Genomic DNA, 72,089 nt, shown 5'->3' with positions numbered 1-72,089 from the left:
ACCTAGTTTTCTAACCTTTAACCCACTGACATCACCTAGTTTTCTAACCTTTAACCCACTGACATCACCTAGTTTTCTAACCTTTAACCCGCTGACATCACCTTGTTTTATAACCTTTAATCCACTGACATCACCTGGTTTTCTGACAACCTTTAATCCACTGACATCACCTAGTTTTCTAACCTTTAACCCACTGACATCACCTAGTTTTCTAACCTTTAACCCACTGACATCACCTAGTTTTCTAACCTTTAACCCACTGACATCACCTAGTTTTCTAACCTTTAACCCACTGACATCACCTAGTTTTCTAACCTTTAATCCACTGACATCACCTAGTTTTCTAACCTTTAACCCACTGACATCACCTAGTTTTCTAACCTTTAATCCACTGACATCACCTAGTTTTCTAACCTTTAACCCACTGACATCACCTAGTTTTCTAACCTTTAACCCACTGACATCACCTAGTTTTCTAACCTTTAATCCACTGACATCACCTAGTTTTCTAACCTTTAATCCACTGACATCACCTAGTTTTCTAACCTTTAATCCACTGACATCACCTAGTTTTCTAACCTTTAATCCACTGACATCACCTAGTTTTCTAACCTTTAACCCACTGACATCACCTAGTTTTCTAACCTTTAACCCACTGACATCACCTAGTTTTCTAACCTTTAACCCACTGACATCACCTAGTTTTCTAACCTTTAACCCACTGACATCACCTAGTTTTCTAACCTTTAACCCACTGACATCACCTAGTTTTCTAACCTTTAACCCACTGACATCACCTAGTTTTCTAACCTTTAACCCACTGACATCACCTAGTTTTCTAACCTTTAACCCACTGACATCACCTGGTTTTCTAACCTTTAATCCACTGACATCACCTGGTTTTCTCTAACCTTTAATCCACTGACATCACCTAGTTTTCTAACCTTTAACCCACTGACATCACCTAGTTTTCTAACCTTTAACCCACTGACATCACCTAGTTTTCTAACCTTTAACCCACTGACATCACCTAGTTTTCTAACCTTTAATCCACTGACATCACCTAGTTTTCTAACCTTTAATCCACTGACATCACCTAGTTTTCTAACCTTTAATCCACTGACATCACCTAGTTTTCTAACCTTTAACCCACTGACATCACCTAGTTTTCTAACCTTTAACCCACTGACATCACCTAGTTTTCTAACCTTTAATCCACTGACATCACCTAGTTTTCTAACCTTTAATCCACTGACATCACCTAGTTTTCTAACCTTTAACCCACTGACATCACCTAGTTTTCTAACCTTTAATCCACTGACATCACCTAGTTTTCTAACCTTTAATCCACTGACATCACCTAGTTTTCTAACCTTTAACCCACTGACATCACCTAGTTTTCTAACCTTTAATCCACTGACATCACCTAGTTTTCTAACCTTTAACCCACTGACATCACCTAGTTTTCTAACCTTTAACCCACTGACATCACCTAGTTTTCTAACCTTTAACCCACTGACATCACCTAGTTTTCTAACCTTTAACCCACTGACATCACCTAGTTTTCTAACCTTTAACCCACTGACATCACCTAGTTTTCTAACCTTTAACCCCACTGACATCACCTAGTTTTCTAACCTTTAATCCACTGACATCACCTAGTTTTCTAACCTTTAATCCACTGACATCACCTAGTTTTCTAACCTTTAACCCACTGACATCACCTAGTTTTCTAACCTTTAACCCACTGACATCACCTGGTTTTCTTTTAACCCACTGACATCACCTAGTTTTCTAACCTTTAACCCACTGACATCACCTAGTTTTCTAACCTTTAACCCACTGACATCACCTAGTTTTCTAACCTTTAACCCACTGACATCACCTAGTTTTCTAACCTTTAATCCACTGACATCACCTAGTTTTCTAACCTTTAATCCACTGACATCACCTAGTTTTCTAACCTTTAACCCACTGACATCACCTAGTTTTCTAACCTTTAACCCACTGACATCACCTAGTTTTCTAACCTTTAATCCACTGACATCACCTAGTTTTCTAACCTTTAATCCACTGACATCACCTAGTTTTCTAACCTTTAACCCACTGACATCACCTAGTTTTCTAACCTTTAACCCACTGACATCACCTAGTTTTCTAACCTTTAATCCACTGACATCACCTAGTTTTCTAACCTTTAATCCACTGACATCACCTAGTTTTCTAACCTTTAATCCACTGACATCACCTAGTTTTCTAACCTTTAATCCACTGACATCACCTAGTTTTCTAACCTTTAACCCACTGACATCACCTAGTTTTCTAACCTTTAACCCACTGACATCACCTAGTTTTCTAACCTTTAACCCACTGACATCACCTAGTTTTCTAACCTTTAATCCACTGACATCACCTAGTTTTCTAACCTTTAACCCACTGACATCACCTAGTTTTCTAACCTTTAACCCACTGACATCACCTAGTTTTCTAACCTTTAACCCACTGACATCACCTAGTTTTCTAACCTTTAACCCACTGACATCACCTAGTTTTCTAACCTTTAATCCACTGACATCACCTAGTTTTCTAACCTTTAACCCACTGACATCACCTAGTTTTCTAACCTTTAATCCACTGACATCACCTAGTTTTCTAACCTTTAATCCACTGACATCACCTAGTTTTCTAACCTTTAACCCACTGACATCACCTAGTTTTCTAACCTTTAATCCACTGACATCACCTAGTTTTCTAACCTTTAACCCACTGACATCACCTAGTTTTCTAACCTTTAATCCACTGACATCACCTAGTTTTCTAACCTTTAACCCACTGACATCACCTAGTTTTCTAACCTTTAATCCACTGACATCACCTAGTTTTCTAACCTTTAACCCACTGACATCACCTAGTTTTCTAACCTTTAACCCACTGACATCACCTAGTTTTCTAACCTTTAACCCACTGACATCACCTAGTTTTCTAACCTTTAACCCACTGACATCACCTAGTTTTCTAACCTTTAATCCACTGACATCACCTAGTTTTCTAACCTTTAACCTGGTTTTCTAACCTTTCCACTGACATCACCTAGTTTTCTAACCTTTAATCCACTGACATCACCTAGTTTTCTAACCTTTAATCCACTGACATCACCTAGTTTTCTAACCTTTAACCCACTGACATCACCTAGTTTTCTAACCTTTAATCCACTGACATCACCTAGTTTTCTAACCTTTAACCCACTGACATCACCTAGTTTTCTAACCTTTAACCCACTGACATCACCTAGTTTTCTAACCTTTAATCCACTGACATCACCTAGTTTTCTAACCTTTAATCCACTGACATCACCTAGTTTTCTAACCTTTAATCCACTGACATCACCTAGTTTTCTAACCTTTAACCCACTGACATCACCTAGTTTTCTAACCTTTAACCCACTGACATCACCTAGTTTTCTAACCTTTAATCCACTGACATCACCTAGTTTTCTAACCTTTAATCCACTGACATCACCTAGTTTTCTAACCTTTAATCCACTGACATCACCTGGTTTTAACCCACTGACATCACCTGGTTTTCTTTAACCCACTGACATCACCTAGTTTTCTAACCTTTAACCCACTGACATCACCTAGTTTTCTAACCTTTAACCCACTGACATCACCTAGTTTTCTAACCTTTAACCCACTGACATCACCTAGTTTTCTAACCTTTAACCCACTGACATCACCTAGTTTTCTAACCTTTAACCCACTGACATCACCTAGTTTTCTAACCTTTAATCCACTGACATCACCTAGTTTTCTAACCTTTAACCCACTGACATCACCTAGTTTTCTAACCTTTAACCACTGACATCACCTGGTTTTCTGACACTCATCACCTGGTTTTCTAACCTTTAACCCACTGACATCACCTAGTTTTCTAACCTTTAACCCACTGACATCACCTAGTTTTCTAACCTTTAATCCACTGACATCACCTAGTTTTCTAACCTTTAACCCACTGACATCACCTAGTTTTCTAACCTTTAACCCACTGACATCACCTAGTTTTCTAACCTTTAATCCACTGACATCACCTAGTTTTCTAACCTTTAATCCACTGACATCACCTAGTTTTCTAACCTTTAATCCACTGACATCACCTAGTTTTCTAACCTTTAACCCACTGACATCACCTAGTTTTCTAACCTTTAACCCACTGACATCACCTAGTTTTCTAACCTTTAACCCACTGACATCACCTAGTTTTCTAACCTTTAACCCACTGACATCACCTAGTTTTCTAACCTTTAACCCACTGACATCACCTAGTTTTCTAACCTTTAATCCACTGACATCACCTGGTTTTCTGACATCACCCTTTAACCTTTCCACTGACATCACCTGGTTTTCTAACCTTTAACCCACTGACATCACCTAGTTTTCTAACCTTTAACCCACTGACATCACCTAGTTTTCTAACCTTTAACCCACTGACATCACCTAGTTTTCTAACCTTTAATCCACTGACATCACCTAGTTTTCTAACCTTTAACCCACTGACATCACCTAGTTTTCTAACCTTTAATCCACTGACATCACCTAGTTTTCTAACCTTTAATCCACTGACATCACCTAGTTTTCTAACCTTTAACCCACTGACATCACCTAGTTTTCTAACCTTTAACCCACTGACATCACCTAGTTTTCTAACCTTTAACCCACTGACATCACCTAGTTTTCTAACCTTTAATCCACTGACATCACCTAGTTTTCTAACCTTTAATCCACTGACATCACCTAGTTTTCTAACCTTTAACCCACTGACATCACCTGGTTTTCTTTAACCCACTGACATCACCTAGTTTTCTAACCTTTAACCCACTGACATCACCTAGTTTTCTAACCTTTAATCCACTGACATCACCTAGTTTTCTAACCTTTAATCCACTGACATCACCTAGTTTTCTAACCTTTAATCCACTGACATCACCTAGTTTTCTAACCTTTAATCCACTGACATCACCTAGTTTTCTAACCTTTAACCCACTGACATCACCTAGTTTTCTAACCTTTAACCCACTGACATCACCTAGTTTTCTAACCTTTAATCCACTGACATCACCTAGTTTTCTAACCTTTAATCCACTGACATCACCTAGTTTTCTAACCTTTAACCCACTGACATCACCTAGTTTTCTAACCTTTAACCCACTGACATCACCTAGTTTTCTAACCTTTAATCCACTGACATCACCTAGTTTTCTAACCTTTAATCCACTGACATCACCTAGTTTTCTAACCTTTAACCCACTGACATCACCTAGTTTTCTAACCTTTAACCCACTGACATCACCTAGTTTTCTAACCTTTAATCCACTGACATCACCTAGTTTTCTAACCTTTAACCCACTGACATCACCTAGTTTTCTAACCTTTAACCCCCACTGACATCACCTGGTTTTCTCACCTTTAATCCACTGACATCACCTAGTTTTCTAACCTTTAACCCACTGACATCACCTAGTTTTCTAACCTTTAACCCACTGACATCACCTAGTTTTCTAACCTTTAACCCACTGACATCACCTAGTTTTCTAACCTTTAATCCACTGACATCACCTAGTTTTCTAACCTTTAACCCACTGACATCACCTAGTTTTCTAACCTTTAACCCACTGACATCACCTAGTTTTCTAACCTTTAATCCACTGACATCACCTAGTTTTCTAACCTTTAACCCACTGACATCACCTAGTTTTCTAACCTTTAATCCACTGACATCACCTAGTTTTCTAACCTTTAACCCACTGACATCACCTAGTTTTCTAACCTTTAACCCACTGACATCACCTAGTTTTCTAACCTTTAATCCACTGACATCACCTAGTTTTCTAACCTTTAACCCACTGACATCACCTAGTTTTCTAACCTTTAACCCACTGACATCACCTAGTTTTCTAACCTTTAACCCACTGACATCACCTAGTTTTCTAACCTTTAACCCACTGACATCACCTAGTTTTCTAACCTTTAACCCACTGACATCACCTAGTTTTCTAACCTTTAATCCACTGACATCACCTAGTTTTCTAACCTTTAATCCACTGACATCACCTAGTTTTCTAACCTTTAACCCACTGACATCACCTAGTTTTCTAACCTTTAACCCACTGACATCACCTAGTTTTCTAACCTTTAACCCACTGACATCACCTAGTTTTCTAACCTTTAACCCACTGACATCACCTAGTTTTCTAACCTTTAATCCACTGACATCACCTAGTTTTCTAACCTTTAATCCACTGACATCACCTAGTTTTCTAACCTTTAATCCACTGACATCACCTAGTTTTCTAACCTTTAACCCACTGACATCACCTAGTTTTCTAACCTTTAACCCACTGACATCACCTAGTTTTCTAACCTTTAACCCACTGACATCACCTAGTTTTCTAACCTTTAACCCACTGACATCACCTAGTTTTCTAACCTTTAATCCACTGACATCACCTAGTTTTCTAACCTTTAATCCACTGACATCACCTAGTTTTCTAACCTTTAATCCACTGACATCACCTAGTTTTCTAACCTTTAACCCACTGACATCACCTAGTTTTCTAACCTTTAACCCACTGACATCACCTAGTTTTCTAACCTTTAACCCACTGACATCACCTAGTTTTCTAACCTTTAATCCACTGACATCACCTAGTTTTCTAACCTTTAACCCACTGACATCACCTAGTTTTCTAACCTTTAATCCACTGACATCACCTAGTTTTCTAACCTTTAATCCACTGACATCACCTAGTTTTCTAACCTTTAATCCACTGACATCACCTAGTTTTCTAACCTTTAACCCACTGACATCACCTAGTTTTCTAACCTTTAACCCACTGACATCACCTAGTTTTCTAACCTTTAACCCACTGACATCACCTAGTTTTCTAACCTTTAACCCACTGACATCACCTGGTTTTCTAACCTGGTTTTTAACCTTTAACCCACTGACATCACCTGGTTTTCTAACCTTTAATCCACTGACATCACCTGGTTTTCTAACCTTTTGACATCATCCACTGACATCACCTGGTTTTCTAACCTTTAATCCACTGACATCACCTAGTTTTCTAACCTTTAATCCACTGACATCACCTAGTTTTCTAACCTTTAACCCACTGACATCACCTAGTTTTCTAACCTTTAACCCACTGACATCACCTAGTTTTCTAACCTTTAATCCACTGACATCACCTAGTTTTCTAACCTTTAACCCACTGACATCACCTGGTTTAACCCACTCATCACCTGGTTTTCTAACCTTTAATCCACTGACATCACCTAGTTTTCTAACCTTTAATCCACTGACATCACCTAGTTTTCTAACCTTTAACCCACTGACATCACCTAGTTTTCTAACCTTTAACCCACTGACATCACCTAGTTTTCTAACCTTTAATCCACTGACATCACCTAGTTTTCTAACCTTTAACCCACTGACATCACCTAGTTTTCTAACCTTTAACCCACTGACATCACCTAGTTTTCTAACCTTTAACCCACTGACATCACCTAGTTTTCTAACCTTTAACCCACTGACATCACCTAGTTTTCTAACCTTTAATCCACTGACATCACCTAGTTTTCTAACCTTTAACCCACTGACATCACCTAGTTTTCTAACCTTTAACCCACTGACATCACCTAGTTTTCTAACCTTTAACCCACTGACATCACCTAGTTTTCTAACCTTTAACCCACTGACATCACCTAGTTTTCTAACCTTTAACCCACTGACATCACCTAGTTTTCTAACCTTTAATCCACTGACATCACCTAGTTTTCTAACCTTTAATCCACTGACATCACCTAGTTTTCTAACCTTTAACCCACTGACATCACCTAGTTTTCTAACCTTTAACCCACTGACATCACCTAGTTTTCTAACCTTTAACCCACTGACATCACCTAGTTTTCTAACCTTTAATCCACTGACATCACCTAGTTTTCTAACCTTTAACCCACTGACATCACCTAGTTTTCTAACCTTTAACCCACTGACATCACCTAGTTTTCTAACCTTTAACCCACTGACATCACCTAGTTTTCTAACCTTTAATCCACTGACATCACCTAGTTTTCTAACCTTTAATCCACTGACATCACCTAGTTTTCTAACCTTTAACCCACTGACATCACCTAGTTTTCTAACCTTTAACCCACTGACATCACCTAGTTTTCTAACCTTTAATCCACTGACATCACCTAGTTTTCTAACCTTTACCTGGTTTCCACTGACATCACCTGGTTTTCTAACCTTTAATCCACTGACATCACCTAGTTTTCTAACCTTTAATCCACTGACATCACCTAGTTTTCTAACCTTTAATCCACTGACATCACCTAGTTTTCTAACCTTTAACCCACTGACATCACCTAGTTTTCTAACCTTTAACCCACTGACATCACCTAGTTTTCTAACCTTTAATCCACTGACATCACCTAGTTTTCTAACCTTTAACCCACTGACATCACCTAGTTTTCTAACCTTTAATCCACTGACATCACCTAGTTTTCTAACCTTTAATCCACTGACATCACCTAGTTTTCTAACCTTTAACCCACTGACATCACCTAGTTTTCTAACCTTTAACCCACTGACATCACCTAGTTTTCTAACCTTTAATCCACTGACATCACCTAGTTTTCTAACCTTTAACCCACTGACATCACCTAGTTTTCTAACCTTTAATCCACTGACATCACCTAGTTTTCTAACCTTTAATCCACTGACATCACCTAGTTTTCTAACCTTTAACCCACTGACATCACCTAGTTTTCTAACCTTTAACCCACTGACATCACCTAGTTTTCTAACCTTTAACCCACTGACATCACCTAGTTTTCTAACCTTTAATCCACTGACATCACCTAGTTTTCTAACCTTTAATCCACTGACATCACCTAGTTTTCTAACCTTTAATCCACTGACATCACCTAGTTTTCTAACCTTTAACCCACTGACATCACCTAGTTTTCTAACCTTTAACCTTTAACCCACTGACATCACCTAGTTTTCTAACCTTTAATCCACTGACATCACCTAGTTTTCTAACCTTTAATCCACTGACATCACCTAGTTTTCTAACCTTTAACCCACTGACATCACCTAGTTTTCTAACCTTTAACCCACTGACATCACCTGGTTTTCTTTAATCCACTGACATCACCTGGTTTTCTAACCTTTAATCCACTGACATCACCTAGTTTTCTAACCTTTAATCCACTGACATCACCTAGTTTTCTAACCTTTAACCCACTGACATCACCTAGTTTTCTAACCTTTAACCCACTGACATCACCTAGTTTTCTAACCTTTAACCCACTGACATCACCTAGTTTTCTAACCTTTAATCCACTGACATCACCTAGTTTTCTAACCTTTAACCCACTGACATCACCTAGTTTTCTAACCTTTAACCCACTGACATCACCTAGTTTTCTAACCTTTAACCCACTGACATCACCTGGTTTTCTAACCTTTTTGACATCACCTGGTTTTCTAACCTTTACCCACTGACATCACCTAGTTTTCTAACCTTTAATCCACTGACATCACCTAGTTTTCTAACCTTTAATCCACTGACATCACCTAGTTTTCTAACCTTTAACCCACTGACATCACCTAGTTTTCTAACCTTTAACCCACTGACATCACCTAGTTTTCTAACCTTTAACCCACTGACATCACCTAGTTTTCTAACCTTTAATCCACTGACATCACCTAGTTTTCTAACCTTTAACCCACTGACATCACCTAGTTTTCTAACCTTTAACCCACTGACATCACCTAGTTTTCTAACCTTTAACCCACTGACATCACCTAGTTTTCTAACCTTTAACCCACTGACATCACCTAGTTTTCTAACCTTTAACCCACTGACATCACCTAGTTTTCTAACCTTTAATCCACTGACATCACCTAGTTTTCTAACCTTTAATCCACTGACATCACCTAGTTTTCTAACCTTTAATCCACTGACATCACCTAGTTTTCTAACCTTTAACCCACTGACATCACCTAGTTTTCTAACCTTTAACCCACTGACATCACCTAGTTTTCTAACCTTTAATCCACTGACATCACCTAGTTTTCTAACCTTTAACCCACTGACATCACCTAGTTTTCTAACCTTTAATCCACTGACATCACCTGGTTTTCTCTTTAATCCACTGACATCACCTAGTTTTCTAACCTTTAATCCACTGACATCACCTAGTTTTCTAACCTTTAACCCACTGACATCACCTAGTTTTCTAACCTTTAATCCACTGACATCACCTAGTTTTCTAACCTTTAACCCACTGACATCACCTAGTTTTCTAACCTTTAACCCACTGACATCACCTAGTTTTCTAACCTTTAACCCACTGACATCACCTAGTTTTCTAACCTTTAACCCACTGACATCACCTAGTTTTCTAACCTTTAATCCACTGACATCACCTAGTTTTCTAACCTTTAATCCACTGACATCACCTAGTTTTCTAACCTTTAATCCACTGACATCACCTAGTTTTCTAACCTTTAATCCACTGACATCACCTAGTTTTCTAACCTTTAACCCACTGACATCACCTAGTTTTCTAACCTTTAACCCACTGACATCACCTAGTTTTCTAACCTTTAACCCACTGACATCACCTAGTTTTCTAACCTTTAATCCACTGACATCACCTAGTTTTCTAACCTTTAATCCACTGACATCACCTAGTTTTCTAACCTTTAATCCACTGACATCACCTAGTTTTCTAACCTTTAACCCACTGACATCACCTAGTTTTCTAACCTTTAATCCACTGACATCACCTAGTTTTCTAACCTTTAACCCACTGACATCACCTGGTTTTCTAACCTAACCCACTGACATCACCTGGTTTTCTAACCTTTAACCCACTGACATCACCTAGTTTTCTAACCTTTAACCCACTGACATCACCTAGTTTTCTAACCTTTAACCCACTGACATCACCTAGTTTTCTAACCTTTAATCCACTGACATCACCTAGTTTTCTAACCTTTAACCCACTGACATCACCTAGTTTTCTAACCTTTAATCCACTGACATCACCTAGTTTTCTAACCTTTAATCCACTGACATCACCTAGTTTTCTAACCTTTAATCCACTGACATCACCTAGTTTTCTAACCTTTAACCCACTGACATCACCTAGTTTTCTAACCTTTAACCCACTGACATCACCTAGTTTTCTAACCTTTAATCCACTGACATCACCTAGTTTTCTAACCTTTAACCCACTGACATCACCTAGTTTTCTAACCTTTAACCCACTGACATCACCTAGTTTTCTAACCTTTAACCCACTGACATCACCTAGTTTTCTAACCTTTAATCCACTGACATCACCTAGTTTTCTAACCTTTAACCCACTGACATCACCTAGTTTTCTAACCTTTAATCCACTGACATCACCTAGTTTTCTAACCTTTAACCCACTGACATCACCTGGTTTTTCCTTTACTGACATCCTGGTTTTTAACCTTTAACCCACTGACATCACCTAGTTTTCTAACCTTTAACCCACTGACATCACCTAGTTTTCTAACCTTTAATCCACTGACATCACCTAGTTTTCTAACCTTTAATCCACTGACATCACCTAGTTTTCTAACCTTTAACCCACTGACATCACCTAGTTTTCTAACCTTTAATCCACTGACATCACCTAGTTTTCTAACCTTTAACCCACTGACATCACCTAGTTTTCTAACCTTTAACCCACTGACATCACCTAGTTTTCTAACCTTTAACCCACTGACATCACCTAGTTTTCTAACCTTTAATCCACTGACATCACCTAGTTTTCTAACCTTTAATCCACTGACATCACCTAGTTTTCTAACCTTTAACCCACTGACATCACCTAGTTTTCTAACCTTTAACCCGCTGACGTCACCTAGTTTTCTAACCTTTATCACACTGACATCACCTTGTTTTCTAACCTTTAATCCACTGACATCACCTAGTTTTCTAACCTTTAATCCACTGACATCACCTAGTTTTCTAACCTTTAATCCACTGACATCACCTAGTTTTCTAACCTTTAACCCACTGACATCACCTAGTTTTCTAACCTTTAATCCACTGACATCACCTAGTTTTCTAACCTTTAACCCACTGACATCACCTAGTTTTCTAACCTTTAATCCACTGACATCACCTAGTTTTCTAACCTTTAATCCACTGACATCACCTAGTTTTCTAACCTTTAACCCACTGACATCACCTAGTTTTCTAACCTTTAATCCACTGACATCACCTAGTTTTCTAACCTTTAACCCCACTGACATCACCTGGTTTTCTAACCTTTAATCCACTGACATCACCTGGTTTTCTAACTCTAACCTTTAATCCACATCACCTCACCTGGTTTTCTGACATCACCTGGTTTTCTAACCCACTGACATCACCTGGTTTTCTAACCTTTAATCCACTGACATCACCTAGTTTTCTAACCTTTAATCCACTGACATCACCTAGTTTTCTAACCTTTAATCCACTGACATCACCTAGTTTTCTAACCTTTAATCCACTGACATCACCTAGTTTTCTAACCTTTAATCCACTGACATCACCTAGTTTTCTAACCTTTAATCCACTGACATCACCTAGTTTTCTAACCTTTAACCCACTGACATCACCTAGTTTTCTAACCTTTAACCCACTGACATCACCTAGTTTTCTAACCTTTAATCCACTGACATCACCTAGTTTTCTAACCTTTAATCCACTGACATCACCTAGTTTTCTAACCTTTAACCCACTGACATCACCTAGTTTTCTAACCTTTAACCCACTGACATCACCTAGTTTTCTAACCTTTAACCCACTGACATCACCTAGTTTTCTAACCTTTAACCCACTGACATCACCTAGTTTTCTAACCTTTAATCCACTGACATCACCTAGTTTTCTAACCTTTAACCCACTGACATCACCTGGTTTTCTAACCTTTTTGACATCAACCTTTAACCCACTGACATCACCTTGTTTTCTAACCTTTAATCCACTGACATCACCTAGTTTTCTAACCTTTAATCCACTGACATCACCTAGTTTTCTAACCTTTAATCCACTGACATCACCTAGTTTTCTAACCTTTAATCCACTGACATCACCTGGTTTTCTAACCTTAACCCACTGACATCACTGGTTTTCTAACCTTTAACACTGACATCACCTGGTTTTCTAACCTTTAACCCACTGACATCACCTAGTTTTCTAACCTTTAATCCACTGACATCACCTAGTTTTCTAACCTTTAATCCACTGACATCACCTAGTTTTCTAACCTTTAACCCACTGACATCACCTAGTTTTCTAACCTTTAATCCACTGACATCACCTAGTTTTCTAACCTTTAATCCACTGACATCACCTAGTTTTCTAACCTTTAACCCACTGACATCACCTAGTTTTCTAACCTTTAATCCACTGACATCACCTAGTTTTCTAACCTTTAACCCACTGACATCACCTAGTTTTCTAACCTTTAACCCACTGACATCACCTAGTTTTCTAACCTTTAACCCACTGACATCACCTAGTTTTCTAACCTTTAACCCACTGACATCACCTAGTTTTCTAACCTTTAACCCACTGACATCACCTAGTTTTCTAACCTTTAACCCACTGACATCACCTAGTTTTCTAACCTTTAACCCACTGACATCACCTAGTTTTCTAACCTTTAATCCACTGACATCACCTAGTTTTCTAACCTTTAACCCACTGACATCACCTAGTTTTCTAACCTTTAATCCACTGACATCACCTAGTTTTATAACTTTTACCCACTGACATCACCTAGTTTTCTAACCTTTAATCCACTGACATCACCTAGTTTTCTAACCTTTAATCCACTGACATCACCTAGTTTTCTAACCTTTAACCCACTGACATCACCTAGTTTTCTAACCTTTAATCCACTGACATCACCTAGTTTTCTAACCTTTAACCCACTGACATCACCTAGTTTTCTAACCTTTAATCCACTGACATCACCTAGTTTTCTAACCTTTAATCCACTGACATCACCTAGTTTTCTAACCTTTAACCCACTGACATCACCTAGTTTTCTAACCTTTAATCCACTGACATCACCTAGTTTTCTAACCTTTAACCCACTGACATCACCTAGTTTTCTAACCTTTAATCCACTGACATCACCTGGTTTTCTAACCTTTTCCACTGACATCACCTGGTTTTCTAACCTTTAACCCACTGACATCACCTTGTTTTCTAACCTTTAATCCACTGACATCACCTAGTTTTCTAACCTTTAATCCACTGACATCACCTAGTTTTCTAACCTTTAATCCACTGACATCACCTAGTTTTCTAACCTTTAATCCACTGACATCACCTAGTTTTCTAACCTTTAATCCACTGACATCACCTAGTTTTCTAACCTTTAACCCACTGACATCACCTGGTTTTCTAAACCCCACTGACATCACCTGGTTTTCTGACTTTCACCTGACATTTTCTAACCTTTAATCCACTGACATCACCTAGTTTTCTAACCTTTAATCCACTGACATCACCTAGTTTTCTAACCTTTAACCCACTGACATCACCTAGTTTTCTAACCTTTAACCCACTGACATCACCTAGTTTTCTAACCTTTAACCCACTGACATCACCTAGTTTTCTAACCTTTAACCCACTGACATCACCTAGTTTTCTAACCTTTAATCCACTGACATCACCTAGTTTTCTAACCTTTAACCCACTGACATCACCTAGTTTTCTAACCTTTAACCCGCTGACATCACCTAGTTTTCTAAACTTTAACCCACTGACATTAACTAGTTTTCTAACCTATAATCCACTGATATCACCTAGTTTTCTAACCTTTAATCCACTGACATCACCTAGTTTTCTAACCTTTAACCCACTGACATCACCTAGTTTTCTAACCTTTAACCCACTGACATCACCTAGTTTTCTAGCCTTTAACCCACTGACATCACCTAGTTTTCTAACCTTTAACCCACTGACATCACCTAGTTTTCTAACCTTTAATCCACTGACATCACCTAGTTTTCTAACCTTTAACCCACTGACATCACCTAGTTTTCTAACCTTTAATCCACTGACATCACCTAGTTTTCTAACCTTTAACCCACTGACATCACCTAGTTTTCTAACCTTTAACCCACTGACATCACCTAGTTTTCTAACCTTTAATCCACTGACATCACCTAGTTTTCTAACCTTTAACCCACTGACATCACCTAGTTTTCTAACCTTTAATCCACTGACATCACCTAGTTTTCTAACCTTTAACCCACTGACATCACCTAGTTTTCTAACCTTTAACCCACTGACATCACCTAGTTTTCTAACCTTTAACCCACTGACATCACCTAGTTTTCTAACCTTTAACCCACTGACATCACCTAGTTTTCTAACCTTTAATCCACTGACATCACCTAGTTTTCTAACCTTTAACCCACTGACATCACCTAGTTTTCTAACCTTTAATCCACTGACATCACCTAGTTTTCTAACCTTTAACCCACTGACATCACCTAGTTTTCTAACCTTTAACCCACTGACATCACCTAGTTTTCTAACCTTTAATCCACTGACATCACCTAGTTTTCTAACCTTTAACCCACTGACATCACCTAGTTTTCTAACCTTTAATCCACTGACATCACCTAGTTTTCTAACCTTTAACCCACTGACATCACCCAGTTTTCTAGCTTTAACCCACTGACATCACCTAGTTTTCTAACCTTTAACCCACTGACATCACCTAGTTTTCTAACATTTAATCCACTGACATCACCTAGTTTTCTAACATTTAATCCACTGACATCACCTAGTCTTCTAGCCTTTAACCCACTGACATCACCTAGTTTTATAACTTTTACCCACTGACATCACCTTGTTTTCTAACTTTTAATCCACTGAAATCACCTAATTTTCTAACCTTTAATCCACTGACATCACCTAGTTTTCTAACCTTTAATCCACTGACATCACCTAGTTTTCTAACCTTTAACCCACTGACATCACCTAGTTTTCTAACCTTTAATCCACTGACATCACCTAGTTTTCTAACCTTTAACCCACTGACATCACCTAGTTTTCTAACCTTTAACCCACTGACATCACCTAGTTTTCTAACCTTTAACCCACTGACATCACCTAGTTTTCTAACCTTTAACCCACTGACATCACCTAGTTTTCTAACCTTTAATCCACTGACATCACCTAGTTTTCTAACCTTTAACCCACTGACATCACCTAGTTTTCTAACCTTTAACCCACTGACATCACCTAGTTTTCTAACCTTTAACCCACTGACATCACCTAGTTTTCTAACATTTAATCCACTGACATCACCTAGTTTTCTAACCTTTAATCCACTGACATCACCTAGTTTTCTAACCTTTAACCCACTGACATCACCTAGTTTTCTAACCTTTAACCCACTGACATCACCTAGTTTTCTAACCTTTAATCCACTGACATCACCTAGTTTTCTAACCTTTAATCCACTGACATCACCTAGTTTTCTAACCTTTAATCCACTGACATCACCTAGTTTTCTAACCTTTAATCCACTGACATCACCTAGTTTTCTAACCTTTAACCCACTGACATCACCTAGTTTTCTAACCTTTAATCCACTGACATCACCTAGTTTTCTAACCTTTAACCCACTGACATCACCTAGTTTTCTAACCTTTAATCCACTGACATCACCTAGTTTTCTAACCTTTAACCCACTGACATCACCTAGTTTTCTAACCTTTACCCCACTGACATCACCTAGTTTTCTAACATTTAATCCACTGACATCACCTAGTTTTCTAACCTTTAACCCACTGACATCACCTAGTTTTCTAACCTTTAATCCACTGACATCACCTAGTTTTCTAACCTTTAATCCACTGACATCACCTAGTTTTCTAACCTTTAACCCACTGACATCACCCAGTCTTCTAGCCTTTAACCCACTGACATCACCCAGTCTTCTAGCCTTCAACACACTGACATCACCTAGTTTTCTAACCTTTACCCCACTGACATCACCTAGTTTTCTAACATTTAATCCACTGACATCACCTAGTTTTCTAACCTTTAATCCACTGACATCACCTAGTTTTCAAACCTTTATCCCACTGACATCACCTAGTTTTCTAACCTTTAACCCACTGACATCACCCAGTCTTCTAGCCTTTAACCCACTGACATCACCTAGTTTTCTAGCCTTTAAACCACTGACATCACCTAGTTTTCTAACCTTTAACCCACTGACATCACCTAGTTTTCTAACCTTTAATCCACTGACATCACCTAGTTTTCTAACCTTTAATCCACTGACATCACCTAGTTTTCAAACCTTTAATCCACTGACATCACCTAGTTTTCAAACCTTTAACCCACTGACTTCACCTAGTTTTCTAACCTTTACCCCACTGACATCACCTAGTTTTCTAACCTTTAATCCACTGACATCACCTAGTTTTCTAACCTTTAATCCACTGACATCACCTAGTTTTCTAACCTTTAACCCACTGACATCACCTAGTTTTCTAACCTTTAACCCACTACATCACCTAGTTTTCTAACCTTTAATCCACTGACATCACCCAGTCTTCTAGCCTTTAACCCACTGACATTAACTAGTTTTCTAACCTTTACCCCACTGACATCACCTAGTTTTCTAACATTTAATCCACTGACATCACCTAGTTTTATAACCTTTAATCCACTGGCATCACCTAGTTTTCTAACCTTTAATCCACTGACACCACCTAGTTTTCTAACCTTTAACCCACTGACATCACCTAGTTTTCTAACCTTTAACCCACTGACTTCACCTAGTTTTCTAACCTTTAACCCGCTGACATCACCTAGTTTTCTAAACTTTACCCCACTGACATTAACTAGTTTTCTAACCTATAATCCACTGATATCACCTAGTTTTCTAACCTTTAATCCACTGACATCACCTAGTTTTCTAACCTTTAATCCACTGACATCACCTAGTTTTCTAACATTTAATCCACTGACATCACCTAGTTTTCTAACATTTAATCCACTGACATCACCTAGTTTTCTAACCTTCAACGCACTGACATCACCTAGTTTTCTAACCTTTAATCCACTGACATCACCTAGTTTTCTAACCTTTAACCCGCTGACATCACCTTGTTTTCTAACTTTTAACATCAACAACTCACTAGATCTGGTGAAGCTAGAGCCACGCATCAAGTGGATAAACTAAACAAGACACACTTTAACACCGCAGCTAACCAGATCTGATGAATCTAGAGCCACGCTTTAAGTGGATAAACCAAACAAGACACACCTTAACATCGACAGCTAACCAGATCTGATGAAGCTAGAGCCACGCATCAAGTGGATAAACAAAACAAGACACTCGTTAATATGAACAGTTAACCAGATCTGGTGAAGCTAGAGCCACGCATCAAGTGGATAAACTGAACAAGACACACATTAACACCACAGCTAACCAGATCTGATGAAGCTAGAGCCACGCTTCAGGTGGATAAACTAAACAAGATACACGTTAACATCAACAGCTAACCAGATTTGATGAAGCTAGAGCCACGCATCAGGTGGATAAACTAAGCATGACACACGTTAACATCAACAGCTAACCAGATCTGATGAAGCTAGAGCTACGCTTGAGGTGGATAAGCTAAACAAGACACACGTTAACATCAACAGCTAACCAGATCTGATTAAGCTCGACACGCGTTAACATCTGTTATAACTTGAATATAATACATACTACCTAGTTAAAACTTCATTAAATACTTTTGTGTTGAACGTGACTCTCAGCTTGCTAGTCCAGTGCCCTGACCATAAGACCATGCCAGGTGCGTTAGGTTGAACAATAAGTTGTTCACGTTTTTAGCTAGATGAACATTCTTTATTACGTCGCACCCACAAAGTTGTTCTCCCATCTGTGAATAAAAGCACACCTGTTGTGCAGGGGCGTAGGGGCTTGGAAAATAAAAATTACGTTTATCGAGTTTTTATTGATACAGAAAGGATAAGAGAAACCACAGTGAGTTAATGTTTACAATATAATTAGCCCAGTGACTGAAACTTAAAGCAAAACAAACACAATTACGAAAGTGTTTTATCTCCAAACAACGCCTTCCACTGTTAACGGAAATGTGTTTATTTATTAACAAAACCAATACAAAAATAGTTCGTAGGGCATTTGAAAAGACTTTGACTGCATCGAACCAGTGTTTATTGTTGTTGTTTTGCTTACCTAGTGTATATATTTAGAAACATTCTGAACGGCGGGTCTAAAAATAGTTAGATAACTCGTTGTAAACAAGTGTCTGAGTAAGAAACCACATTATGCTAAGATAATAACGATTTAAAGGCATAATAAAGTGATTTACTTTTCAGAGAACGTACTACTGCATATTTCGACACGACACTGGTCTGTCTTCTGGCCATCATACATTATTAATTGTTGTTTTCTAAAACTTATTCTTCTCCTAACGAAGATTATAAAACTCATTGTAAATAAGGTTCCTTATAAAACAAACTACAAGTGCTAGTTTGTCTTTTTGATTTTATTATATAATTAATAAAATATTTCTACAATATTACACTCCGATATTTAAAGCAATTTAAGTGCAGCGATATCTGTTGTTAAAATGTTTAATTTGGAAAATTTTAATCACACCCTCTAGAAGCCGTAAACTGAACCCCACCACTCAAATTAACTTTGTTAGTTACGAGTGAATTACAGAAGGTAACTGTACAACAACAACAAAAATACTATTTGCTGCACTTAGTGGACACTCCCTTACAATATATTTTGTTGTTCTTGATCACTAAACTCTGGGCAATGATATATTGTTATTATATTTTAGTTACCAGAGTTTTCATGGCTTTTTTAGTGACCAAAAGGATAATTGTGACAAGATGTTAACAACGAACCGACTGTAACATACACATACACAATTATGAACTTACGCTTGCTGTAAATTTTAACCCTGGAAGAGTCTCCTCGAAAGTTATGTTTGTTACAGAACTCCTAACAAGACAACAGGATAAACACAGAAATATTCTGTTCTTCAGTTATCTCCACTAACCACTTGTGCGACCCTCTAAGTTTTTCATCCAATACTGTGGTCAGTTCTTTATAGTGAATGTTATAATAGACAGACACGTCAAAACACTCGATATGACTTAATATACGTACCCTGGTATGCAAACAAATCGATAACTTTATTGTAAACACATGGTGGATTTCTGCCTGAAATCTAATAACCAGCTAAACAAGCAGAATGTATAGACCACCGGATATCTGGTTATTAGCACACTAAAGCGGTAACACTAATTACAAAACAAACACGAGGAAGTCATAAACAGGTTATGACTACAGAGAAACTGTTGCTCTAGAAATATCAACATAATTCGTTCTAATGAAAATAAAACCATGTTCAAGTCCCAGGTGATGATTAGTATTCTGGACTTAACGGTTTTAGTGATTTTATTTATGGTATGTTTTTTATATCAAAGTTTTTATACCAGGCAGAAAAATTATATATAAGTATAGGTTAATTAGTTTGGAAACAATTCCCTCAAGAGTTGGATTTATAAAGATCAAAACTTGGCTGTACTTGTGTCAAGGTCTGTCATACAATAGACATAAGCTAGGAATAATTCTACACTTTACACAGACGTGACAGAAATGTGAGAAGACACTCTACACAGACGTGACAGAAATGTGAGAAGACGCTCTACACAGACGTGACAGAAATGTGAGAAGACGCTCTACACAGACGTGACAGAAATGTGAGAAGACGCTCTACACAGACGTGACAGAAATGTGAGAAAACACTCTACACAGACGTGACAGAAATGTGAGAAGACACTCTACACAGACGTGACAGAAATGTGAGAAGACGCTCTACACAGACGTGACAGAAATGTGTGAAGACGCTCTACACAGACGTGACAGAAATGTGAGAAGACGCTCTACACAGACGTGACAGAAATGTGAGAATACACTCTACACAGACGTGACAGAAATGTGAGAATACACTCTACACAGACGTGACAGAAATGTGAAGACAGCTCTACACAGACGTGACAGAAATGTGAGAATACACTCTACACAGACGTGACAGAAATGTGAGAAGACACTCTACACAGACGTGACAGAAATGTGAGAAGACACTACACAGACGTGACAGAAATGTGAGAAGACACTTTACACAGACGTGACAGAAATGTGAGAAGACACTTTACACAGACGTGACAGAAATGTGAGAAGACACTTTACACAGACGTGACAGAAATGTGAGAAGACACTTTACACAGACGTGACAGAAATGTGAGAAGACACTTTACACAGACGTGACAGAAATGTGAGAAGACACTTTACACAGACGTGACAGAAATGTGAGAAGACACTTTACACAGACGTGACAGAAATGTGAGAAGACACTTTACACAGACGTGACAGAAATGTGAGAAGACACTATACACAGACGTGACAGAAATGTGAGAAGACACTTTACACAGACGTGAGAGAAATGTGAGAAGACACTCTACACAGTCGTGACAGAAATGTGAGAAGACACTTTACACAGACGTGACAGAAATGTGAGAAGACACTTTACACAGTCGTGACAGAAATGTGAGAAGACACTTTACACAGACGTGACAGAAATGTGAGAAGACACTTTACACTGACGTGACAGAAATGTGAGAAGACACTCTACACAGACGTGACAGAAATGTGAGAAGACATTCTACACAGTCGCGACAGAAATGTGAGAAGATATGATACGATACATAATTATCACATTGACTGAAGGTGTTAATACGATACATAAATATCACATTGACTGAAGGTGTTAATACGATACATAAATATCACATTGACTGAAGGTGTTAATACGATACATAAATATCACATTGACTGAAGGTGTTAATGCGATACATAAATATCACATTGACTGAAGGTGTTAGTACGATACATAAATATCACATTGACTGAATGTGTTAATACGATATACAAATGAAGATGAACAAAAATAGATGACTCATTTTCTCATCTGTTGATAAACTTAGGTCATGTTCGGTACGTTAAAAGCCGAGGGAAAGAAATCATATTATTTGTTTAATAGTTGGACAATCTTCGGACTTTTAGTTTCTTGATTATCTAACTAAACGTTATGTATTTGATTGGAGATTCAACACTCCCCGCCAAAAAAAAAAATAAAGATAAGACAGTGCACGTGACATAAAAAATTTTCTTTAACGAACGCTTCTAAAATCAGTCATATAAATCTAGCCGAGAGCCTTAGCCAATAAGAGAGTAGAAGTGCCTTCCGGATGTATAAAAAATATTTTATGACGTATAAATGACAGGAAACATATAAACAGAGGTCAGAAAAGGTCAAATCCCACAGGGGTAAAAACATATGCGGGTGGTATGAAACTTATCAGTACACGTGGACCTTGACTACCCTGCGTTAACGTTGAATACACACCCATTTTCCCCTTCCATAGGTCCAAACCTATCGGTATTAAGAATCAGAAAAACAAATGGAATACAAACCTTGACAGACAAACGAAGAAACAACAAATATCAGTTTGTTTGTTTTAAATTCGCGCAAAGCTAAACGATGGCTATTTGCGCTAACCGTCCCTAATTTAACAGTATAAAATTAAAGGGAAGGCAGCTTGTCACCACGACCCACCGCCAACTCGTGGACTACTCTTTTTACCAACGAATAGTGATTATGACCGTTACATTATAAAGCCGAGCCCACGTACGACAGAGCGGCTATATTTATTCAGAATACAGACAAAGTTATTACGAACAGTAAGATATTACAATTTACAAAAGAGAAATAGAATCACTAATACGTTACATAAAAACATACCTTTGAAATACACATAAACAAAAACACGAACTAACAGATGTGTTAAGTGATTTGGTTTTCGATATAACACAAAGCTACCCAATCTTACTATTACTTTTTAACGCACTTAAGGCTTCAAAGTGCAACGTGTGGTTTTGTAGGAACGCGGTGCGAACCATGAACCCTCGGATATACAATTTACACTAAGTGACGGTGGGCCTAACAATTTAATATTCAGGATAAAGTTGTTTATATTCTCGTCTTATCAAATAAACACCTCTAACTGACAAATAACATCTACAATAGATAAATGTGTTGATGTGTTTAAGAACGAGACATTTCGGGCCTCGCTATAGTATATTAGCAAAGACAGGTGGGGGTAAAGGAGGCAACCTTGACCTCGATGGTTATGAGGCGCCGCGGGATACAACAGGATGAAATGTAAGAAGTTCTATAAGTAATGATATTCAGTAGCTATCAATCCAATCTGGCAGATGTTTTCTGAACCAGTGTTTGTTCGTACAACTCCACAGCTAACGAGTACCACTGCTTCGGTGTTTCTTCCAGTCGTTTGACTTAATGTTTATTAATCATTGAACGTATAATATAGGGTTCACTGTTTGGGTTTGTTGTGTTGAATTTCACGCACAGTTGTACCAGATATCTGCGCTTTCTGTTCCTAATTTTAAAGTGATTGTCTAAAGTCAACAACAACCATTGTCATCTACTAGGCTACTCTAGTCTCACCTAATGGTGGGAGTTGACCACAACTCTTATAACGACACACTAATGTTGTCAGATCTAAAGGTGGGAGTTGACCACAACTCTTATAACAACACACTAATGTTGTGAGATCTAATGGTGGGAGTTGACCACAACTCTTATAACGACACACTAATGTTGTGAGATCTAATGGTGGGAGTTGACCACAACTCTTATAACGACACACTAATGTTGTGAGATCTAATGGTGGGAGTTGACCACAACTCTTATAACGACACACTAATGTTATCAGATCTAATGATGGGAGTTGACAACAACTCTTATAGTGGTATTCCTTCATGTACAACGCGAGATTCTGTGGCAAGTAGATGCAAAACTGAAACTCTTGGACTTAAAAACTGAGATAGTTCACGTTTGTCTAAGATATGGATGCGTGATTTAAAGTTATGAAAAGTTCAGATAGAAAGTGTACCCTCATAACTTAAACACGAGAATCTATGTGTGAAGTAAGCACAGACCAAAATCACTGATACCACTGGTTTCATCCAGTCAAGATATCTGTTGGACTTCTCGCAAACCGCACTGATGAACAATTTTAAATAATATATCATATAGGTTTGGTTATCGTAGGATTTTTAGGTAAACTCACCTACAAACCACATTTCTTTTCTTCGCGTATAAAAGGACCGTCTGTCCGTGACACACAAATAATATTAAGATTTTGAAACAAAAATAGGTCAAAAAATTGCTTAGCTCTTTCGAAGATGACCTACTTTCACCATGCGGTCACTAAGTTGTCCTTAACAAGTCGTCCAGGTTCAGTTAATAATGCTTATATTCTTCTGTACAGGTAGACATTTTGTAGTTCTCTGAAATAAGTGTTAGCGGATGAATACACTTCTTGCAATACGTGATGTTAGCGAATGAATACACACACCTTGTAGACGCAGTTCCTTGTGCCCTATTGATTATTTATGGTTAATCACAAATATTCCTTAACTATTCAAAACGTGTAAAGGCGAATAGTGTTAGGTTGTAACAGTATTCTCTGGATAAATAAACATGAGACAAACAATAGAACTACTTCTCGCACAAACAGAGTAATGATCAGCTCTTTATAAAATGACGTTTATACTACTTGAAAAGTAAATGTAACAAAGGAAAGTGTTTAAATATATAAGCACGATAGTACGGAGACTTTCCGCCAGATGGAGAGACTAAGTGTTTATCTACATAGCTGGCCTTGAAGACTCTACATTCGCCAAGGGTAAAAAGCGTGTCAAACAACAGCTGAAGGGAATCATTCGGTTTTAAGAGGCCATCAGTGACAGCGTCGTCACATCTGCAGAACACTCGGTTTCATGTTTTAGTGCACTTGATCTATAAGTGTTCACTGGTTTTGCAGCACATGAAGGCTTCAAAGTGTAAAACCAGAACACCTATTGTACCTGAGTAATGAAACCCGGTATATTTAAATCACTCCAAGTATTAATTGTAAAACCTCAACTCTGACAAGTGAATGTGCGTTTGTGAAACTACTGCTATCTTATTTCGTTCTCACTGATCAGAAGGTTACGTGAATGTCTTATCCACCGTTACGCTATATTCCAGGGATGTTTGTTTTTAACTAATGTTCTCTGTTTCAGTGAACCATAATTTTATCTGTTAATTAAAACGTTGGTCTTTACAACAACTTCGACTGGTAAGAACAAGAACTTTTTTTTTTTTGGTGTAAGGAAAACACAGGCTCGTGGTTCTGTTTATTTTCTAACGCACAATTTCTTATAAACCCGGGACGTCTGCGGTAAATATGCTAGAAACAGGGGTTCGAGTTCTTTGGTGGACAGAGAGTCCGTTTTGTGGCTTAAAACAGATATCCTGAAGATCATTAAATAACAGTTATTTCATCGTAAAGAAACGTACCATACCAGAAAAATAACATATCTTGGAAACGGCGCAACATTTAGTGTAATTTTGCATCGAATAAACACAACGTTCTCCACGATTTAATCAAGAAGTGAGTGTATGGGTGAACTCAAGTTTCTTAACGTTGTATCATGAAAGTTTCAGTCACTGTGTAGCATGCGTACCACAGCGGATATAATATGTTGTAGCACGTGTACCTTCCAGGCTACAAGAGTTAAATAGAACGTATGCAGCACGGTAGACTGTAGCATGTGTAACATTTATTTAGACTAGAGCAATGTGTGGAATATATATTCAAAATTCTATCAACTTTAACTGACCGCTAGTTCGTAGAGTACAGACACTTTTGAAAATACAAGTAGCCAAGTTACACTTTGAACTGGTAAGATTAATTACTGAAAGTGGATGAACCATTTGTCTTCTTATAAACATAAATGTAACTCGACTTCCCCACTTTTTATTGTATATGTTTTCAACTTCACAGTAGGCGACAACTTTTTGTCAGAAGATAAACAAAACTTCCAAGTGGTGTCTAGTTAGAACTAATTAACACTTACGCACAAGACGTTAACAGAAGGAAACACTGACATAATGAAGAGTCTTCAGTCATCACATGTTGGATACTTTGTCCACACTAATTTATGTTTGTTCAACATAAGCAATGACAGCAAATACAAAAATTAGGTGTTGACAAAACACAGTCGAGGTTCAATATAACATATCTAATTCTCTGTTAGGTGTACCCTTTAATAAAACATGTATTTCCTTGTTATGTGTACCCTTTAATAAAACGTATCTAATTCCTTGTTATATGTACCCTTTAATAAAACACCTAATTTCTTGTTATGTGTACCCTTTAATAAAACGTATCTAATTCCTTGTTATATGTACCCTTTAATAAAACATCTAATTTCTTGTTATGTGTACCCTTTAATAAAACATCTAATTTCTTGTTACGTGTAACCTTCTCTGATTTTTTGTTACCTTCAATAAAAATCTATACCTTAGTATGTAAGTGTAACAACTCAATAAAACAGTCTTATATGATACAACTCTCAGTTTCTGTATGTAAATATTTACGTTCATATAAACAAGTAATTAATTACATTATACTTCTAATAACTTAGTCATCATTAAACCTCATAACCTGTTTGAGTTTAACCTCACAACCTCGTGGTCAGGACATACCGACATTAGTGTTACATGACGTGGATCAGACCACAGCACTGACAACCCTAAGTTATAAATACTAGTGTGGTCTTCCTACTAGGGACTTCAATAAAAACAAACACCCCTTCTGTCCTCTGCCATTCTGCCCGATGTGTTTGCCGTCTTCAGGTTGTTATATTTTCTTTTGTAAATGTCTGTTGCCTGGTTAAATACGATAAAATGCCAAATTCCTGTTCGACAAACCGACTTACAACCTTTCTGTCCTAGTGATCGACTTTGTAAAATGACCACATAACTGAACACCCGCTAGTTTATAAAGTGACCACATGACTAAACACCCGTTACTTAAATAAAGTGACCACATAACTGAACACCCGTTACTTTATAAAGTGACCACATAACTAACACTTGCTATTTCATGACAATAAAATATACACACCTCTTCTGTTAGTTCGTCTTCTATTATATTTTCAACTACCGGAAGTTCTTGAAGAATGCTGAACTTCCGGTCGTAAACACACCGATGAAGTTGTTTGTCTAGCATTCGGAAGTTCTCGTAGTTCCGTCGTATCATCCACGTCTTTTCATTGCTCGTGATCTCTACGTAAAACCATAACCGACTTACTTCGTTTTCTTTGTCTGGCGAGTCTGTCGATAGTGGCACCATCTTGTTATTGTTTGGTCGCTTGTCACATAGCCTTGCCTGTTTTCACAAATGAAGCTCTCAGCACAAATGTAAATAAGTCTCATACTGGAAGTAAAATAATAAAGTGCTAGCCCTAACTTCCTATCCTATATTAGTTCGCGTTGTTTAGGAACATATTTGTTTGTACAGTAACTCTTAATAAAGTTCTAGCCCTAACTTATCCTATATTAGTTCACGTTGTTTAGGAACATACTTGTTTGTACAGTAACTCTAAATAAAGTTCTAGCCCTAACTTATCCTATATTAGTTCACGTTGTTTAGGAACATACTTGTTTGTACAGTAACTCTTCCCACATTTTTGGGACTAGACAGACTCAGGGTTGTTTGGACTTGTCATTATCTATATGGCGTAGCCTAAATGGGATAAAACGCTCCTGAAGTCACCCAGGCATAATGGAATCCTGGATCAGGCTTTCAGGATCTCCGAATCCGAATCTTTGATCTAGAAGGTGCCATGTTTGAAACTGTGTTTATACCCCAACTTTAAAGTTAAATGCCACCCATGTTCAAATACTATGAACGATCGTCCGAAAAATAATTTTGTTCAGATACGTCCTCCGATAGCTACAGAAGCAATTGAGATGAATGATAAAGCTTCATCAGTAAAAAGGGCTATTGTGATTAATAAAGGGGAACTTTTAACCTCTCACCAAGGCTCATGCTAGTACTAATAATCATCCGAGTAACAACTATTGTGATTACAGGTGTGTACCTTGGGCCCAATACATATATGAAGGAACAAAACTAACATCACATGTTGCACACGATGTTTAAAGTATGTTATCATAGTAAAGTTAAACAATAATTAACTAACTGTAACACTAGTTCTTACTGAACACGTGCTAGTCACTACACGACACTTAACCCATTTTTAACTGTAACATTAGTTCCTACTCAATAACAAATAGTTCTTACTGTGATTTGTCCAATCTCTATGTTTTCATAGTGGAAGTGTGCGCACTGATCAAGTTTAGGGAAACGACTCACACCATCGGTGTTCCTAGAAGAAGACAGGTAAACTCGTATGATTATATCAGAAATGTCATGATTGTTAATGTCAGAATACGTCACTATTATTAATAATAAACCGACAAAGAAGCAGAAAAATGTAGTAGAACAAATCAAAGCTCAGTAAATTAAACTAAAATCGTAATGAGCAGAAAGAAATCGAGCTATCCTATGTAGATAAATGCATTTAGGCTTTAATTACTTCTCATACTTCGAGACATACGCTGGCTTTTATATAGGTTTCATAAGTGAGTTCTATATAGGTTAGATTTTGTAAACATATTCTACAAGTGTTAAACGTAATCAATAGTCAAAAAACGCCAAAGACCTTAAAATACTATGAACATACAGACTGGAATTAATAAAATATTTCAGATTATCCAGAAATCTGAATGAATAGAGTTGTATCTAAAATTTATCCAACTGAAAGGTCACTAACTGTGACCGTCATCATCTTCTAGTTTAGCATGAATAACATAAAGTGTAGTTGAGTGTAGACAGGTGATAACTGTGACTGTGGTCATTTTAGTATGAATAACAAAGTGTAGTTGAGTGTAGACAGATGATAACTATGACTGTGGTCAGTTTAGTATGAATAACAAAGTGTAATTGAGTGTAGACAGATGGCAACTGTGACTGTGGTCAGTTTAGTATGAATAACATAAAGTGTAGTTGAGTGTAGACAGGTGATAACTGTGACTGTGGTCAGTTTAATATAAGTAACATAAAGTGTAGTTGAATGTAGACATGTGATAAGTGTGACTGTCATCACCTTCTTGTTTAGTATGAATAACATAAAGTGTAGTTGAATGTAGACAGGTGATAAGTGTGACTGTCATCACCTTCTTATTTAGTATAAATAACATAAAGTGTAGTTGAATGTAGACAGGTGATAAGTGTGACCATCATTACCTTTTAGTTTAATATATTTAAGTTGATCTATGTTTGAAGACTGTACATAGTATTTTTTTCTAATTTATTAAGTATAAGATTTATATGCTAGTGTGTTTTGGTAATAACTGTAAATGAATATTGAATAGCTGACGTAGTATGATAATCAAAACGTGTTCCCTGTGTGATATTAACATGTACAAGTTGTTTTCTAGCACTATAAATACTGGTAGTGAGTATATAATTTGTGTAATTAACATATAACACATCATACTTCCTGCATAAAAATGATTCTACACAAGAAATACAAAACAGTTGTATGTCATGTTTAAACAACTCTGTTACAAGTAAAATTTTAACCAAAATAAATGTTTATTTATACTTAGAATGGCGAGTTGGCATTTGATTTCACATGGCCAAGGTTACCACACTGGACAGTGTACTAAACAATGTGACTGTATTTACAACACTGAACAGTGTACCAACCAATGTGACTATATTTACAACACTGAACAGTGTACCAAACAATGTGACTATATTTACAACACTGAACAGTGTACCAAACAATGTGACTATATTTACAACACTGAACAGTGGACCACACAATGTGACTATATTTACAACACTGAACAGTGGACCACACAATGTGACTATATTTACAACACTGAACAGTGTACCACACAATGTGACTATACTTACAACACTGAACAGTGTACCACACAATGTGACTATATTTACAACACTGAACAGTGTACCACACAATGTGACTATATTTACAACACTGAACAGTGTACCACACAATGTGACTATATTTACAACACTGAACAGTGTACCACACAATGTGACTATATTTACAACACTGAACAGTGTACCACACAATGTGACTATATTTACAACACTGAACAGTGTTGGTTAACTGTATACAACAAGAGTAAATATCTAGATGGTTAACTGTATATAACGCCCCTCAGTGGCTCAGTGGTATGTCTGCGGAGTCACAACGCTAAAACCCGGGTTTCGATACACGTGGTCGGCAGAGCACAGATAGCCCATTGCGTAGCTTTGTGCTCAATTTAAAACAACAACTGTACATAACAACAGTTAATATCTAGAAGCGTAACTGTATACAACAAGGGTAAATATCTAAAAGCTTAACTGTATACAACAAGAGTAAATATCTAAAAGCTTAACTGTATACAACAAGAGTAAATATCTTCATGGTTAACTGTATATAACAGTAAATATCTAGATGGTTAACTGTATACAACAACAGTAAATATCTAGATGGTTAACTGTATACAACAACAGATATCTAGATGGTTAACTGTACACTGTTAACCAAAGTACAGTTTGGTTAACTAGATGGTTAAATATCTAGTTAATATCTAGACGGTTAACTGTATACAACAACAGTAAATATCTAGATGGTTAACTGTATATAACGCCCCCCAGTGGCTCAGTGGTATGTCTGCAGAGTCACAACGCTAAAACCCGGGTTTCGATACACGTGGTCGGCAGAGCACAGATAGCCCATTGCATAGCTTTGTGCTCAATTGAAAACAACAACAACAACTGTATATAACAACAGTTAATATCTAGAAGCTTAACTGTATACAACAACAGTTAATATCTAGAAGCTTAACTGTATACAACAAGAGTAAATATCTAAAAGCTTAACTGTATACAACAAGAGTAAATATCTTCATGGTTAACTGTATATAACAAGAGTAAATATCTAGATGGTTAACTGTATACAACAACAGTAAATATCTGGATGGTTAACTGTATACAACAACAGTAAATATCTGATGCTTAACTGTACACAACAGTAAATATCTAGATGGTTAACTGTACACAACAACAGTAAATATCTAGACGGTTAACTGTATACAACAACAGTAAATATCTAGATGGCTAACTGTATACAACAAGAGTAAATATCTAGATGGCTAACTGTATACAACAAGAGTAAATATCTAGATGGCTAACTGTATACAACAAGAGTAAATATCTAGATGGCTAACTGTATACAACAAGAGTAAATATCTAGATGGCTAACTGTATACAACAAGAGTAAATATCTAGATGGTTAACTGTACACAACAAGAGTAAACATCTAGATGGTTAACTGTACACAACAAGAGTAAACATCTAAATGGTTAACTGTACACAACAAGAGTAAACATCTAAATGGTTAACTGTACACAACAAGAGTAAACATCTAGATGGTTAACTGTACACAACAAGAGTAAACATCTAGATGGTTAACTGTACACAACAAGAGTAAACATCTAGATGGTTAACTGTACACAACAAGAGTAAACATCTAGATGGTTAACTGTACACAACAAGAGTAAACATCTAGATGGTTAACTGTACACAACAACAGTAAACATCTAGATGGTTAGCTGTACACAACAACAGTAAATATCTAGATGGTTAACTGTATATAGCAACAGTTAATATCTAGATGGTTAACTGTATATAACAGTAAATATCTAGATGGTTAACTGTATACAACAAGAGTAAATATCTAGATGGTTAACTGTACATAACAACAGTAAATATCTAGATGGTTAACTGTACACAACAACAGTAAATATCTAGATGGTTAACTGTATACAACAACAGTAAATATCTAGATGGTTAACTGTATACAACAACAGTAAATATCTAGATGGTTAACTGTATACAACAACAGTAAATATCTAGATGGTTAACTGTATACAACAACAGTAAATATCTAGATGGTTAACTGTATATAACAACAGTTAATATCTAGAAGCTTAACTGTATATAACAGTAAATATCTAGATGGTTAACTGTATACAACAAGAGTAAATATCTAGATGGTTAACTGTATACAACAAGAGTAAATATCTAGATGGTTAACTGTACACAACAACAGTAAATATCTAGATGGTTAACTGTACACAACAACAGTAAATATCTTGATGGTTAACTGTATGTAACAGTAAATATCTAGATGGTTAATTAAACCTAACTCCACACGTAAAAAAATCTTCCATTATAGGTCATTAACAAAGCCCATCTAGGTTAATCAGTCTTGTTTGGTTTGTTCCAGCCCTCCAGAGAGTCTAAAGAAATGTCTACAGATTAAAAGTAATTATACGTTTCTTATGGTTACATCGTACATCATCTTTTGTTTTACCAAGAATAGTTCCTGTTTCTTGAAAGATGATTGTGGATGTTACACGACCAAATTTTATTCGACCCACTGACTGTTTTGAATATTTAATGGACATGAGTTGTACCATATATACTTCAAGCTGGTGATTGCACATTCGAAGGACGTTCGTTAAACAGGAAAGTCGTCCATTTTATTCTTCTTACAATCTTGTTACACGCGCAGACCTCACGAGCCACTCGCTGACCCGAGATATTATCTTTACTTATTGATATGAGAGACTTTGCATATATATATATAAAAATCAATCTTCCTGATGTCCACTAAAGGACTTTAAGTATACATAGCACAGTTGAACTGAAGTGTAGCTGAAGTAATACGGACATATTACACAGTATTTAGTTTAATATCTTCTGTGTATTAACGTATAAAATACAGAGCTGTCTACAAATGTAACAGTTAGTATAGAGATACAATAGAACACTGAATCATTAAGAATGTTTGTTTGTTTGTTTTAAATTTCGCGCAAAGCTACACGAGGGCTATCTGCGCTAGCCGTCCCCAATTTAGCAGTGTAAGACTACAGAGAAAGCAGGTAGTCATCAACACCCACTGCCAACTCTTGGGCTACTCTTTTACCAACGAATAGTGGGATTGACCATAACATTATAACGCCCCCACGACTGTAATGGCGAGCATGTTTGGTGTGAAGGGGATTTAAGCGCCTTAACCGGTTATCAGGGCCAAGAAGGGCTACATTAATAATAAGTTTGTTATATTTTAAAAACAGTCGACAACCCCAACATTCTCCTCGAAATACTTATTTTAGGTTTTAGATATGGATGGGGAAACCAGTGAAAGAACATATGTACTTAAGATGTTCCCTTTCCTAAGAATATTGAGAACTATCGTTATTGAACTTCATACGAAGCGACATCTATTTCGAAGATAAGAAAGAATCAGATCCATTCAAAGCGATAATAACGTTTCACTCAGCTCTGATTATTTCATCAAAAAAACTAACAAAAAGCCACCTAGTGGTCAAATAAGTGGTACTTTTATACCTCGTTCAAAATATTTGTAACCATTGAGAGAAGTAAACTAATAATTGACACAAAACTGTTGAATCACCTTGATGTAAATATAAAAACTAAGCCTAAACAAAACACACCTTGATGTAAATATAAAAACTAAGCCTAAACAAAACGCACCTTGATGTAAATATAAAAACTAAGCCTAAACAAAACACACCTTGATGTAAACATGAAAACTAAGCCTAAACAAAACATACCTTGATGTAAACATGAAAACTAAGCCTAAACAAAACACACCTTGATGTAAACATGAAAACTAAGCCTAAACAAAACACACCTTGATGTAAACATAAAAACTAAGCCTAAACAAAACAAAAGAGAAAATAAAAAATAATAAATATTTTTAAGTTACGAAATTTGTGTTTGAAAAGATAACATTTTAGAAAAATACTAAATAAAGATAGTACCACAAATATCAAGAAGAACAGAGATGTAGCGAACATTCATGGTGCCAGAACAGGAAAGACATCCCTATACTAGAACAACAGAGATGTAGCGAACGTTCATGTTACCAGAACAGGAAAGACATCACTATACTAGAACAACAGAGATGTAGCAAATGTTCGTGGTACCAGAACAGGAAACACATACCTATACCAGAACAACAGAGATGTAGCGAACGTTCATGGTACCAGAATAGGAAACACATCCCTATACCAGAACAACAGAGATGTAGCAAACGTTGATGGTGCCAGAACAGGAAAGACATCACTATACTAGAACAGCAGAGATGTAGTGAACGTTCATTATAAAATAGTGAATGAAATCATACGTAACAAACTAATGTTGAACACATTAACCACAACGTACTTTAAAACTTCCTCAAGCAATATTTATAATTAATAGTTCTTTTTTATATATACATCACATTTAAGTTTACACATTTCTTTACTGCTTAACATCAATGATATCAGAGAAACGAGGCTTAAGACAGAACTTCAGTAAATTAACACATAAGAGAAGTATACATTTTGAGACACGACACTGTTAGCAGAAGCCAAGTGTCATTAGTGCACGATTTAGTGTTGACTTACATTCTTACAACTTCGCACATCAAAATAAAAAGATAAAAAATACCTAATAAAAAAACATACCAACTAGTTCATTGAAAACAGATATTTAAAAATAAACAGGTTTACCCTAAAGGCATTGGTAATATCTGGTAACAGTCCCGTTCTACGTTAGACTATGTTCAACTGGTTACACCAAATAATTTCTAAACTCCAGTTTCTTGTAGGCTGAAACACGTACTTGCATTCTTTATTTTCTACGCGTAACGAGTCATTATGTGGAGCTAATTACAGACGACAGCGCCACCGTAACACAACTTGTTGATTTGTGACGTTATTAGGGCGTTTTAACGTTTACGATAATAAAACAGTGATTAAAACTCTTGAATTATATTTACTAGAAAGAAAACACCAGTGTCTTTATTTAATCCTAATAAATAGGTTAGAAGTCAAATTTTCATAATCTTACAACTGTCGTATTAAATAAAACCCTGAATACCTCTGTAATCTCATTGTCTTATTAAAACAAACCTTGGATCTCTCTTCAATCTTACAACATAATCTTATTACAATTTATTTCTTTGAAATGTAAAACAGAAATAACAGTTCCAAGCTTCTATAACGAGTTGAAGTTTGTTTACTCTATATGGTGAATCTTCTAACCTGCACAGGACAGAACCGCAAATTTACCTTTTAAGATGCTTAATTCTCGACCTTGACGGTAGAGGGCTACTTCCCACAATCTTCAAATTTTCCATGGTGTCAGACACAGAGCACATTCCACCCTGAAGATAAAAATGATGGTTTTGCTTTAAAACACATTTATATACAACAAACAAAAATATACAGCAAAGGATAAATTGAGTTTTTCCTTAAAAAAACAAATTATATCTTTATAAGCCTAAACTTAAACGAAATCTCTTATTTCAAAAACAAAAATATATCAGTTCGAACAGAGCGAAATTGTAGGTTCTTTAAAGAAATCTGTATAGATTAAAGAAACAAAGAGGTTCACTGAACCTGTGGTATCGATATTTTGGGGGGAGGGAGAAACAAGGTAAATTATTTATTTAATGGTTGACAATCTATATTCATGGAAAAAAACAGTTTTACCTTGTTCATTACAGTGTGGTGTGAACATAATCGTGATTAAACACTTATATACATTCTTACCGTGTTATAATATAAGGATGATACAAGCGCCATCTCTACCATCTTGTTTACATTGTTTCTTTTTAATGGCTGATATTAACTGTCCATATATTTACTTCCTTTTGTGAAAAGTTTTTTCTATTCTTGTTCTATTTAATACAGTGTTACAATAGACACAATAAGGCTGTATTTATAACCAAGTTCTAAACACAGTCAGGTTCAAACTGTAATATTTATTGTTTATCTACTATATTGATGATGTCGAGAAAACCCACTTGTAGTGAAATATATATGTAAGAACGGCTCGTTTCAGTTGAGAAAATTTTTTTACGTAGAGGAGCGAACAACGTTTCGACCTTCTTCGTCAGCCTTTTTATGCTCTGATATTTACAGATATTACGAGAACTTGTTATTCAGTAACTACATAGATATTGTTACAGAAGGAAACACGGTATAATATTGTAAAGTTCTGATAACCTATTGAGAAGATATTTAAAACATCATTTGGATGAACAATCCGAACCACCCCTACATATGTAGTGCTACCGTCTGACTGATATACATTAATTACAATAGAATACAGAAGCGCCTGGAAGCTAAAACAATATATTTCAAAATATATACCTGTAACAGAATATTATCCCAATGTGTGTATCTCAACAGAATACACAGTAATAACAGGGAACAAAAGCAATATACATAATCACACACATATACTACGAAACCGTCACTATATTTAAACACCTACGATGTGACTGCATAACAAACATTTTACACAAATAGAAACTCACAACTCCTGGAGAATATTATTAGATAAGTGTAACACAACCTGTGATGGAGGTATTACTGGTATCACTTTTACAGTATTACTAGATAAGTGTTACACAACCTGTGATGGAGGTGTTATTGGTATCACTTCTACAGTATTATTAGATAAGTGTAACACAACCTATGATGGAGGTGTTACTGGTATCACTTCTACAGTATTATTAGATAAGTGTAACACAACCTATGATGGAGGTGTTACTGGTATCACTTCTACAGTATTATTAGATAAGTGTAACACAACCTATGATGGAGGTGTTACTGGTATCACTTCTACAGTATTATGAGATAAATGTAACACAACCTATGATGGAGGTGTTACTGGTATCACTTCTACAGTATTATCAGTTAACAACTGTAACACAACCTGTGATGGAAATGTTATTTGTATCACTTCTACAGTATTATTAGTTAACAACTGTAACACAATCTATGAGGGAGGTGTTATTGGTATCACTTCTACAATATTATTAGATAAGTGTAACACAACCTATGATGGAGGTGTTACTGGTATCACTTCTACAGTATTATTAGATAAGTGTAACACAACCTATGATGGAGGTGTTACTGGTATCACTTCTACAGTATTATTAGTTAACAACTGTAACACAACCTGTGATGGAAATGTTATTTGTATCACTTCTACAGTATTATTAGTTAACAACTGTAACACAATCTATGAAAGAGGTGTTATTGGTATCACTTCTACAATATTATTAGATAAGTGTAACACAACCTATGATGGAGATGTTATTGGTATCACTTCTACAGTATTATTAGTTAACAACTGTAACACAGCCTATAATGGAGGTGTTATTGGTATCACTTCTACAGTATTATTAGATAAGTGTAACACAACCTATGATGGAGGTGTTACTGGTATCACTTCTACAGTATTATTAGATAAGTGTAACACAACCTATGATGGAGGTGTTACTGGTATCACTTCTACAGTATTATTAGATAAGTGTAACACAACCTATGATGGAGGTGTTACTGGTATCACTTCTACAGTATTATTAAATAAGTGTAACACAACCTATGATGGAGGTGTTACTGGTATCACTTCTACAGTATTATTAGTTAACAACTGTAACACAACCTGTGATGGAAATGTTATTTGTATCACTTCTACAGTATAATTAGTTAACAACTGTAACACAACCTGTGATAGAGGAGTTATTGGTATCACTTCTACAGTGTTATTAGTTAACAACTGTAACACAACCTATGATGGAGGTGTTATTGGTATCACTTCTACAGTATTATTAGATAAGTGTAACACAACCTATGATGGAGGTGTTATTGGTATCACTTCTACAGTATTATTAGATAAGTGTAACACAACCTATGATGGAGGTGTTACTGGTATCACTTCTACAGTATTATTAGATAAGTGTAACACAACCTATGATGGAGGTGTTACTGGTATCACTTCTACAGTATTATTAGATAAGTGTAACACAACCTATGATGGAGGTGTTACTGGTATCACTTCTACAGTATTATTAGATAAGTGTAACACAACCTATGATGGAGGTGTTACTGGTATCACTTCTACAGTATTATTAGTTAACAACTGTAACACAACCTGTGATGGAAATGTTATTTGTATCACTTCTACAGTATTATTAGTTAACAACTGTAACACAACCTGTGATGGAAATGTTATTTGTATCACTTCTACAGTATTATTAGTAAACAACTGTAACACAACCTGTGATGGAAATGTTATTTGTATCACTTCTACAGTATTATTAGTTAACAACTGTAACACAACCTGTGATGGAAATGTTATTTGTATCACTTCTACAGTATTATTAGTTAACAATTGTAACACAACCTATGAGGGAGATGTTATTGGTATCACTTCTACAGTATTATTAGATAAGTTTAACACAACCTGTGATGGAAATGTTATTTGTATCACTTCTACAGTATTATTAGTTAACAACTGTAACACAACCTGTGATGGAAATGTTATTTGTATCACTTCTACAGTATTATTAGTTAACAATTGTAACACAACCTATGAGGGAGGTGTTATTGGTATCACTTCTACAGTATTATTAGATAAGTTTAACACAACCTGTGATAGAGGAGTTATTTGTATCACTTCTACAGTGTTATTAGTTAACAACTGTAACACAACCTATGATGGAGGTGTTATTGGTATCACTTCTACAGTATTATTAGATAAGTGTAACACAACCTATGATGGAGGTGTTACTGGTATCACTTCTACAGTATTATTAGATAAGTGTAACACAACCTATGATGGAGGTGTTACTGGTATCACTTCTACAGTATTATTAGTTAACAACTGTAACACAACCTATGAGGGAGGTGTTATTGGTATCACTTCTACAGTATTATTAGATAAGTTTAACACAACCTGTGATAGAGGAGTTACTGGTATCACTTCTACAGTGTTATTAGTTAACAACTGTAACACAACTTGTGATAGAGATGTTATTTGTATCACTTCTACAGTGTTATTAGTTAAAAACTTTAACACAACCTGTGATGGAGGTGTTATTTGTATCACTTCTACAGTATTATCAGTTTACAACTTTAACACAACCTGTGATGGAGATGTTATTTGTATCACTTCTACAGTGTTATTAGTTAACAACTATAACACAACCTGTGATAGAGGTGTTATTTGTATCACTTCTACAGTTTTATTAGTTAACAACTGTAACACAACCTGTGACAGAGATGTTATTTGTATCACTTCTACAGTGTTATTAGTTAACAACTGTAACACAACCTGTGATAAAGATGTTATTTGTATCACTTCAACAGTATTATTATTTAAGAACTGTAACACAAACTGTAATATGTGTTATTTGTATAACTCCACAGTATTATTAGTGAACAACTGTAACACAAACTGTGATAGAAGTGCCATTTACATAACTTCCGGGTTACTCTGTAGACGCGGTACGAAGCTGTGTTTTGACCCTAATCTTTCGTATAATCTTGCAACTGTCTCGGGTCAGTAGTCACGATGTTTACTGATGGTACGCTTGGCCGCACATAACCCTTACAATGGTTCGTTTCGTTCGTGTTCTTTCAAACACCTGCCACTGCATAAGACTACATGTTCAACGTGCACATCAACACGAGAGGTTAATAAATAATAAGTTCCACCACATAATACAATATTCTCATCCTCATAAAAACCCGAAAGGATATCTCACACATCAGGAGATAGCTCACAAACTTGTCATGGTAACCACATTACTTCTACGTCATAAGTTATAAGTAAGTTACCATAAAACACAAAAATCTCATTATTTTTTTTATTGGTCGCATATGACAAAATTTCTCCAGTCTCCTTAAAACTGGTAATATCTTCAGGACAGCTTTTAATTAAAAACAACAAACTAGTGATGTTTGTCACAAACAGTTTTATAGCAACGGATGAGACGTTGTTCATAATAACATAGACCCCTATAAACCGTCAATAACAGTCAACATAGACCCCTATAAACTGTCAATATGAGTCAACATAGACCCCTATAAACCGTCAATAACAGTCAACATAGACACCTATAAACCGTCAAGAACAATCAACATAGACACCTATGAACCGTCAATAACAGTTAACATAGACACCTATGAACCGTCAATAACAGTTAACATAGACCCCTATAAACCGTCAATAACAGTCAACATAGACCCCTATAAACTGTCAATAAGAGTCAACATAGACCCCTATAAACTGTCAATAAGAGTCAACATAGGCCCCTATAAACTGTCAATAAGAGTCAACATAGACCCCTATAAACCGTCAATATGAGTCAACATAGACTCCTATAAACCGTCAATAACAGTCAACATAGACTCCTATAAAGCGTCAATAAGAGTCAACATATAATATCAGTCAATGATAGAAGAGAGGTGCTACGTTAATAACAGTCAGCATAGACTCCTATAAACCATCAATAACAGTCAACACAGACTCCTATAAACCGTCAATAACAGTCAACATAAACTCCCATAAAGCGTCAATAACAGTCAACATATAATATCAGTCAGTGATAGAAGAGAGGTGCTACATAGAACAGGAAGAAAACAGAATTAATAAAATCAAACTTTGTTGGTTTGACCAGTACTGTTTCCACAACAACCATTAACATTTAACACGTTAAACAAACTTTGTTGGTTTGACCTGTACTGTTTCCACAACAACCATTAACATTTAACACGTTAAACAAACTTTGTTGGTTTGAGCCGTACTGTTTCCACAACAACCATTAACATTCAACACGTTAAACAAACTTTGTTGGTTTGACCTGTACTGTTTCCACAACAACCATTAACATTTAACACGTTAAACAAACTTTGTTGATTTGACGAGTACTGTTTCCACAACAACCATTAACATTTAACACGTTAAACAAACTTAGTTGGTTTGACCTGTACTCTTTCCACAACAACCATTAACATTTAACACGTTAAACAAACTTTGTTGGTTTGACCCGTGCTGTTTCCACAACAACCATTAACATTTAACACGTTAAACAAACTTTGTTGGTTTGACCCGTACTGCTTTCACAACAACCATTAATATTTAACACCTTTAACAAACTTTGTTGATTTGACCTGTACTGTTTCCACAGCAACCATTAACATTTAACATGTCAAACAAACTTTGTTGATTTCACCCGTACTGTTTCAACAACCATTAACATTTAACACGTTAAACAAACTTTGTTGATTTGAACTGTACTGTTTCCACAACAAACATTAACATTTAGCACGTTAAACAAACTTTGTTGATTTGACCCGTACTGTTTTAACAACAACCATTAACATTTAACACGTTAAACAAACTTTGTTGATTTGACCCGTACTGTTTTAACAACAACCATTAACATTTAACACGTTAAACAAACTTTGTTGATTTGACCCGTACTGTTTCCACAACAACCATTAACATTTAACACTTTAAATTTATGTTGAAGCTGGAGTGCGTTGCATATTAACGATTTTAAATAAAGAAAGAGAAATCAAACTTGCTGGAATTTTTATCTGTTTTATATCTCTAAAGTAGCTCTAGTGAAGGTGAGGCTTACCGAGGTCACAGTCAACAGGGTAAGGTGAAAATCAGAACCTCTACAAGTAACCAAGTAGAGCACGAAGTAACTGTAGAAAATAGAAGTTCACCTGTCAGCTATTGGCTGAAACCAAATAACCATGTTAGTTCTTAGACAGGAAACTTACAAAATGGAAGATATACTTAATGTGTCAGCTATCGGCTATAACCAAATAACCATGTTAGTTCTTAGACTGGAAACGTACAAAATAGAAAATATACTTAATGTGTCAGCTATTGGCTGTAACCAAATAACCATGCTAGTTCTTAGACTGGAAACTTACAAAATAGAAGATATACTTAATGTGTCAGCTATTGGCTGTAAACAAATAACCATGTTAGTTCTTAGACTGGAAAATTACAAAATAGAAAATATACTTAATGTGTTAGCTATTGGCTGTAACCAAATAACCATGTTAGTTCTTAGACTTGAAACTTACAAAATAGAAGATCTAAGTTCACGTGTCAGCTGTTGGCTAAAACCAAATAATTATGTTAATTCTTAGACTTGAAACTTACAAAATAGAAGATCTAAGTTCACGTGTCAGCTGTTGGCTGTAACCAAATAATCATGTTAATTCTCAGACTTGAAACTTATATTTTCGTAAGTAATTTGAACAACTACGTGAAAGTCAACGTGTACACTCCATAACTACGTGAAGATCTACGTGTACACTCTACATTTACAACTCGACTCCAAAGACCTAATGTTAAAGCAGCCTGACTAAAATTTTAACAAATCTGTTAATATGCACCAAGCCTCTTCAAGAACTGGCTTTTTTAGACCTTAAAGGGACGGCATCTGGTCGGACCGGTTCCTTAAGGGGAATTTTAATCACGAATGTATAATTACCGCTTGGCCTTCTCACAAAGTTATTACTTGAGAAAGGCAGAAGAGAGACCTATTTTTTTTAAGGCGGATTAATATTTGTTAGATTTTTTTTTAGGTAATTTGTCTCTTACTGTTAACTAAATATATGTAAACACCCCTCAAAGCAACACAACTTAAAACGATCACACATAGCTTAGTACATTTTGGTTTAATAATTCCACAGAAAGGGGTAACTGAGCTCCACGAGGAGAATGGGAAGTCCCCGAACACAGTCCATTATGTTGACAATAGCAGATCGAGGGACACAGAGGTTAAATAGATGGTATAAGTATTGACTTCGATACGTAAAGAAAAGAATCCCGATGTAAGAAATATCGAATACACTGCTCAACAACATAAGGTAACTTATCAAACATGGTTGAAAGGATCTATAACGGAGATTCTTTGCTGCTTGTAACATCTTTTCTAGCCCTAGCTTGTCTCCACCAATACATTTTATAATACCATAGATCCAAGTGAGTTTATCTGAATATTTTCCAGGTCTATTTATCAGGATCTCAGGTTTATTTAAATATCCAGAAAGGTACTGTTCTTATTTTCTACAGAAGCTGTCTTTACAAATTTTACTACATCCTCTGTAACCTGAAGAATTCTGGGAGATGAAATAACTGTATCCCTACCTTTATCTTCCTTCAGTTCTCACTACTACTGATATTTTCCAAACAAACAGATAAAATTTAATTATTTTTAAATGTTATTTAATGTTCCACGTACATAATGGAAGTCAGTCTGGTTGGATACATTTCTTTAACCAAAAGATTCCTTAACACAGAGGTAGAAACCCGTATTTCTCCAAATCCAAACAAAACAACTGATGGTAAGTAATGGCTTCTTCATCTTAGGAAGATATTTATTAACCAGGCTCGGTATGACCGGGTGGATAAGGTACTCCAGTCGTAATCCGAGGGTCGCGGGTTCGAATCCCCGTCACACCAAACATGCTCGCTCTTTCAGCCGTGGGATCGTTATAATGTCACGGTAAATCCCACTTTTCGTTGGTAAAAGAGTAGCCCAAGAGTTAGCGGTGGGTGGTGACGACTAGATGCCTTCCCTCTAGTCTTACACTGCTAAATTAGGGACGGCTAGCACAGATAGCCCTTGTGTAGCTTTGTGCGATATTCAAAACAAACAATTTATTGAGTTCTAGCTGACAAATACACACACATTGTGTAGTTATTTCCCTTGAATACAAGATGAATCAAATGCCAGCTGTGAAAACGCCATATTTATAATCCTATCTGGACACCTTGAGATTTAGAATTTTTCTACTGCTTCTCTGTAATAATTGTCATGTGGTTCAAGTTCGGACGACGTTACAAAATATTCTCCGCACTTTAAGCTGTAGGTGTATTAAAAGAGTGACAGTCAACTCCTTGACGTGGATAGTAGGGTGATGTTGGCTCATGGCTTTCCCTCGGGTCAAAATTAAGGAAGAGCAGATAACCTTAGTAGCTTTGGTAATGAAGAAGATAAATCATGATTCAAGTTACATGGTTAAGCCACCAGAAGGCGTGTTTTTCTTGTGTTTCAGTTATGGTTGCAAAAATCATAATAGTATCCTGAACATCTGAACATGTTAGCTTACACTACGGACGTTACCCAAATTTAATTATAGATGTTATAGTAACAAAGACTTAAAAATTGTAAGACAAGTTAATTTCGTCTAGAAATCATGGTAACAAATACATACACAGTATACAGCAAGCTTAATCTATCCAGAGTTCATGGTAACAAATACATACACAGTATACGGCAAGCTCAATCTATCCAGAGGTCATGGTAACAAATATATACACAGTATACGGCAAGCTCAATCTATCCAGAGGTCATGGTAACAAATATATACACAGTATACAGCAAGCTTAATCTATCCAGAGGTCATGATAACAAATACAGATATACAGTATACGGCAAGCTCAATCTATCCAGAGGTCATGGTAACAAATACAGATATACAGTATACGGCAAGCTCAATCTATCCAGAGGTCATGGTAACAAATACAGATATACAGTATACGGCAAGCTCAATCTATCCAGAGGTCATGGTAACAAATATTTACACAATGTAAGGTAAGTTTAGTCCGTATAGATGTCATGGTAACAAATACTTACACAGTGTAAGGTAAGTTTAGTACATATAGAGGTCATTGTAACAAATACTTACAGTGTAAGATAAGTTTAGTCCGTCTAGAGGTCATGGTAACAAATACTTACAGTGTAAGGTAAGTTTAGTCCGTCTGGAGGTCATGGTAACAAATACAGTGTAAGGTAAGTTTAGTCCGTTTAGAGGTCATGGTAACAAATACCTACACAGTGTAAGGTAAGTTTAGTCCGTCTAGAGGTCATGGTAACAAATACTTACACAGTGTAAGGTAAGTTTAGTCCGTCTAGAGGTCATGGTAACAAATACTTACACAGTGTAAGGTAAGTTTAGTCCATCCAGAAGGCATGGTGAGAGTTATTCCACTGCGTGTTGTTTATTTCGCCTAAGTTCGCGCATGACTTTCGAACACAGCATGTTTTTCTTCAGTAACATCAAATCAATGTAATAGAAAATGGAAAATATCGCGTTGATTATTCACGTGTCCCTTCATATCTTACTTAGTGTTTTACTTTCCACGTTCGTGAAGGAAACCAGTAAAACAACCGAGCAGCATCACTGATCAACCACCAAGGTCGACCAACAAGGGCAGACTACTTACTGTGTTCCAAACCACCACCAGTCGGCACTACCAGCAGGTATACAGTGTAGAATCCCACGTGGCAAATACGTCATTAGTTGAGGAACAGGATAAGACAGGACAATTTGGTGAAGAGATGCTTAAATAAAGAAACCGCTCTAAAAAAACAATCACATTCTGAAGAGTTAAAAATTATATTTATGTTCATTGTTACGCAGCTGCAGAATTAAAACCACTCAAACTCCGTCGTTTGAAACTTTACAACCTATGGTGTGGTTTCACAGCTTGTCCAATGTGATAAACGTAACGTAAACGAAAAGTAGTTCGGGAAACATAAACTTGGCCTTACTTCGGAGGGTCATAAGACCGACCAACTGGCTGTCAACCAAGTTTTTCACCTTCCTTTTAAACCTATACGACTCTACTAGGTTTCATCATGTTCTTTCTACGACACTTCCCTAGAAGTGTGAACACTATTGTGGGTCGATGTAGATGTGTAACTCACACCCGAGGGGTTCTAGTGGGAGCGGATTCTATTGGCAGCTGTCGACAGTGCTTCCTCCTCGGGCGTGTAGTTAATTAACTAAAAAGGGATATTCCTTTTGTAAAGGAAATGGGTTCTTGAAGGTGACGGTTCTACTGAACCCAATGAAACTTAGTTATATGAATTATAAAATACACTTAACAAGAAAGTGGATATTTAACCTGGTAGAACTTCCTTATTTAGTTATAACTGACAGGACAAACATATCTGTGACCAACAATGAAAAATTAGGCAAATAGGAAGTGTACATGTACTCAGTTTATGGAACACTTTACATCTTTCCAATTTATAAATTCCAGTCACAACACCTTGATAGAACGTGAACAGTGGACAAATTAGAAATAGCACATATTAACTCTTTAATTTCTATTATGCCCCTTGTGGGAAAAGAAACGTTGTGATTATATATTAATTAATAATTCACAATGTCTGCTGTAATTAGTTTTATATTTCCCACACAACACAAGTTTTGTTTACAATCCGACTTCAATGAGAGGCATCACGTGATTGAACGTAATATTGCTTCACTTGTGAATATAACGGTCGTTACCCTGTGTTCTCGAACTAATCGTGCTTTCACGAGATTTGTGAAAACCGCGTGTTGTGTATATACTTTTCATAGATTGCGCAATTTTGGACACAAAGATAAAATTCAACATTTTTTATGGACAGCGCTCTGAATTCGTAGGATCTAACAATGTACAACTGCTTGCTTCATGAACTGGGACACTTGTCTGTATACTGGTGTTAGTGTGATAGTGTTAGCTTCATGAACTGGGACACTTGTCTGTATACTGGTATTAGTGTGATAGTGTTAGCTTCATGAACTAGGACACTTGTCTGTATACTGGTGTTAGTGTGATAGTGTTAGCTTCATGAACTGGGACACTTGTCTGTATACTGGTATTAGTGTGATAGTGTTAGCTTCATGAACTAGGACACTTGTCTGTATACTGGTGTTAGTGTGATAGTGTTAGCTTCATGAACTGGGACACTTGTCTGTATACTGGTGTTAGTGTGATAGTGTTAGCTTCATGAACTGGGACACTTGTCTGTATACTGGTGTTAATGTGATAGTGTTAGCTTTATGAACTGGGACACTTGTCTGTATACTGGTGTTAGTGTGATAGTGTTAGCTTCATGAACTGGGACACTTGTCTGTATACTGGTGTTAGTGTGATAGTGTTATATTCATGAACTGGGACATTTGTCTGTATACTGGTGTTAATGTGATAGTGTTAGCTTCATGAACTGGGACACTTGTCTGTATACTGGTGTTAGTGTGATAGTGTTATATTCATGAACTGGGACACTTGTCTGTATACTGGTGTTAGTGTGATAGTGTTAGCTTTATGAACTGGGACACTTGTCTGTATACTGGTGTTAATGTGATAGTGTTAGCTTTATGAACTGGGACACTTGTCTGTATACTAGTGTTAGTGTGATAGTGTTAGCTTCATGAACTGGGACACTTGTCTGTATACTGGTATTAGTGTGATAGTGTTAGCTTCATGAACTAGGACACTTGTCTGTATACTGGTGTTAGTGTGATAGTGTTATATTCATGAACTGGGACACTTGTCTGTATACTGGTGTTAGTGTGATAGTGTTAGCTTTATGAACTGGGACTCTTGTCTGTATACTGGTGTTAGTGTGATAGTGTTAGCTTCATGAACTGTGACACTTGTCTGTATATTGGTGTTAATGTGATAGTGTTAGCTTTATGAACTGGGACACTTGTCTCTATACTGGTGTTAGTGTGATAGTGTTAGCTTCATGAACTGGGACACTTGTCTGTATACTGGTGTTAGTGTGATAGTGTTATATTCATGAACTGGGCCCCTTGTCTGTATACTGGTGTTAGTGTGATAGTGTTAGCTTCATAAACTGGGACACTTGTCTGTATACTGGTGTTAGTGTGATAGTGTTAGCTTCATGAACTGGGACACTTGTCTGTATACTGGTGTTAGTGTGATAGTGTTAGCTTCATGAACTGGGACACTTGTCTGTATACTGGTGTTAGTGTGATAGTGTTAGCTTCATGAACTGGGACACTTGTCTGTATACTGGTATTAGTGTGATAGTGTTAGCTTCATGAACTAGGACACTTGTTTGTATACTGGTGTTAGTGTGATAGTGTTAGCTTCATGAACTGGGACACTTGTCTGTATACTGGTGTTAGTGTGATAGTGTTAGCTTCATGAACTGGGACATTTGTCTGTATACTGGTGTTAGTGTGATAGTGTTAGCTTCATGAACTGGGACACTTGTCTGTATACTGGTGTTAGTGTGATAGTGTTAGCTTTATGAACTGGGACACTTGTCTGTATACTGGTGTTAGTGTGATAGTGTTATATTCATGAAATGGGACACTTGTCTGTATACTGGTGTTAATGTGATAGTGTTAGCTTTATGAACTGGGACACTTGTCTGTATACTGGTGTTAGTGTGATAGTGTTAGCTTCATGAACTGGGACACTTGTCTGTATACTGGTGTTAGTGTGATAGTGTTAGCTTCATGAACTGGGACACTTGTCTGTATACTGGTGTTAGTGTGATAGTGTTAGCTTCATGAACTGGGACATTTGTCTGTATACTGGTGTTAGTGTGATAGTGTTAGCTTCATGAACTGGGACACTTGTCTGTATACTGGTGTTAGTGTGATAGCGTTAGCTTCATGAACTGGGACATTTGTCTGTATACTGGTGTTAGTGTGATAGCGTTAGCTTCATGAACTGGGACACTTGTCTGTATACTGGTGTTAGTGTGATAGTGTTAGCTTTATGAACTGGGACACTTGTCTGTATACCGGTGTTAGTGTGATAGTGTTATATTCATGAACTGGGACACTTGTCTGTATACTGGTGTTAGTGTGATAGTGTTAGCTTCAAGAACTGGGACACTTGTCTGTATACTGGTGTTATTGTGATAGTGTTAGCTTCATGAACTGGGACACTTGTCTATATACTGGTGTTAGTGGGATAGTGTTAGCTTCATGAACTGGGACACTTGTCTGTATACTGGTGTTAGTGTGATAGTGTTAGCTTCATGAACTGGGACACTTGTCTATATACTGGTGTTAGTGTGATAGTGTTAGCTTCATGAACTGGGACACTTGTCTATATACTGGTGTTAGTGTGATAGTGTTTGGGAGGGTATGTAATCAATATGAAATACAAAAATAAAAGTAAGGCCTACACATAAAAGTAGAATTTAATATTAAAGTTTACCTGATTTCATTGTTATTAAGAGAAAAACAACCAAAGGTCAGATTGTTAATTGTAAATCACAAAACTATACAATGGGCTATCAATGCTATACTGACGGCGAATGTTTTTCGTAAGTGCTTTAACAAAGTGAAAACTTTCACTTGGAAACATACTGACTAAAAGATTCTCCAAACACACAACACAGTTGAGTAGATAAAGAAATAAAACACATACATATATATATAGTGTATTTAAAAAAATTCAATGAACGTCCTAAACCGTTCATGCATAACTCCATTCGGTTGGATGAAATTAGACAAAGTATATTATTATAATATGAATGTTATTTACCTTGAGATTTAAACGAGAACAGTCAGATATAAATTACTGAATATAGAGTGCGCTGTGTATGAACTTCAAATCAGAATTTCCGCTCTAGTTCCAAATAATTGTGACGTAGAAGGTGAACTGCAGGTTTGTTCAACTGAATTATTTTATTTCTTTTGTTCCGTAAAAACATTTTCTTATTGTTTGTCGAAATTGAAAGATAAATTATAAATATTTTGTTAAATTGTAAGAAATTCAGTTAGTGCATATTTTTAAATAGATATATTTTAATAATAGTGATATATTTGAGACTTGTAGTTTATTTAAAGCTATATTATTATGCGAGTGCATAATTTCAGAGTTAAGTCTTCTGACTTATTGCTGGGATACTACAGAACAGTTTTGAAACGTATATTAAAACAACAGTTTTGTACATGTATTTATATTTAGTGTTTTCCTTAAGGCTTCACTTTATGTTTTTCGGTTGAAGAATAGATATCACGGTTGAAAGCGGTAGACAAATTAAAAACAGTTTTCATACAAGAACTAATTGCTTTGTTCTTTAACACATGCTGTAATTTATTTACGTATAAAAATGATCAAAAACTCAAGCCAACCCCAAACAACGGTTGTAGTAATTACGGTCAAATGTCTCTGTTCGAAGGAAGTTCCCCAGAAGAACGCAATGTTTAAATATTAAAGGTCTAAGACCATTTTTTGTTGACAGAGTGTTCATCTGACACAACTACGTCACTAATCACCCTACCGGAGATTTTATTACACATAATTTATTCTGTTTGTTACTTAGAACAAAGCTACACAGATATTGAACACCGATTTTTAACCTTATAACCTCATCAGACTTGCAGCTGAGCCAACCAGAATCGATTTATTTTATTTGGTTATACTTGAAACCAGTCTCAACAATTTACATGTTTTGCTACGTTCTTTTACAATGTTTTAGTAAAACATCAGAGTATTGTTAATACAAAGCAGATAAACAGTATAATACCAGTTATACCAACAATACCAATACTATTGTAACAATATAACACTAATTATTAAAACAATATAATACCAACTGTACCGACAATGTAATACCAAATATACTAACAATATAATACTAATTATACTAACAATATAATACCAACTATACCAATACTATCATAACTATATCAACAATATAACAAAACTTATAAAAACAATGTAATACCAACAACATAGCTGTGCTAACAATTCAACTATACAAACAATACAATACCAACTATACAAACAATACAATACTAACTGTACCAACAATATAATACCAAATATACTAACAATATAATAATAAAAAATAACAGTATAACACCAACTACATTAAAATATCAAACCAATCATACCAACAAAGATAATACCAATTATACCAACCGTACAACACATAATACTAGCTGTAATATACGGTTAGTGTTAAAGCAAATATGACGAAGACAGTTGGGACCAATTTACTTAACAATTGTATCACAGTAACAGTTAGAAATGTGTTCTATATTAAATAGTCATATCTAGTACACCATAGCTGTCTGACGTCACAAGCTGTTCTAAAGCAACGAGAGAACTAACATCGACGGTATTTAATAAAGACAGTTCAGATGAGCGGTTCAAGCTTCTGGCAGCCATTTTAACTTTATTATCACAGCTGTCGTACATGACAGTTCAGCTGATAAAAGATACAGGAATGAAAGTATGGCAACCTTCAATAATAATCCGCGCATAGCATGGACACCTTTGTATCAGACGTAAGGCTAGTGTGTTGTGTCCCAAAATAATTAAATAAGAGGAGGTTTAGGCCTCTTTATATATTATAACCATAAAAATAACAAGCCATAAACCAAAACACATTAACATAAAATAAAATACGCTCCATATTTAAGAAAAAAAAAATATCCTAGGATGCAAGCTACAACGTAGGATTATAAAATTATATAAATACAGAAACTTAATATATCTTTTATATTTTTGGAATTACATTTTCTTTTTCCAGTTCTATAAAAGAATAACAATATTGTTTTATTAATGAACTTAATATAAATATTAAATCTTTTAATAGTATTGTGATATATAGTGTTGTAAAATCACATGTTTGAATACTATTTACCTATTCACACTTTCTAAGATATTCTAAAACAGGTTGGTTATTTTTTATTATTCTAAATGTATGATTTTATTGTTAATACTTACATTTTATATTTTATGGAGTAAAACATCAAGTAATTTATTTAATAATGTATCTCTTTATTATTGTGATTTTCTTATTTTTATTTTAACTAGGGAAAGCAGTTACCTTCCCACAACTGTCTGCAGGCAGTGAAGGGTGATATAGACATGGGACATTGTGGGTGCTCACACCCACATCTCGCTCTTCTAATTTCTAATTTTCTTATACGAGACTAGCGAATTGGAGGTTTAGAATGATATAGTGTATCCCCACCGCAATGTGGGTCCTATTTCTCTAGTCGCCTCCAAAACCTAGGATACATTTTATAATCCCATGTTGTAGCTTGTATCCAAGGGTCTTTGTTTTAAAAAAATAATGTGTTTATGTGTTTTGGTTTATGGCTTGAAAAGTTTATGGTTATAATTAATCAGAGGTTGAGCTTTGCTGTTTTTAACGTAGTCCTTCCTCATGACTTTGTTTATTCATTTAGAAATAATTATTTAATTTCACTATATATCTACCAAAATTGAAGTGTAAGATACAGGTGTCCGTTCAAACTTGCGACGTCTTATAGGCTAGAAATATCAGAGTATTGTCTTTCTCAGTTGATAACGTAATGGTGTCAAATAATATACAGAATGATTTATCCGCAAAGGAAATTTCAGATTAAAGAGGTTATATTTATCAATCAGTAGAAACGACCTGTCAAGGAAGACAAATTATACATCTTGATGTCAAGGGAGATAAGCTATGAAAGAAGATCAGTCACGTGACCGCAAAATTTGAAGTCGAGGTCAACTTGTAAAAATAATCTGTGTCACCCTTCACTCCTACCTAGCGCGTGCTTGTAATTTCTCACCCTACCCAACACCTTGCTGCCCCTCCAAAGTACTAGTTGAACTTTGTTTATATGCCTAGCACTTAGTTGTATCACAATAGTTATTCGAGGTTTGAGTCCTGACGACTGAAATACTTATATTCATATATTTATAGAAAAGTGTGTGATCTTTATATGATACTGAGGTATAATGTTACGCGGCCAGTGTTCGAGGTTCGAGTCCTAAAAGGTGAATCGTTACATTGGAGCATGTGTAAACTTATCATGCATTCTTGTGTTCTTAGTTCAAGTCCCGAAAGCTAAAACTAAATATAGTGTACTTTTACCCTGGATCGGCCTGGCATGGCCAAGCGCGAAAGGCGTGCGACTCGCAATGATGACTAGCTGCCTTCCCTCTAGTCTTACACTGCTGAATTAGGGACAGCTCGGTGCAGTGGGCTAACAACCTACTCACTTAAATACTTGTTGAAGATTCCGCAAGCGATTGCGGCCCTATGTTCCTAGATGGAATCTAATGGTGATAATTAAACTTACCCTGGATCTGGGGTACAGTGTTATATGACCAGTGTTCCAGGTTCGAGTCCCGACTCCTGAAGGATTTTTTCGTGACGATATCTCTCCGACATTGTGTTTTTCGTCAAACGCCCTGAAATATATATACATATTACATTAGCAAAGTCTCTCTCCCAATTTTAAATATGTTAATTTTCGTCAAACGCCCTGAAATATATATACATATTACATTAGCAAAGTCTCTCTCCCAATTTTAAATATGTTAACTTTCGTCAAACGCCCTGAAGTATATATACATATTACATTAGCAAAGTCTATCTCCCAATTTTAAATATGTTAATTTCTTGTTTACCAATAATTTCTTAACGAATCTTCGTGTGTTAAAAAGTCGTTCATGTAAGACATAGCACAAACATAACAAAATATAAACACCTGTGTAGATCATTCAAATTCTGAAAATATGTTCAAATCAAGTCAAAAATGAGAAAGTGTCCCAAAACTGACCAACTGAAGGATAAGAAAACAACGAAACTGAACCACAGAATGAAAACAATTCACGTACAACGTTGTAAATAATATCGTTGTAATGTATAATTCTCAGACGTACAACGTTGTAAATAATATCGTTCTAATGTATAATTCTCAGACAGAGGAACTTATCTCATAGATAAGTTAGGGCTTGTCGTTAGAACCATAGAACCAGAACATTGGTTAATCGGAACACACAATTGAAATGAAAAAACGTTTTTAGCTGTCCTTAATTGGTCAATATAACACGTCATAAACATGCGTTTGATGCTGTACACACATATTAAAACTCCATAAATATATTTTAAAAATCCAATAGAAAATTTTCTTCTCGCAATATTGCTAGAAAGGTTGTTAAATTACTGCCTAAGTAATAAATATTATATTTTTTGATTCACCACTAAGCAACGTATGGTAATAAATTATTTGTACGCATCATAAAAACTTCGGGTCTTACCTTAAATTCACTAGTGGAACACTCGACAGACGTGTTCGACGTACAGCCCTTGGGGTGGAGGTTGTGGGTGGTGGGGATGTTATCGAGCTAAACGTCTCCACTTCCAACATCTTGATGGCTAAATGTACATCCTTGTGTCATTAAAGATGAAGAAAAAATTTGTCACCTAAGTTCACGTGTGAGCATGTCACATGGCGTATTACGCATGCACAGTAGAGTGAAATAGTTATGACAAATACTGGAGGGAAGATTTCTATAAAAACCGCGAGTCGTGAGCCATCTGGTGATACGTTTATTTTTTATGTTATAATTTGTTGTTGTCAGATTTAATTAAAGTACAAGATTAGTATCAAAGAAATGACGTCACAATTGTGTAAAGGTTCACTAAAATAATTATTGTTCTCTTGGGATTTTCCGTGAAAAGTTATAGAATATCCTATTTGTATATAGCTTGTTTTTTTTTTTTTTTTTTAAATTTCGCACAATGATACACGTGGACTATTTGCGCTAGCCAGTGTAAGGCAGCTAGTCGTTACCACTCACTCTTGGGCTACTCTTTTACCAACGAATAGTGGGATCGACCGTACCATTATAATACCCTCACGGCTGAAGGGGCGAACATGTTTGGTATAACAAGGATTCGAACCCGCGACCCTCAGATTAGGAGTCGAGCGCCTTAACCCCTTGGCCATGCCGGGCTTTGTAGATGGCTCTCCTTCCTACGGTACAAAGTAACTAGCTAACAGCATCCACTACCTGGTATAACCGAAAAGAATTTCACCGTCACTCAGACAGTGTTCGTTTGTTTGTTTGTTTGGAGCACAAAGCTACACAATGGGATACCTGTGCTCTGCCCACCGTGAGTATCGAAAACAGGTTTCTATCGGTGTGAGTCTACAGACATACCTCTGTACCACTGGGGGGCACTCACACAAAGTGTCTAACAGTTCTTTTTTTGCGGCAACAGGACGCAAACCATGAACCCTCAGAGTGAAGATATGCTTTTCAGAGGACTACGCCTTATCAAACAACACGTTCAAATTGTTATGTCATTATAGATATTAACTAACGTTCTAAATAGAATCACACTCTATTTGAAGTATCTGGTTATTTTAAATCTAAACACGATAAACTGTCCAGTTAAATAACACACAAAGTTAATTTCACTTGAATACAAATCTCTCTCAAACAATGATCACATCTTTTAATGTATCAGACGATCGTGTTATCTCATTTCCTGCGGTAGAATTTGTAGAAAACAAAAATATCTTATCTCAAAACTGTATGGTTGTTTCTTACAGCATGGATAAGGAAGGGTGGGTTAACTAGTACATAAAATGAATAGTGACGCATAACAATCTATGTTGTTTTTTTCTGGCTTGTTTTACTCCTGATGTCAGCCGACTGTCTCAATAACCCACTTTATGTATCACTTGGAGCAAATTATTTATGGGGAAATTAGTATATACTAGTGCCATCTATTGGCCATGTATTGAAATATATTAATAGTTAATGTATTGGTAATATCATAATGGGACAGCAGTGAGTTAAGGGACTTACAAAGCTAAAATATATAATTCGATTCACGCAACTGATACAGCAGATGACCCATCGTGGCCTTGCTCTGAAACAACCAAAATTATAATCACAGCAGTAAGTGACAACCTGACACTGCGACTTATAACGACGTCATTTATTGTCAGCTCGTACAAGAATTGTCACGTAGGACTTGCTAACTGATACTTTAACAAGGAACTTCCACTAGAACTTAGAAACAAAAATACTTTAATGGGATAAACGTCGAAGAGAAGTATTGAATGGTCCAGAGCAACAGTGTAGTCACATATAAATTATTGAATGGTCCAGAGCTACAGTATAGACACATATAAAGCAAGTGTATAAACACATGAGGAGTCGGAGTATTGATCCATATAGAACTGGAATATGTAATATTATACAAATGGAATACAGACTGATATTGAGTTGCAATATAGACCCATATAGAGTTGCGGTGTAGACTAATATAGACTTGGAGTATAGACCGATATAGAGTTGAGGCACAGACCAATATAGAATTGAGGTGTAGACAAATATAGAGTTAAGGTGTAGACTAATATAGACTTGGAGTATAGACCGATATAGAGTTGAGGTGTTGACAAATATAGAGTTGAGGTGTAAACAAATACAGAGTTGGAGTATAGACCAATATAAAGTTGAGGTGTTGACAAATATAGAGTTGGAGTGTAGACCGATATAACAGTTGAGAAGTGTAGACCAATATAGCTTAAGATATACATACTTTATGTCACACCTGCATGCTGTATGTTGAGATATACACACTTAATGTCACACCTACATGCTGCATGTTGAGATATACACACTTAGTGTCACACCTGCATGCTGTATGTTGAGATATACACACTTAGTATCACACCTACATACTGTATGTTGAGATATACACACTTAGTGTCACACCTCCATGCTGTATGTTGAGATATACATACTTAGTGTCACACCTACATGCTGTATGTTGAGATAAACACACTTAGTGTCACACCTCCATGCTGTATGTTGAGATATACACACTTAGTGTCACACCTCCATGCTGCATGTTGAGATAAACACACTTAGTGTCACACCTCCATGCTGCATGTTGAGATATACACACTTAGTGTCACACCTACATGCTGTATGTTGAGATATACATACTTAGTGTCACACCTACATACTGTATGTTGAGATATACACAATTAGTGTCACACCTACATGCTGTATGTTGAGATATACACAATTAGTGTCACACCTACATACTGTATGTTGAGATATACACACTTAGTGTTACACCACCGACATTAAGTGTGTATTGTTTTCAAAATGATCATAAAGATGTCCCTAAACGATTACAATGGGGCGTAACGGTCTAGAATGACGTTTCTCCTCTTGAGGATTCGAGCCACTGGCGTTCCAGATCTTCTGATTCGTCAAAGTACAGTACTTCTCTCCAAACGAGCCTGGCATGGCCAAGCGTGTTAAAGCGTTCGACTCGTAATCCGAGGGTCGCGGGTTCGAATCCCGGTCGCACCAAACATACTCGCCATTTCAGCCGAGAAGGCGTTATAATATGACGGTCAATCCCACTATTCGTTGGTAAAAGAGTAGCCCAAGTGTTGGCGGTGGGTGGTGATCACTAGCTGCCTTCCCTCTAGTCTTACACTGCTAAATTAGGGACAATTAGCGCAGATAGCCCTCGAGTACCATTACGCAAAATTCAAACATACAAAATATCTTTCCAATTCCCAAATATGAACATCTGATAGACAGTTACAAGTGTTATGTTACACTCGTTGTATTTCATATTGTGGACAAAGTTTTGTATACAACACACTAATCTAACGATACAATCAAGACGTAACTAAAATCATGCTTCCTAATCCTACCGCACCACTTTAAAGGTCACAGTAACCTCACTAAGTCTAAACCCAATGGGTTTTATTTCCTCATTAACTCCAGTGGCAGCATTCCCACAAAGACTCAACACAGCCTCTGTTCTACAACTAATGAAGACATTATTATTACTTATCACAGCTTCGGTTCTACTTATAATGAAGACATTACTATTACTTAACACAGTTTCTGTTCCACTTATAAAGAAGACATTACTATTGCTTAACACAGTCTCTGTTCTACATATAGAGAAGGCATTACAATTACTTAAGACAGCTTCGGTTCTACTTATAATGACGACATTACTATTACTTAACACAGCCTCGGTTCTACTTATAATGAAGACATTACTATTACTTAACACAGATTCGGTTCTACTTATAATGAAGACATTACTTTTACTTAACACAGCTTCGGTTCTACTTATAATGAAGACATTACTTTTACTTAACACAGCATCGGTTTTACTTATATTGAAGACATTACTATAACTGAACACAGCCTCTGTTCTACTTATAATGAAGACATTACTATTACTTAACACAGCCTCGGTTCTACTTACAGAGAAGACATTACTATTACTTAACACAGCTTCGGTTCTACTTATATTGAAGACATTACTGTTACTTAACACAGCATCGGTTCTACTTATAGAGAAGATATTACTATTACTTAACACAGCATCGGTTCTATTTATAATGAAGACATTACTATTACTTAGCACAGTCTCTGTTCCACTTATCAGGTAGATATTACTATTACATAACACAGCCTCTGTTCCACTTATAAGGTAGACATTACAATTACTTAACACAACCTCTGTTCCACTTAATAGGTAGGCTTTAGTATTACATAACACAGCCTCTGTTCTACTTATAATGAAGACATTACTATTACTTCACACAGCCTCGGTTCTACTTACAGAGAAGACATTACTATTACTTAACACAGCCACGGTTCTACTTATAATGAAGACATTACTATTACTTAACACAGCATCGGTTCTACTTATAATGAAGACATTACTATTACTTAACACAGCATCGGTTCTACGTATAGAGAAGACATTACTATTACTTAACACAGCATCGGTTCTATTTATAATGAAGACATTACTATTACTTAGCACAGTATCTGTTCCACTTATAAGGTATACATTACTATTACATAACACAGCCTCTGTTCCACTTATAAGGTAGACATTACAATTACTTAACACAGCCTCTGTTCCACTTAATAGGTAGGCATTAGTATTACTTAACACAGCCTCGTTTCTACTTATAGAGAAGACATTACTATTACTTAACACCGCTTCGGTTCTACTTATAATGAAGACATTACTATTACTTAACACAGCCTCAGTTCTACCTATAATAAAGACATTACTAATACTTAACACAGCCTCGGTTCTACTTATAATGAAAATATTATTATTACTTAACACAGCCTCGGTTCTACTTATAATGAAGACATTACTATTACCTAACACAGCCTCGTTTCTACTTATAGAGAAGACATTACTTTTACTTATCACAGCCTCTGTTCTTGTTATAATGAAGACATTACAATAACTTAACACAGCATCGGTTCTACTTATAATGAAGACATTACTATTACTTAACACACCTTTGGTTCTACTTATATTGAAGACATTAATCTTACTAAACACAGCCTCGGTTCTACTTACAGAGAAAACATTACTGTTACTTAAGACAGTCTCTGTTCCACTTATAAGGTAGACATTACTATTAGTTAACACAGCCACTGTTCAACTTATAAGGTAGACATTACAATTACTTAACACAGCCTCTGTTCCACTTAATAGGTAGGCATTACTATTACTTAACACAGCCTCGTTTCTACTTATAAAGAAAACATTACTATTACTTAACACAGATTCGTTTCTACTTATAATGAAGATATTACTATTACATAACACAGCATCGGTTCTACTTATAATGAAGACATTACTATTACTTAACACAGACTCTGATCTACTTATAATGAAGATATTACTATTACTTAACACAGCCTCTGTTCCACTTAATAGGTAGGCATTACCATTACTTAACACAGCCTCGTTTCTACTTATAAAGAAAACATTACTATTACTTAACACAGATTCGGTTCTACTTATAATGAAGACATTACTATTACATAACACAGCATCGGTTCTACTTATAATGAAGACATTACTATTACTTAACACAGCCTCTGATCTACTTATAATTAAGATATTACTATTACTTAACACAGCTTCTGTTCTACTTATAATGAAGACATTATTATTACTTAACACAGCATCGGTTCTACTTATAATGAAGACATTACTATAACATAACACAGCTTTGGTTCTACTTATAATGAAGACATTACTATTACTTAAGACAGCCTCTGTTTTACTTATAATGAAGACATTACTATTACTTAACACAGCATCGGTTCTACTTATAGAGAAAACATTACTATTACTTAACACAGCGTTGGTTCTACTTATAATGAAGACTTTACTATTACTTAATACAGCTTCGGTTCTACTTATATTGAAGACATTAATATTACTAAACACAGCCTCGGTTCTACTTATAATGAAGAGATAATTATTACTTAACACAGCCTCGGTTCTACTAATAATAAAGACATTACTATTACTTAACACAGCATCGGTTTTACGTATAATAAAGACATTACTATTACTTAACACAGCCTCTGATCTACTTATAATGAAGACACTACTATTACTTAACACAGCTTCTGTTCTTCTTATAATGAAGACATTATTATTACTTAACACAGCATCGGTTCTACTTATAATGAAGACATGAGTATTACTTAGCACAGTCTCTGTTCCACTTAATAGGTTGACATTACTATTACTTCATACAGCCTCTGTTCCACTTATAAGGTAGACATTACTATTACTTAAAACAGCCTCTTTTCTACTTATAAAGAAGACATTACAATTACTTAACAAAGTTTAGGTTCTATTAATAATGAAGAAATTACTATTACTTAACACAGCATCGGTTCTACTTATAATGAAGACATTACTATTACTTAACACAGTTTCGGTTTTACTTATAATGAAGACAATACTACTATTTGACACAGCCTCGGTTCTACTTATAATGAAGACATTACTATTACTTAACACAGACTCTGATCTACTTATAATGAGGTCATTACTATTACTTTACACAGCTTCGATTCTACTTATAATGAAGATATTACTATTACTTAACACAGCTTCTGTTCTACTTATAATGAAGACATTATTATTACTTAACACAGCATCGGTTCTACTTATAATGAAGACATTACTATAACATAACACAGCTTTGGTTCTACTTATAATGAAGACATTAGTATTACTTAACACACCTTCGGTTGTACTTATAATGAAGACATTACTATTACTTAACACAGCTTTGGTTCAACTTATTTTGAAGACATTACTATTACTTAACACAGCCTTTGTTCTACTTATAATGAAGACATTACTATTACTTAAGACAGCCTCTGTTTTACTTATAATGAAGAAATTACTATTACTTAACACAGCCTCTGTTCTACTTATAATGAAGACATTTCTATTACTCAACACAGCATCGGTTCTACTTATAAAGAAGACATTACTATTTCTTAACACAGCTTATGTTCCTCTTATAAAGAAGACATTACTATTTCTTAACACAGCTTATGTTCCTCTTATAAAGAAGACATTACTGTTACTTAACACAGTCTCTATTTAACTTATAAAGAAGGCATTATTACTGCTTATAACAGTATCTGTTCTACTTATAGCAAAGACATTACTTTTACTTAACACAGCCTCTGTTCCACTTATAAGGTAGACATTACTATTACTTAAAACAGCCTCGGTTCTACTTATAAAGAAGACACTACAATTACTTAACACAGTCTAGGTTCTATTAATACTGAAGAAATTACTGTTACTTAACACAGCTTCGGTTCTACTTATAATGAAGACATTACTATTACTTAACACAGCCTCGTCTCTACTAATAATGAAGTCATTACTATTAATTAACACAGCTTCGGTTCTACTTAGAATGAAGACATTACTATTACTTAACACAACTTCGGTTTTACTTATAATGGGGACATTACTACTACTTAACACAGCCTCGGTTCTACTTATAATGAAAACATTACTATTACTTAACACAGCTTCGGTTCTACTTATAATGAAGACATTACTATAACATAACACAGACTCTGATCTACTTATAATGAAGACATTACTATTACTTAACACAGCTTGGTTTTACTTATATTGAAGACATTACTATAACTTAACACAGCCTCTGTTCTACTTATAATGAAGACATTACTATTACTTAACACAGCCTCGGTTCTACTAACAGAGAAGACGTTACTATTACTTCACACAGCCCCTATTCTACTTACAGAGAAGACATTACTATTACTTAACACAGCTTCGGTTCTACTTATAATGAAGACATTACTATTACTTAACACAGCATCGGTTCTACGTATAGAGAAGACATTACTATTACTTAACACAGCATCGGTTCTATTTATAATGAAGACATTACTATTACTTAACACAGTTTCTGTTCCACTTATAAAGAAAACATTACTATTGCTTAACACAGTCTCTGTTCTACATATAGAGAAGGCATTACAATTACTTAAGACAGCTTCGGTTCTACTTATAATGACGACATTACTATTACTTAACACAGCCTCGGTTCTACTTATAATGAAGACATTACTATTACTTAACACAGATTCGGTTCTACTTATAATGAAGACATTACTTTTACTTAACACAGCTTCGGTTCTACTTATAATGAAGACATTACTTTTACTTAACACAGCATCGGTTTTACTTATATTGAAGACATTACTATAACTGAACACAGCCTCTGTTCTACTTATAATGAAGACATTACTATTACTTAACACAGCCTCGGTTCTACTTACAGAGAAGACATTACTATTACTTAACACAGCTTCGGTTCTACTTATATTGAAGACATTACTGTTACTTAACACAGCATCGGTTCTACTTATAGAGAAGATATTACTATTACTTAACACAGCATCGGTTCTATTTATAATGAAGACATTACTATTACTTAGCACAGTCTCTGTTCCACTTATAAGGTAGATATTACTATTACATAACACAGCCTCTGTTCCACTTATAAGGTAGACATTACAATTACTTAACACAACCTCTGTTCCACTTAATAGGTAGGCTTTAGTATTACATAACACAGCCTCTGTTCTACTTATAATGAAGACATTACTATTACTTCACACAGCCTCGGTTCTACTTACAGAGAAGACATTACTATTACTTAACACAGCCACGGTTCTACTTATAATGAAGACATTACTATTACTTAACACAGCATCGGTTCTACTTATAATGAAGACATTACTATTACTTAACACACATCGGTTCTACGTATAGAGAAGACATTACTATTACTTAACACAGCATCGGTTCTATTTATAATGAAGACATTACTATTACTTAGCACAGTATCTGTTCCACTTATAAGGCATACATTACTATTACATAACACAGCCTCTGTTCCACTTATAAGGTAGACATTACAATTACTTAACACAGCCTCTGTTCCACTTAATAGGTAGGCATTAGTATTACTTAACACAGCCTCGTTTCTACTTATAGAGAAGACATTACTATTACTTAACACAGCTTCGGTTCTACTTATAATGAAGACATTACTATTACTTAACACAGCCTCAGTTCTACCTATAATAAAGACATTACTAATACTTAACACAGCCTCGGTTCTACTTATAATGAAAATATTATTATTACTTAACACAGCCTCGGTTCTACTTATAATGAAGACATTACTATTACCTAACACAGCCTCGTTTCTACTTATAGAGAAGACATTACTTTTACTTATCACAGCCTCTGTTCTTGTTATAATGGAGACATTACAATAACTTAACACAGCATCGGTTCTACTTATAATGAAGACATTACTATTACTTAACACACCTTTGGTTCTACTTATATTGAAGACATTAATCTTACTAAACACAGCCTCGGTTCTACTTACAGAGAAAACATTACTGTTACTTAAGACAGTCTCTGTTCCACTTATAAGGTAGACATTACTATTAGTTAACACAGCCACTGTTCAACTTATAAGGTAGACATTACAATTACTTAACACAGCCTCTGTTCCACATAATAGGTAGGCATTACTATTACTTAACACAGCCTCGTTTCTACTTATAAAGAAAACATTACTATTACTTAACACAGATTCGGTTCTACTTATAATGAAGACATTACTATTACATTACACAGCATCGGTTCTACTTATAATGAAGACATTACTATTACTTAACACAGACTCTGATCTACTTATAATGAAGATATTACTATTACTTAACACAGCCTCTGTTCCACTTAATAGGTAGGCATTACCATTACTTAACACAGCCTCGTTTCTACTTATAAAAAAAACATTACTATTACTTAACACAGATTCGGTTCTACTTATAATGAAGACATTACTATTACATAACACAGCATCGGTTCTACTTATAATGAAGACATTACTATTACTTAACACAGCCTCTGATCTACTTATAATGAAGATATTACTATTACTTAACACAGCTTCTGTTCTACTTATAATGAAGACATTATTATTACTTAACACAGCATCGGTTCTACTTATAATGAAGACATTAGTATAACATAACACAGCTTTGGTTCTACTTATAATGAAGACATTACTATTACTTAAGACAGCCTCTGTTCTACTTATAATGAAGACATTACTATTACTTAACACAGCATCGGTTCTACTTATAGAGAAAACATTACTATTACTTAACACAGCGTTGGTTCTACTTATAATGAAGACTTTACTATTACTTAATACAGCTTCGGTTCTACTTATATTGAAGACATTAATATTACTAAACACAGCCTCGGTTCTACTTATAATGAAGAGATAATTATTACTTAACACAGCCTCGGTTCTACTAATAATAAAGACATTACTATTACTTAACACAGCATCGGTTTTACTTATAATAAAGACATTACTATTACTTAACACAGCCTCTGATCTACTTATAATGAAGACACTACTATTACTTAACACAGCTTCTGTTCTTCTTATAATGAAGACATTATTATTACTTAACACAGCATCGGTTCTACTTATAATGAAGACATTAGTATTACTTAGCACAGTCTCTGTTCCACTTAATAGGTTGACATTACTATTACTTCATACAGCCTCTGTTCCACTTATAAGGTAGACATTACTATTACTTAAAACAGCCTCTTTTCTACTTATAAAGAAGACATTACAATTACTTAACAAAGTTTAGGTTCTATTAATAATGAAGAAATTACTATTACTTAACACAGCATCGGTTCTACTTATAATGAAGACATTACTATTACTTAACACAGTTTCGGTTTTACTTATAATGAAGACAATACTACTATTTGACACAGCCTCGGTTCTACTTATAATGAAGACATTACTATTACTTAACACAGACTCTGATCTACTTATAATGAGGTCATTACTATTACTTTACACAGCTTCGATTCTACTTATAATGAAGATATTTCAATTACTTAAAACAGCTTCGGTTCTATTTAAAATGAAGATATTACTATTACTTAAGACAGTCTCGGTTCTAATTATAATGAAGACATTACTATTACTTAACACACCTTCGGTTGTACTTATAATGAAGACATTACTATTACTTAACACAGACTCTGATCTACTTATAATGAGGTCATTACTATTACTTTACACAGCTTCGATTCTACTTATAATGAAGATATTACTATTACTTAACACAGCTTCTGTTCTACTTATAATGAAGACATTATTATTACTTAACACAGCATCGGTTCTACTTATAATGAAGACATTACTATAACATAACACAGCTTTGGTTCTACTTATAATGAAGACATTAGTATTACTTAACACACCTTCGGTTGTACTTATAATGAAGACATTACTATTACTTAACACAGCTTTGGTTCAACTTATTTTGAAGACATTACTATTAGTTAACACAGCCTTTGTTCTACTTATAATGAAGACATTACTATTACTTAAGACAGCCTCTGTTTTACTTATAATGAAGAAATTACTATTACTCAACACAGCATCGGTTCTACTTATAAAGAAGACATTACTATTTCTTAACACAGCTTATGTTCCTCTTATAAAGAAGACATTACTATTTCTTAACACAGCTTATGTTCCTCTTATAAAGAAGACATTACTGTTACTTAACACAGTCTCTATTTAACTTATAAAGAAGGCATTATTACTGCTTATAACAGTATCTGTTCTACTTATAGCAAAGACATTACTTTTACTTAACACAGCCTCTGTTCCACTTATAAGGTAGACATTACTATTACTTAAAACAGCCTCGGTTCTACTTATAAAGAAGACACTACAATTACTTAACACAGTCTAGGTTCTATTAATACTGAAGAAATTACTGTTACTTAACACAGCTTCGGTTCTACTTATAATGAAGACATTACTATTACTTAACACAGCCTCGTCTCTACTAATAATGAAGTCATTACTATTAATTAACACAGCTTCGGTTCTACTTAGAATGAAGACATTACTATTACTTAACACAACTTCGGTTTTACTTATAATGGGGACATTACTACTACTTAACACAGCCTCGGTTCTACTTATAATGAAAACATTACTATTACTTAACACAGCTTCGGTTCTACTTATAATGAAGACATTACTATAACATAACACAGACTCTGATCTCACTTATAATGAAGACATTACTATTACTTAACACAGCTTGGTTTTACTTATATTGAAGACATTACTATAACTTAACACAGCCTCTGTTCTACTTATAATGAAGACATTACTATTACTTAACACAGCCTCGGTTCTACTAACAGAGAAGACGTTACTATTACTTCACACAGCCCCTATTCTACTTACAGAGAAGACATTACTATTACTTAACACAGCTTCGGTTCTACTTATAATGAAGACATTACTATTACTTAACACAGCATCGGTTCTACGTATAGAGAAGACATTACTATTACTTAACACAGCATCGGTTCTATTTATAATGAAGACATTACTATTACTTAACACAGTTTCTGTTCCACTTATAAAGAAAACATTACTATTGCTTAACACAGTCTCTGTTCTACATATAGAGAAGGCATTACAATTACTTAAGACAGCTTCGGTTCTACTTATAATGACGACATTACTATTACTTAACACAGCCTCGGTTCTACTTATAATGAAGACATTACTATTACTTAACACAGATTCGGTTCTACTTATAATGAAGACATTACTTTTACTTAACACAGCTTCGGTTCTACTTATAATGAAGACATTACTTTTACTTAACACAGCATTGGTTTTACTTATATTGAGACATTACTATAACTTAACACAGCCTCTGTTCTACTTATAATGAAGACATTACTATTACTTTAACACAGCCTCGGTTCTACTTACAGAGAAGACATTACTATTACTTAACACAGCTTCGGTTCTACTTATATTGAAGACATTACTGTTACTTAACACAGCATCGGTTCTACTTATAGAGAAGATATTACTATTACTTAACACAGCATCGGTTCTATTTATAATGAAGACATTACTATTACTTAGCACAGTCTCTGTTCCACTTATAAGGTAGATATTACTATTACATAACACAGCCTCTGTTCCACTTATAAGGTAGACATTACAATTACTTAACACAACCTCTGTTCCACTTAATAGGTAGGCTTTAGTATTACATAACACAGCCTCTGTTCTACTTATAATGAAGACATTACTATTACTTCACACAGCCTCGGTTCTACTTACAGAGAAGACATTACTATTACTTAACACAGCCACGGTTCTACTTATAATGAAGACATTACTATTACTTAACACAGCATCGGTTCTACTTATAATAAAGACATTACTATTACTTAACACAGCATCGGTTCTACGTATAGAGAAGACATTACTATTACTTAACACAGCATCGGTTCTATTTATAATGAAGACATTACTATTACTTAGCACAGTATCTGTTCCACTTATAAGGCATACATTACTATTACATAACACAGCCTCTGTTCCACTTATAAGGTAGACATTACAATTACTTAACACAGCCTCTGTTCCACTTAATAGGTGAGCATTAGTATTACTTAACACAGCCTCGTTTCTACTTATAGAAGACATTACTATTACTTAACACAGCTTCGGTTCTACTTATAATGAAGACATTACTATTACTTAACACAGCCTCAGTTCTACCTATAATAAAGACATTACTAATACTTAACACAGCCTCGGTTCTACTTATAATGAAAATATTATTATTACTTAACACAGCCTCGGTTCTACTTATAATGAAGACATTACTATTACCTAACACAGCCTCGTTTCTACTTATAGAGAAGACATTACTTTTACTTATCACAGCCTCTGTTCTTGTTATAATGGAGACATTACAATTACTTAACACAGCATCGGATCTACTTATAATGAAGACATTACTATTACTTAACACACCTTTGGTTCTACTTATATTGAAGACATTAATCTTACTAAACACAGCCTCGGTTCTACTTACAGAGAAAACATTACTGTTACTTAAGACAGTCTCTGTTCCACTTATAAGGTAGACATTACTATTAGTTAACACAGCCACTGTTCAACTTATAAGGTAGACATTACAATTACTTAACACAGCCTCTGTTCCACATAATAGGTAGGCATTACTATTACTTAACACAGCCTCGTTTCTACTTATAAAGAAAACATTACTATTACTTAACACAGATTCGGTTCTACTTATAATGAAGACATTACTATTACATAACACAGCATCGGTTCTACTTATAATGAAGACATTACTATTACTTAAAACAGACTCTGATCTACTTATAATGAAGATATTACTATTACTTAACACAGCCTCTGTTCCACTTAATAGGTAGGCATTACCATTACTTAACACAGCCTCGTTTCTACTTATAAAGAAAACATTACTATTACTTAACACAGATTCGGTTCTACTTATAATGAAGACATTACTATTACATAACACAGCATCGGTTCTACTTATAATGAAGACATTACTATTACTTAACACAGCCTCTGATCTACTTATAATGAAGATATTACTATTACTTAACACAGCTTCTGTTCTACTTATAATGAAGACATTATTATTACTTAACACAGCATCGGTTCTACTTATAATGAAGACATTAGTATAACATAACACAGCTTTGGTTCTACTTATAATGAAGACATTACTATTACTTAAGACAGCCTCTGTTCTACTTATAATGAAGACATTACTATTACTTAACACAGCATCGGTTCTACTTATAGAGAAAACATTACTATTACTTAACACAGCGTTGGTTCTACTTATAATGAAGACTTTACTATTACTTAATACAGCTTCGGTTCTACTTATATTGAAGACATTAATATTACTAAACACAGCCTCGGTTCTACTTATAATGAAGAGATAATTATTACTTAACACAGCCTCGGTTCTACTAATAATAAAGACATTACTATTACTTAACACAGCATCGGTTTTACCTATAATAAAGACATTACTATTACTTAACACAGCCTCTGATCTACTTATAATGAAGACACTACTATTACTTAACACAGCTTCTGTTCTTCTTATAATGAAGACATTATTATTACTTAACACAGCATCGGTTCTACTTATAATGAAGACATGAGTATTACTTAGCACAGTCTCTGTTCCACTTAATAGGTTGACATTACTATTACTTCATACAGCCTCTGTTCCACTTATAAGGTAGACATTACTATTACTTAAAACAGCCTCTTTCTACTTATAAAGAAGACATTACAATTACTTAACAAAGTTTAGGTTCTATTAATAATGAAGAAATTACTATTACTTAACACAGCATCGGTTCTACTTATAATGAAGACATTACTATTACTTAACACAGTTTCGGTTTTACTTATAATGAAGACAATACTACTATTTGACACAGCCTCGGTTCTACTTATAATGAAGACATTACTATTACTTAACACAGACTCTGATCTACTTATAATGAGGTCATTACTATTACTTTACACAGCTTCGATTCTACTTATAATGAAGATATTTCTATTACTTAAAACAGCTTCGGTTCTATTTAAAATGAAGATATTACTATTACTTAAGACAGTCTCGGTTCTAATTATAATGAAGACATTACTATTACTTAACACACCTTCGGTTGTACTTATAATGAAGACATTACTATTACTTAACACAGCTTTGGTTCAACTTATTTTGAAGACATTACTATTACTTAACACAGCCTTTGTTCTACTTATAATGAAGACATTACTATTATTTAAAGACAGCCTCTGTTTTACTTATAATGAAGAAATTACTATTACTTAACACAGCCTCTGTTCTACTTATAATGAAGACATTTCTATTACTCAACACAGCATCGGTTCTACTTATAAAGAAGACATTACTATTTCTTAACACAGCTTATGTTCCTCTTATAAAGAAGACATTACTGTTACTTAAAACAGTCTCTATTTAACTTATAAAGAAGGCATTATTACTGCTTATAACAGTATCTGTTCTACTTATAGCAAAGACATTACTTTTACTTAACACAGCCTCTGTTCCACTTATAAGGTAGACATTACTATTACTTAAAACAGCCTCGGTTCTACTTATAAAGAAGACACTACAATTACTTAACACAGTCTAGGTTCTATTAATACTGAAGAAATTACTGTTACTTAACACAGCTTCGGTTCTACTTATAATGAAGACATTACTATTACTTAACACAGCCTCGTCTCTACTAATAATGAAGTCATTACTATTAATTAACACAGCTTCGGTTCTACTTATAATGAAGACATTACTATTACTTAACACAACTTCGGTTTTACTTATAATGGGGACATTACTACTACTTAACACAGCCTCGGTTCTACTTATAATGAAAACATTACTATTACTTAACACAGCTTCGGTTCTACTTATAATGAAGACATTACTATAACATAACACAGACTCTGATCTACTTATAATGAAGACATTACTATTACTTAACACAGCTTGGTTTTACTTATATTGAAGACATTACTATTACTTAACACAGCCTCTGTTCTACTTATAATGAGAGACATTACTATTACTTAACACAGCCTCGGTTCTACTAACAGAGAAGACATTACTATTACTTCACACAGCCCCTATTCTACTTACAGAGAAGACATTACTATTACTTAACACAGCTTCGGTTCTACTTATAATGAAGACATTACTATTACATAACACAGCCTCTGTTCCACTTATAAGGTAGACATTACAATTACTTAACACAGCCTCTATTCCACTTAATAGGTAGGCATTAGTATTACTTAACACAGCCTCGTTTCTACTTATAAAGAAGACATTACTATTACCTAACACAGCCTCGTTTCTACTTATAGAAGACATTACTTTTACTTATCACAGCCTCGGTTCTACTTATAATGAGACATTACTATTACTTAACATAGCCTCTGTTCTTGTTATAATGAGACATTACAATTACTTAACACAGCATCGGTTCTACTTATATTGAGACATTACTATTACTTAACACAGCATCGGTTCTACTATATAGAGAAGACATTACTTTACTTATCACAGCCTCGGTTCTGTTCTTATAAGGTAGACATTACTATTACTTAACACAGCTTCTGTTCCACTTATAATGTAGACATTACTATTACTTAACACAGCCTCTGTTCCACTAACAGGTAGGCATTACTATTATTTTAACACAGCCTCGTTTCTACTTATAATGAAGACATTACCATTACTTAACACAGCCTCGGTTGTACTTATAGAGAAGACATTACTATTACTTAACACAGCTTCGGTTCTACTTATAGAAGACATTACTGTTACACTTAACACAGCTTCGGTTCTACTTATAATTAAGACATTACTTAATACAGCTTCGATTTTACTTATATTGAAGACATTACTATTACTTACACAACACAGACTCGGTTCTACTTATAATAGAAAACATTACTATTACTTAACACAGCTTCGGTTCTACTTATAATGAAGACATTACTATTACTTAACACAGCCTCTGTTCTACTTACAGAAAGGTTACTATTACTTAACACAGCCTCGGTTCTCTACTTGTAATACTTAACACAGCATCGGTTCTACTTATAAGACATTACTATTACTTAACACAGCATCGGTTCTACTTATAAGAAGACATTACTATTACTTAACGTAGCATCGTTCTATTTATAATGAAAACATTACTATTACTTAACACAGTCTCTGTTCCACTTATAAGGTAGACATTACAATTACTTTACACAGCCTCTGTTCAGCTTAACTTACTATTATAGCCTCGTTTAGGAGACATTACTATTACTTAACACAGCTTCGGTTCTACTTATAATGAGACATTACTATTACTTAACACAGCTTCGGTTCTACTTATAATGAAAACATTACTATTACTTAACACAGCCTCGGTTCTACTTATAATGAGACATTACTATTACTTAACACAGCCTCTGTTCCACTTATAAGGTAGACATTACAATTACTTAACACAACCTCTGTTCCACTTAAT

At 35.3% G+C, this 72,089-nt stretch overlaps 1 protein-coding gene across 1 annotated transcript; it reads right to left on the bottom strand.

The window, feature by feature from the left end:
* Positions 1-25,349: 25,349 nt before the first annotated feature.
* On the bottom strand, positions 25,350-54,117 carry LOC143257439 (rho GTPase-activating protein 32-like). The gene is made up of 5 exons (XM_076516134.1): positions 53,921-54,117; positions 52,957-53,068; positions 35,341-35,435; positions 28,415-28,499; positions 25,350-27,496 (listed from the first exon to the last, which is right to left on the bottom strand). Exons 1-5 carry the CDS (start codon positions 54,028-54,030, stop codon positions 27,176-27,178), a joined length of 723 nt encoding a protein of 240 aa, XP_076372249.1. The 5' UTR covers positions 54,031-54,117; the 3' UTR covers positions 25,350-27,175.
* Between the last annotated feature and the right edge of the window lie 17,972 nt (positions 54,118-72,089).

The sequence above is a fragment of the Tachypleus tridentatus genome, chromosome 1 (genome assembly GCF_004210375.1).
Source record: "Tachypleus tridentatus isolate NWPU-2018 chromosome 1, ASM421037v1, whole genome shotgun sequence".
Taxonomy (NCBI): Eukaryota; Metazoa; Arthropoda; class Merostomata; order Xiphosura; family Limulidae; genus Tachypleus; species Tachypleus tridentatus.
The sequence above is the reverse complement of the archived record's forward strand: the minus strand, read 5'-3'. Positions and strand labels throughout refer to the sequence as shown.

What these genes read in the sequence shown, in the direction of transcription:
- LOC143257439 (XM_076516134.1), bottom strand. Translation starts at nt 54,030, where the DNA reads ATGTTGGAAGTGGAGACGTTTAGCTCGATAACATCCCCACCACCCACA. An exon ending in CACTGTACCCCAGATCCAGG is followed by an intron (nt 35,436 to 52,956) that starts GTAAGTTTAATT and finishes TTTTATCTTCAG; the next exon opens with GGTGGAATGTGCTCTGTGTC. An exon ending in TAGAGATTGGACAAATCACA is followed by an intron (nt 27,497 to 28,414) that starts GTAAGAACTATT and finishes TTGTGAAAACAG; the next exon opens with GCAAGGCTATGTGACAAGCG.